This window comes from Rhinoderma darwinii, chromosome 4, assembly GCF_050947455.1.
Source record: "Rhinoderma darwinii isolate aRhiDar2 chromosome 4, aRhiDar2.hap1, whole genome shotgun sequence".
Taxonomy (NCBI): Eukaryota; Metazoa; Chordata; class Amphibia; order Anura; family Rhinodermatidae; genus Rhinoderma; species Rhinoderma darwinii.
The window spans coordinates 78,704,433-78,768,039 of NC_134690.1; the positions used below are offsets into that span (position 1 = coordinate 78,704,433).

The following is a 63,607-nucleotide window of genomic DNA, read 5'->3' on the forward strand; positions in this document are numbered from 1 at the left end:
GTCAAAAAGAAGTGCAGGACACTTCTTGGGATGTTTTTGGAGCCATTTTCTCATAGACTCCATTGAAAACAGCTCCAAAAACGGCTTTAAAAAACGCTGTGAAAAACGAGATTTGCTCAAAAAACTTCTGAAAATCAGGAGCTGTTTTCCCTTGAAAACAGCTCCGTATTTTCAGACGTATTTTGTTAAGCGTGTGAACATACCCTTAGAGCTGAGCTCAATACTCTCACGTATCAGGCTATTCTAATGTTTGTTTGGTCTAATACATGCAGTGGATTTAGATACTGATTTAACACTGTCAGATGTGCCCGACATGTTTCACCATTGACAGGTATCAGAAGTTAAACCATCTATGGCCATAAATTCTTTAATAGGCTTTTACACCAAATTGCCTCTTGCCCGAGCAATAACCATGGACAGGGGTGTAGCTAGGGGGGGCAGGCGGGGCATGTGCCCTGGGCGCAACTTAGAGGGGGGTGCCAGCGCCACCTCCTCCTGCACTATAATTGTACCTGTGTCTATAGGACACAGGTACAATTAGAAGCAATGAATGACCGGGCACGTTCCGTGCCAGGCTATTCAGCGCTTTTGCACCAGTGAGGCGACTGGCACCTTTTGTACCAGTAAAGCTTCCGTCGATGAAAGGCGCTGATTGACAGGGAAAGTCATCCTGCCCAGCCAATCAGCGCCTTTCATAGACGCTGCGTTCAACCCCCAGGAGACCTTCGCAGAAGAGAGCAGGTCTCCATTGCTGCCGGCCGGCGTGGGAACGGGATTAAGGTCAGTTTGAGTCGTTTTTTGTTTTTTTTAATTGTAATAAAAAAGTGTGAAGACTTTATCTACAAGGAGGGCTTTATCTACAAGGGGGACTTTATCTACGGGGGGACTTTGTCTACACGGAGGGGGACTTTGTCTACACGGAGGGGGCCTTTATCTACAAGGGGGACTTTATCTACGGGGGGACTTTATCTACGGGGGGGGCTTTATCTACAGGCGGGGGGCTTTATCTACGGGGGGGTGTCTATCTACAGGGGGGGCTATATACTGGGGTGGGCTATCTATGGAGCACCATATACAGGGGTGGGCTATAGCTACAGGGGGGCTATATACAGGGGTGAGCGATCTATGGAGCACTATATACAGGGGTGGGCTATATCTACAGGGGGGCTATATAGTGTATTCAGCGCTTTTGCACCAGTGAGGCGACTGGTACCTTTTGTACCAGTAAAGCTTCCGTCGATGAAAGGCGCTGATTGACAGGGAAAGTCATCCTGCCCAGCCAATCAGCGCCTTTCATAGACGCTGCGTTCAACCCCCAGGAAACCTGTGCAGAAGAGAGCAGGTCTCCATTGCAGCCGGCCGGCGTGGGAACGGGATTAAGGTCAGTTTAAATCGTTTTTTGTTTTTTTTATTGTAATAAAAAAGTGTGAAGACTTTATCTACAAGGGGGGCTTTATCTACAAGTGGGACTTTATCTACGGGGGGGGACTTTGTCTACAGAGAGGGGGCCTTTACCTACAAGGGGAACTTTATCTACGAGGGGGACTTTATCTATGGGGGGGCTTTATCTACGGGGGTGTCTATCTACAGGGGGGCTATATACTGGGGTGGGCTATCTATGGAGCACCATATACAGGGGTGGGCTATAGCTACAGGGGGGCTATATACAGGGGTGGGCTATCTGTGGAGCACTATATACAGGGGTGGGCTATATCTACAGGGGGGCTATATACAGGGGTGGACTATATGTGGAGCACTATATACAGGGGTGTGCTATATCTACAGGGGGGGCTATATACAGGACAGGGGTGGGCTATCTGTGGAGCACTATATACAGGGGTGGGCTATATCTACAGGGGCTATATACAGGGTTGGGCTATCTGTAGAGCACTATAGGGGAGTTATTTGTAGGACACTATATACAGGGGTGGCTATATGGGGGCACTATCTACAGGGGGCTCTATGGGGGGCACAATCTACAGGGGGCTCTATGGCAGACACTATCTACAGGGTGCACAGTGTGTGTGTGTGTGTGTGTGTGTGTGTGTATGTGTGTGTGTGTGTGTGTGTGTGTGTGTGTGTGTGTGTGTGTGTGTGTGTGTGTGTGAGACACGGTGTATGGTGATATTATAATTAGAGATGCAGTGTAAGGCACTATTATATTTAGGGGCGTAGTGTATGGTATAATGATAACTTTATCTTTATTTATAGGTGTAGAAATGTTGGAAAAGTGAGAAGCTGAAGACAGCTGAGCGACAAACTGCAGAAATGGGCTGTGACCAGGAGAAGTCATTATAGAGGTCTGGACCGGATGGAGAAAAAGAACTAGAATCTAAGACGTCACCGGTGAGTCACTTAATGTAAATGTTTATTCTGCCTCTAATCAGTAATGTAGTCACTGTATAATCTGCAGCGAGATGATTATGATAGGATTTATTTTTTGTGAAACAGCAACTCCCAGCATATCCTTACCATTGTTCGGGCCATGCTGGGAGCTGTAGTTTTACGCCGTACAAACCTATACGGCAGGGGTTACACTAAATTGAGCTGTATTTGTGCTGGAGATGTAAATATGTACTGAGCTTGGTTCTGGGGCTGTATATATGTACTGAGCTTGGTTCTGGGGCTGTATATATGTACTGAGCACTATTCTGGTGTTGTGTATAGAACTATATTGCTTGTAAAATGAACAAATGTTTTTATACTCGCGTTACATAAAAGAAATGTGGAAAAGAAATGACAAGTAACTGATTGGTAGAGAAAACAATCATGGCGAGGGGGAAGGAGATGTCGGGAAAGAGGTTGGGGGGGGGCGCCAAACTGAATCTTTGCCCTGGGTGCTGGAGAACCTAGCTACGCCTCTGACCTTGGACCTAAATATCACTGCAGACCATGTCCTAGAAACAGCCATGTGAAAAAGTATTTGTCTCATCCAGCTGTCTCCCAGGGTTGCATAATTGTGACAATGAATGTTTTTTAACCTTTAAATAAAAATGTAATAGTAGACAGACAAAAAGATCAGGAGTAAGTTTAACTTATATCCAATATAGTTCTTGAGCCCATGCAGTAAAGGATTCTGGTCCTAATTCTGACATCTTTCTTTTGCAGTTGGTTTTTACAAATGATCGCACAAAATGACAAAAGAAAAATCTACTTCACTATTGGAGACATAATCCTTTAATGACTTGAGTGTTTTTTAAAGGCAAGGTGTCATGAATTTTTTATCTTTATTAATATATGTGTTTTTATTTAATAAAATTTTCTATGTACTGTATTTATTTTTTCACATAAAATGTTTTTTTTTTTTATTAACACAGTTTTTTCACTACTGGGGGCTGCCATGTTTTATTTCATCTATGTATGTGTCTCTTCACAACACATACACAGCCTAATGCTAGGCTGCGGCTGTTTTATTGTATCTGGCTGGTTATGAAAATGGGGGGGACCCCACGTCGTTTTTGGCAGCTACAGGGCATAGGACATAACGAACAGGAGCCGTTCGTTACATCCTGTGCTTCAGCAGTCTCGTTCTGTACTGTGCATGCGCAGTTAGGAGCAGCCCAGCATAGAAGCTGGTTGGTAGGGGGAAAGCCAGCGCCATTTTGGTGAAGATCGGCCACACTGCAGGTAAGGTGTGTGTGTGTGTGTGTGTGTATGTGTGTGTGTGTGCGGGGGATTTGTGTGTGGGGGGGTTTGTGTGTGTGTGGGGGGGTCTGTGTGTGGTATGGTTGCATGTTTGGGGGGTTTGTGTGGGGGGGCGCTCGATGGAGCAGCGGTGCTCGCCGCTGTTTCTTCAAAACAGCTGATTGGCGGCTATGAAGGATCAGCACGCGAGCGCTGCTGATCCTTCAAAGCCGCTTATCAGCTGTTTTCAATGATCAGCGGCGAGCACCACTGCTCTATCGTTCCCTGCTCCTACTGTGAACCGCCATGTAACTACATGCCGATTCACAGTAAAAGCAAGGAATGAAGAAGCAGCGGCATATTACTAACTTTAACATTTTTTGTTTTGTTTTGCAGGTTCCACTGGACCGTTTGGACTACGGCGTAGATTCGTTGGACTACTTCGATGATCTACTTTTTTTTTATTTCAATAAAAAATATTTTCTTATGTCTGTGTTTTTTAATACTTTCTTACCACTTTAGTAATGGCAGTTGTCTGTTTGACGGGGCTTAGTGTTAGCCAGTAAAAAGACTAGCACTACCCCCCCCCCCCCCATTATTACCCCAGTACCTACTGCCACCAGGGGTATCAGCAGGGCCAGATTAAGACTGCCAGCAGTTTCTTGTTTTTTTCACTTCTCTATGTGTTTTTGACCCTGTGCACATTTTATACCGGCACTTTATGGTATGGTCTCATGTGACATAATAGCAATACCTCCTCTTGATATGAATACCCACCGTCAAAATTGAATGACATGATATTTATTTATTCTTTGAAGTATATTGTCTCACTATTTTTCTTGATTTTAGGAGAAGCTTTGCCCATTATAGTTCTAAAATATGATGCATAAGATATATAATGGATGTTTATTAAAGATAATACTCTTTTGACACATATATTGTCATAATACTTGCCGCCATCACGATGTATATATACATTTCTTGTTGATTATGGTCAGTCTCTATCATCCTAGAAATGGATTTTGCCATTATATTATTTCTACACGCAATTTTGTCATTTACTTTGTTTATTGTGTTTTGATGTATCAATATGATTATTGTTTTGTATTTATAGCGATTGTGATAAAGGCCTAGGTTGGGCCGAAACGTTCAATAAAATCGCAATAAAATCGCCACAAACCAGATGATGAATTCACGTATTGAATACAATAAAATAATTTTTCTTTGAAATCCAAATACTAGAGTGCTTTCAGGTTTATTTCTTGTATTTTCATTGTGGGTTTTCCAGCCCGAACCTCTATAGCACCAATTTAGCGCAAATTTCAGGAGTGCATCCTTACATATTGATAAATATTATCGTTTGGTCTTGATAAGGTGCACCCAAATCCAGATGACGTCGGAAACGTTTGCTTATGATCAATCAACCACTACATCCATTCTATCGCAAGTTACTAACTCTGGTGAGTTTCTCCGCATCCCACCTCAAGAATTGCGCACGAGGGATTACGAAAAGGAGTTACGTAAATTCACTTCTCATGATTTACATTGTGTCACCTTAGCGGAATATCATCGTCTCGGTAGGATCCCACGGGGTTTACGTAGCCACTTGAGACCAACATTGTTTTCGGAAGACAGGCAATATTGCGATCAATTTCAGAAAATACTAAATAAATGTTCCCTGGATTTGATTATACTCACAGTGGAATACCTACAGAAATCTATTAAGGAATCAACAGAGAAAATAAAGAATTTGGAAATCCAACTATCATCGTCTTTATCGAGTAGTGAATGGGAATCTTTAAAGAATCGCACAGACAACGCCATTAAAGAATATACCAAGGAGGTCGAGCTGAGGAAAAGGGAGAAATTCCAAAGAGACGCCAACGATTATCTGAACAATTCAGTATATAGATGGCAGGAATCCTCCGGTTCATGGAGGTCACGCAGAGGCTTTGCGCCTGGAAACAGGTCCACTTCAGGGAGCGACACATCTATAGAAAGACCAGTCTATCGCTCTCAGCGTTTTTTAGGGAACCGCAGGGGCAGAGGCGCCCAACTCGAAGGTCGAACAGGCGAAGGGGGAAGTCGGGAACATGGCATACAGACAAGATCCCAGGTAAGGACTATAACCTGGTAGTAAACATCTCTTCTCATACCTTGAACCCTGCGGAACTCTCTGTTCTACAAAAAGGTTTATCCTTTTGTCCAACCACCTCATGTAACTCGTTTGCCTTGGAACAGGAACTCAATAGCTTCTATAGAAGTTTAAGATTGAAAACACATTTTGGTCTCTCTGATGTTAATGTTAATGTTAATCCTGTTGTATCTACGGTTATTCCCACACCACTATCTATTGATAAATTAGGTCTAAGAAATCGCAGTCGCTTTTCTCCACCCAGGGTATATCATGCTACAGAGGCATTTATAGATTTGGTCAAGAGAGACACCCTATCCCTTCTGGCTAAGTATAGATTGGGACGATATCCACACAAGAGTAATTTATCTAGAGTCGAATCAGATGCCCTTAAATCTTTGAGCAATAACAATGAAATCATCATTAAACCAGCCGATAAAGGTGGAGCAATAGTGGTATGGGATAAGAAAGACTATACTACAGAGATAGAGAGACAACTTTCTGATGTCAATACCTATATTAGAATAGATAGTGATCCAACAACTAAAATTCGTGCCAAAATTTCTGTTATCTTGGAAGACTTCAGGAAACGAGACACAATTGATGACAAGACAGTCAAATTTCTATTGAATCCTCATCCCATAATACCCGTTTTCTATATCTTACCTAAAATCCACAAATCCCTATATAATCCACCTGGCAGACACATAGTAGCCTCAACTGACTCTATTCTTTCACCGTTGTCTATTTTTCTCGAGAAAATATTGACACCCCTAATCAAAACTACAAGATCTTTTATTTTAGATACAGGTCATTTTCTAAGAAAAATGAACGAGCTCTCAAGGGTGAATTCAACATGTATTCTGGTTACCTTAGACGTGAATAGTTTGTACACTTCCATAACCCATCAGAAGGGAATTCAAGCTGTCACACACCTCCTCAATTTAACCACTATGAATACAGATTCAATATCTCTGTGCCTTCAAATACTTAATCTGATTTTACATGAAAATTTCTTCCTATTTGGTGACGACTATTACGTACAGGTTTGCGGGACAGCCATGGGCTCCAACGTTGCTCCACCTTACGCTAACGCGTATATGTCTCTTTTGAGGAAGAATACATATACACAAATTCTTTATTTTTACAACATGCCATATGCTGCCACCGATATATTGATGACATTTTTTGCATATGGGATGGTCCCCAAGGATCTCTTGACAATTTTTTTGAATTCATCAATCAGGTTAGGGAGGAACTGAAATTTACCTTGAGTCTTAGCAAAGAGAGCGTTAACTTTTTGGATACCACTATCATAAAGGATGAGGATGGATTTTTGAGTACTGATCTTTATTCCAAACCAACGGACAAAAATAGTCTATTACATTACAAAAGTAGTCATCCCAGAAGCACAATACGATCTTTACCAAGATCACAATTCACAAGAGTCTCTAGGATTGTATCCAACATTGACACTAGAACTACTAGATTACAAGAAATGTCCACAAAATTTGAGGAGAGAGGTTACCCCACATCACTATTAGTAGAAGAAATGGATAGATCAGTTATGACCACATCACTTACAAAAAAACCTAAACAGAATAGATTTCCGTTAGTACTCACGTACCATCCGATAATACCCAAACTATATCAGAGTATTCGGAAACATTGATCAACATTACATACTGCCTATCCTCAAATTACAGAATTTGCTGGTCCTGTGATGATGTGCTCCAAAAGATCACCTAACATTCGTGATCGTCTTATTAGAGCCGATATCGGCAGTTTTACAAGGATCCCTAGACAAACATTTCTCCAAACTAAACGTAATGGGACTTTTCCTTGTCTGCATTGCGCAAGTTGCTCCAACGTTATTAAGGGTGATAAGATTCAACACCCACATAACAATAGGACCTTTCAGATAAAAGGTTTCTTTACATGCGATTCCAATTTTGTGATCTACCTTATTAAATGTCCGTGTGGTCTTGTCTATGTGGGAGAGACCTCACAGCATATTAGAGATCGGTTATCTAGTCACAAATCTACTATACGATGCAAAAAAACTTGGCTACCCCTCCCGGACCATTTTGAGAAATGTAATCATAATCTTGCTCAATTAAAATTTCAGGTCATCGAACAGGTACATAGACCCAGAAGGGGAGGTAACCATATCAATTTATTAAAAAAGAGAGAATCGTATTGGATACATACACTAGAGACTCTCTCTCCTAAAGGCCTTAATAGAGAATATGATCTTCTTTCCTAAATGTTGTCTACATTCCTGCTTTATTCTATTCTGACATTCCTATTTATAATATATATTTATTTCTTCCAGGCACGCTAGCTAGAAAAATACGAGATCGATTAGAGGACCAGATACAGGTACCATAAAACCGGTTCACTTTTCTTACTTTTCTTCCTTTTTTTCCTTTGCTATATGACTGTATTATTTCATATGTTTATCTTGTTTTTCTTTTCTAACCATTTATACAATTTATTGATTCATTGAAATCAACTTCATATTGTTTACATTTTTATCATAATAATAAAAATTATGTTCCTATATTCTTTGTCCCTACAATATGCACTACTATATTTAATTTCAATCATTCACACATTATCCATACATATACCTTACGAGGATTACTGTGGCCATACATCCAGTTAATATATCTACACTACTCTATAGTATCATATTCACGATCCTCCGTGTTTATCCATAATCCAGCTTGCGTCTCAAACACAGTGGTGCTACCTTTAATACGCCCGCGCCGGCGTTCCACACACCTGATACTACATTATCGATCATTCGGTTAATACATTTACACTGCTTCACAGTACCACATTCACGATCATCGGTAACTATCCATTACTAAGCTTGCGTCCCATGCATAGTGTCGCTATCTCTAGTACGCCTGCGCCAGAGTGTCACTTGCGTTCCACATACCGGATATCCGGGGTTGCCGCGCTATATCTGTACTTCCTGTAGGGAAGGTAGCAGCAGACATTATTCTGATATCGGAGCGTCTGGTTGACGCCGCTGCAGCTCTTAACCACACTGCCATTCCATCAAGGTATACTCGCTTTTGGATCTTATAACATAATATCCTTGTTTCTTTTTTTCTTGTTTTTTTCTTGTTTTTTTCACTTCTCTATGTGTTTTTGACCCTGTGCACATTTTATACCGGCACTTTATGGTATGGTCTCATGTGACATAATAGCAATACCTCCTCTTGATATGAATACCCACCATCAAAATTGAATGACATGATATTTATTTATTCTTTGAAGTATATTGTCTCACTATTTTTCTTGATTTTAGGAGAAGCTTTGCCCATTATAGTTCTAAAATATGATGAATAAGATATATAATGGATGTTTATTAAAGATAATACTCTTTTGACACATATATTGTCATAATACTTACCGCCATCACGATGTATATATACATTTCTTGTTGATTATGGTCAGTCTCTATCATCCTAGAAATGGATTTTGCCATTATATTATTTCTACACGCAATTTTGTCATTTACTTTGTTTATTGTGTTTTGATGTATCAATATGATTATTGTTTTGTATTTATAGCGATTGTGATAAAGGCCTAGGTTGGGCCGAAACGTTCAATAAAATCGCAATAAAATCGCCACAAACCAGATGATGAATTCACGTATTGAATACAATAAAAGAATTTTTCTTTGAAATCCAAATACTAGAGTGCTTTCAGGTTTATTTCTTGGATTTAGCAGTATGGAGCAGTTATTTATGATGGGGCCCCCCCACCGAACTAACACAGGGTTCTCCACGACAATGCTTCTAGGCATTTGAAGCTTAGTACAACCTATTATAAACTGTGCCCCACAAAATAGAAGCCAGAGTGCTTGAGATATTAAATGTCAACTAAGTTAAACATTAACCGCTTCCCGACCGCCCACTGTATATTCACGTCGGCACTTGCTGGGCTCTGTGCAGTGCCGACGTGAATTCACGGTGGGTGTTAAAAGCGCGATCCGGGTGTCTCAGAGTAGCGCTGACACCCGGATCGCGCTGTTATCACCTACCTCTGTTCCCGGAGATATGATCGGGACCTGATTAGTTCAGGTCCCGGTCATGTGATCGCAGGGAAAGTGTGTTGTAGCAACGAACTGGAAAGTTTGTTGCTATAACAAACTGGAAAGTTTGTTGCTACAACAAACTTTCCCGGGGACCGATTGCTGGTGCTGCAGTCGGTTACAAGGCAGAACCGGGGGCCATATAACGGCCCCCGGGTCTGCCATGCACAGCAGCCTATGAGAACCAGCCGGATGCTGGTTCTCATATGCTTCCTGTCAGTGTGACTCTCAGCGTCACACTGACAGTTTATAATACGTTACACTACCTAGGTAGTGTAATGTATTATAGCAGCCATCAGTGCTGCCAGGCTTCAAGTAAAACAAGTAAAAAGTAAAAAATAAAGTCATAAAAAAGTTTTATAAAAGTGTAAAAACAAGTTATAAAAGTTACAAAAAAAAAGAATGCTTTTTTTCCTATAATAAGTCTTTTATTATAGGAAAAAAATGAAAATGTTAAAAAAAAGTACACATATTTGGTATTACCGCATTCGTAACGACCCAAACTATAAAACTATAATATTATTTTTCCCGCACGGTGAACACCGCAAAAAAAAATAATTAAAAAACAATGTCAGAATCACTTTTTTTTGATCATCAACCCTCTCAAAATATAGAATAAAAATTGATCAAAAAGTCGCATGTACCCCAAAATAGTACCAATAAAAACTACAACCCGTCCCGCAAAAAACAAGCCCTTACACCGCTTTTTTGACGGAAAAATATAAAATTATGGCTCTCAGAATATGGTGACACAAAAAATAAATAATTTTATCAAAGTGATTTTATTGCGCAATCGCCACAAAACATAAAAAACCTATATACATATGGTATCGCCGTAATCGTATCGACCCGCAGAATAAAGTAAAATGTCATTTATACCGCACGGTGAATACTGTATTTATGTTTCTTTGTCACTTTGCTTCCAAAAAAATCTAATAAAAAATGATAAAAAAAAAAATCACATGTACCCTAAAATGGTACCAATGAAAAGTACAGATTGTCCCGCAACAAATAAGCCCTCACACGGCTCCGTTGGAGAAAAAATTAAAAAGTTCTGGCTCTCAGAATATGGCGATGCAAAATGTGCAGAGTGTTCCAAAAGCAGATAGGATCAGGCGACATTTATCAGTGCGACACCGGCCACATATCTGCGGATTATTATTTATGTACCCAATTATTATACTCTTATTATGCCCTGATGTACCCCGCACAGCTTACATATACCCCCACATCATAAACTGATATACCATCAAAACCCCAAACAGAACAGTTACCAAGCAAAATCTGCGCTCCAAAAGCCAAATGGTGTTCCCTCCCTTCTGAGCCCCACAGCGTGCCCAAACACCAGCTTACGTCCACATATATGACATTTGACATATGAGAACCCGCTCAACATTGTATGAGGTATTTGTCTTCAGTGGCACAAACTGGGCACAATATATTGTGCATTAAAATGGCATATCAGTGGAAAATTTTAATTTTCACTTTGCACCATCCGCTGCGCATTAACGCCTTGGCGCACCACGACTTAATAGAATGTCGTGGTGCGAGGGGTTATATATGGAGTGGGCTCACGCTCCATATTCTGCAGCTGTCAGCTGTGTATTACAGCTGACACCCGGGACTAACGGACAGGAACAGCGATCGCGCTGTTACAGGAGCCTGTAAAATGAAATTATACTGCAATACATTAGTACTGCAGTGTATTGTACCAGCGACCTAATGATCGCTCGTTCCAGTCCCCTAAAGGGACTTTTGGGAGGTTTCCACTGTTTTGTTACCTCAGGAGCTTTGCATATGAGACATGACACCCAAAAACCATTCCAGCTAAATTTGAGCTCCAAAAGCCAAATATTGTTCCTTCCCTCCTGAGTCCTGCCGTGGGTCCAAACAGCAGTTTATTACCACATATGGCATATTGCTGTAATCAGGACAAATTGCTTTACAAATTTTGGGGTAATTTTTCTCCTTTATTCATTGTAAAAATTAAACATTTCTATGTTTTTTCAGAAAAAAGTAGATTTTCATTTTCACGGCCTAATTCCACTAAATTCAGCAAAAAAACTGTGGGGTCAAAATGCTAACTATACCCCTAGAACAATTCCTTGAGGGGTGTAGTCTTCAAAATGGGGTCAGTTTTGGGGGGATTCCACTGCTTTGCTTACTCCAGGGCGTTGCAAACGCGACATGGCACTGAAAACCAATCCAGCAAAATCTCCTCTTCAAAATCCAAATGGCGCTCCTTCCCTTCTGAGCTCTGCTGTGGGTCCAATCAGCAGTTTAGTACCACATATGGGGTATTGACGTAATCGGGAGAAGTAGCTTTACAAGTTCTGGGGTGCTTTTTAATCTTTATTCCTTGCAAATATTATTTTTTTAAAATATTTTTGCAGAAAAAAAGTAGATTTTCACTTTCACAGACAAACTCCAATAAATATAGCAGAAGACCTGTGGGGTCAAGATGCTAACTGTACCCCTAGATAAATTCCTTGAGGTGTGTAGTTTCCAATACCGTCTCACTTTTAGGGGATTTCCACTGTTTTGGTACCACAAGACCTCTTCAAACCTGACATGGTGCCTAAAATATATTCTAAAAAAAGGAGGCCCCAAAATCCACTAGGTGCTCCTTTGCTTCGGAGGCTTGTGTTTCAGTCCATTATCACACTAGAGCCACGTGTGGGATATTTCTAAAAACTGCAGAATCTGGGCAATAAATATTGAGTTGCATTTCTCGGGTAAAACCTTCTGTGTTACAGATTTTTTTTTATTACAAATGAATTTCAGCAAAAAAAATAAAATTTGTAAATTTCACCTCTACTTTGCTTTAATTCCTGTGAAGCGCCTAATGGGTTAAGAAACTTTCTGAATGCTATTTTTAATACTTTGAGGGGTGCAGTTTTTAATATGGGGTGATTTATGGGGTCTATCTAGTACATAAGGCCCTCAAAGCCACTTCAGAACTGAACTGGTCCCTGTAAAAATAGCCTTTTGAAATTTTCTTGAAAATGTGAGAAATTGCTGCTAAAATTCTAAACGTTGTAACGTCCTAGAAAAATAAAATAATGTTCAAAAAACTATGCAAATATAAAGTAGACATATGGAATATATAAAATAGTAACTATTTTGTGTGGTATTACTATCTGTTTTACAAGCAGATACATTTAAAATGAGAAAAATCATAATTTTTGCAAATTTTTTCTAAATTTTGGTGTTTTTCACAAATAAGCAATGCATTTATTGACCAAATTTTTCCACTAACATAAAGTACAATATGTCACGAGAAAACAATCTCAGAATCGCTTGGATAGGCAAAAGCATTCCAGAGTTATTAACACATAAATTGACAGATGTCAGATTTGAGAAAATGGGGCTGGTCATGAAGGTCAAAATGAGCTCGGTCTTGAAAGGGTTAAAAGCAGCGACTTACATTTGATGCCCATCATTCCTCGCTCTGTACCCATAGTTGGTGGGTGGCATGTAGTGTGTGTAGGTTCGTCTTTGCTAAGTGATAAAAAGAAATGCAGATAACATTACACTCATTGCTGGCTGGGCCGGTTGCTCTCATGAAATATAAGCATGATTAAACCAGGTGTCTTAAAAAGAACACGCTATGCTAGAGGTCACCGAGACACCAGTTACCAAAAGTAAAATGTACATTATATATAAAATATGTAGAATAAAAGATGTTTTCTCATCTCATACATTCATGGTATATCCACAAGACAGAACAGCGAGCTACACTGTTTACGTAACTCAGGAGTCTTATATATTATCTCATATATTTATGGTATATCCACAGGATAGCTCGCTATGCTATTTGTTTAATCCAATTGACTTCTATTGGAGTTATGCAAATAGCTGAAAACAGCCCGCTTGGCTATTTCTGTACCTCCCGACCACTTTAGAAGACTTGACAGGTGTGAGGAGACCTGCGTTCATGAGATGGGTGCAGGTCCCAGAAGTGATTCCTGCATCTATCAGACATTTATAGCATATCATGAGGATATACCATGCATTTATGAGATGAGATTCAAAAACCCATATAATTACTGCAATATTTGGCACACAGTTTAATAAAATTTGATAAAATTGTGTGTGCCCACCTGCCCCGACAAGGCAGCCTCATTCAGATGGGTACAAGAAACTGCATGTGCAGCAGTGCTAACCAGTGATTGCCTGACTAAAAAAAATATATTTTTTTGAAGGAAAAGCTGTACAAACTTTGCTAACAGCAACAGATAAAAATCCAACATATAAAAATTCTGCATTAAAATATGTTTTAACATTAAATAATAACTACACTTTGATCAAACTTTTGAAAAGAAATGGCCGGACACAACATGAAATGGTTGGGGGAGGCAGACATGACCAGGGTTGCAGGGGAGAAGGAGGGAGGTTAAAAGTTCAAATGGTTGAGAGGGAGTAAGGAAAAAGGGCGGGGGTGGCTTGGAAGGGGCGAGGTTAACGAGGGCATATAGGTGGATGAGTGCCGGGTTCGCGCCATTCACGCCTGAAAATAGATTAGCCCTTGTCACACGGGACAGACCTGAGGCGTGATGCAGGCCCTGCTGGAGCAAGTGCGGCAGGCTGTGGCTGAGCGTGGTATGGCCTGGCTAGAAGAGGAGCTCGGGCGGACTGGTCCGGTGGTCTCGGAGCAGGAGCTGCCTGCAGGGCTGGAGGAGATGGCGGGAACGTCTGCTGCCGGGACACGGGCATCGCCAGAGGTGACGACATCCCCCCTCAGGCGGTCGCGGTGGGAACGGCCTCCGGAGCGCCTTAGCCCGGACGCTTTACCCAGGGCTCAGCGCAGGCTTGGGAGCCCCTCAAGGGAACCTTCGGGCCGGGCTTCCACTTCCACCGCTAGGGGGTGGAGGTCCCGGTCCGCGAGGAATCCCGGTTGCCGGTCGAGCCCTTCGGAGAGATGAGGACAGGATCCCAGGCTGGAGGGACAGCCTCCCGTCTCCAGGTCGACGCCTCGTGGAGCTGCGGCGGGCCGATCTGGCGATGTACCAGTCGGACGGCCCGCCTGTCATCTGGATGATGTCCCTGGTCAGTCACGCAGGCCGCAATCGGCGGTGATGCGGCGGAGGACGCGGTTGATGGAGGGAGGATGTCGGGACGGCCCCTGATGACGCGTGGCAATTCGGAGGTCCAGGTTGGTGGACACGGCTGTAGAGCCTGCGGCGCGGCATCAGGCCCCAGATGTCCAGAGGCGGGCGAGGATGGAAGTATGCCGATGGAGGATGGTCGTCGTGGGGGTCCCGTCGCCCCGGCTGGTGGGAACTCAGCGCCCACGCAGTCCGGTGAGTCACTCTCACCTTTACATACGTTTTCAGCTATATTTAGATCCCCCGGGGCTGGTGGGGGTTCCCAGGGGGAGACAGTTAGGGATGTTGATAGTAGTGGGTTGATGTCTGCAGTTAGTGGGGGGGGGGAGAAGTGCAGGAATTGCTTGGCTGTGTAAAGGCGTTGCTTGCGCGTCGTGAAGGGGGTAGGTTGCCCGCTCCATCCCCGATCGCGGCGTGGGTCCCTGCTTCGGGTGGGGTAGTAGAAGTGGTGCACCCCACAGGGGTGGTCCCCCTGGCTGAAGTTGGGGGGGTGACGGTTGCGGTTCAGACTGACAAGGATAAAGATGTGGATAGGGTGAGATTAGATGATAAAGCTAAAGGTGAAGTGTACGTCTGTTTTGAGGGTTTGTTGGGTGCACATTTAAAACCTGAAGTGAAAGAAAAGATTTGGAAAGATGAATACGTCGAAATCTTCTCGCTTCTTCCCTTGGAGAAATTTAACTTAGATAAAGGAAAAAGGTGGGAAAGTAAAAAGGAGGAGGAGGAGAAGCGTCGATACCGTTTAATCCCTCAGACGTTTGTGAACTGGTTGCAGGCGTTTGCCATTCTGGCAAGTGTTATAGGGGAAAAGGCGCCAGAAAATTGTTCCGCCCTTTTCGGGTACATGGATGCTATAGGCGAGGCGCATCGGTCGTATGGTGGCTAGACTTGGCTGCGGTATGACGAACAGTTTCGTCAGAGAAAAGCGATTCGTCCCAACATTCGGTGGGATAATAAAGACATTGGGCTCTGGTTGAAGGTGATGGCCCCGGCCAAGTTCGGGCAGTCCTTTCAAGGGGGGTCCTGAGGGGTGCCCAGCCCCGCAGGACAATCGGGACAATCAGGGGGAGGGTCAGGAGGGCGGTTGGGCTTGTGCTGGCAATTTAATGACGGCCAATGCAAGTTTGGGGTGGGATGTAAGTTCAAACATTCTTGTTCCTCCTGCGTCGGGACTTCGCACGGGTCCGGAAAATGTTTCAGAAAAAGGAAAGGAAAAGTGGGGGGTGGTGGTGGCCATGGGTCTGACACCGGTGAGGTGGGTAGAGATGGAGCCATACCTAAATAGATTTCCGGACAGGGAAAAAGGGGATTTGTTGTTACGCAGTTTTCAGTTTGGTTTCGTGATCTCTCCCCGGCTCACGCGGTGCCTTTTTCTCTACGGAACTTGACGTCGGCAATGGAATATCCGGAGGTGGTGTCGGACAAGTTGTGTAAAGAGGTTAGGTTAGGGCGTATGGCGGATCCTTTTTTGTCTCTTCCCGTACCGGACCTGGTGGTATCGCCACTGGGGGTTGTTCCTTAGAAGGAGCCAAATAAATTCCGGCTTATCCATCACTTGTCGCACCCGCGTGGGTTGTCAGTTAATGATGGCATTGCCCCTGAGCTGTGATCGGTGGTATACACGTCATTTGATGCAGCGGTCGAGTGGGTGCGACGGTACGGTGATGGGGCCTTTATGGCTAAGACCGACATCGAGGCGGCTTTTCGGCTTCTCCCGGTTCACCCGGATAGCCAGCGGCTGTTAGGGTGTTACTGGGAGGGGGCTTACTATATGGATCGGTGTCTCCCAATGGGTTGCTCTGTCTCTTACGCTTATTTTGAGGCATTCAGTTCGTTCCTGGAATGGGTAATTTGCGAAGTAGCACGGTTAGAGACGGTCATCCGTTATTTGGATGACTTTCTTTGTGTGGGCCCATCGGGTTCGGAGGTGTGCGCTAATTTACTGGGGGCAATCCAATGGGTCGCTCATCGTTTTGGCGTTCCGTTATCCCCGGAGAAGACTGAAGGGCCCGGAACTTGTATAGTTTTTCTGGGCATTACCCTGGATTCGGTGGCAATGGAATGTCACCTTCCTAGTGATAAGCTGGATGCGCTGCGAATGGAGGTGAACAGAACTGGCCGGCTTCGTAAGATTTACAGTCATTATTAGGGAAACTTAATTTCGCTTGCCGGATAATGCCCATGGGCAAAATTATTTGTAGGAGATTAGCTTCAGCGACGGCGGGAGTTAGAGCCCCACACCATTTTGTGCAGCTGACAAGGGAGCATCGGGACGATCTGGCAGTTTGGAGGGAGTTTTTACGATTGTATAATGGGAAGTCGTTACTTATTTCTCCGGTGGTGGATAATGTTCAATGGGAATTGTTTACCAATGCTTCAGGTAGTGTGGGGTCCAGTATATATTGTAAAGGAAAATGGTGCGTGGGGCAGTGGCCGGGTGAATGGGTATCATTGGGACTGGTTCGTAATCTTGCCCTTCTGGAACTTTTCCCGATAGTGGTTGCGGTTGAGATTTGGGGGGAGCGTTTTCAGAATAGCAAGGTGCGGTTCCACTGCGATAACATGGGGGTGGTGTTGGCAATGAATAATGTGTCGGCGTATTCCCCCCCGGTGGTTAGGTTGTTGCGTCATCTGGTGTTGCGATGTTTGTCACTCAATGCTTGGATTGTTGCTGTTCATGTACCGGGGGTGCATAATGACATTGCGGATTCTCTCTCTCGCCTGCAGTGGGAGCGGTTTCGTCTGTTGGCACCAGAGGCGGATCTGGAAGGGGTCGCTTTCCCTGAGCGGCTTTGGGACTTGGTTTGCGAGCAGCAGGAGGTTTGATCAAGTCCTCTCTAGCGCCTTGTACATGGTTGGCGTACGACGCGGCGTGGAAGGACTGGGGGTCGTGGTTAGCAGGTTTGCCCGAAGCCGGGTCTCTGGAGGAACAGGTGGTAGCTTTATTGGGTTTTCTGGGTCAGGTATCGGTGGAGGACTGGTCGGTATCTAAGGTGAATCGTTTTATTTCAGCTTTGGCCTTTGGTTTTAAACTTCGGGGTTTGAAGGACTTGACGAGGGATTTTTTGATTGTCCAGGCGTTAAAGGGGTTTCGGAAAAGGGGGGTGGGTTGGCCGGACGGTCGTCGCCCGGTTTCTTTTGCGCTCTTGGAGCAGTTAGGTGAAGTGTTGGTGAGGGTGTGTTTTTCGGTTTTTGAAGTAGCATTGTTTCGGTTGGCCTTTTCGTGGGCGTTTTTTGGGGCCTTACCGGTGGGTGAACTAGTGGCCCCCAGTAAAAAGAGAGCAGGGGGTTTGCAATCGGAGGACGTATTGGGGGGTGTGGAGAGAGTGGAATTTTGGGTGAGGCGGTCGAAAACGGATCAGGGTGGTAAGGGAAAACGGGTGGTGCTAGGGGTGGTGGCAAGGGCTGGGATGTGCCCGGTGAGATGCTTTGTGAGGTACGCGGCACTGAAAAGGAGTAGTGGGGGGCCGCTGTTACGTCATGAAGATGGTTCCTTTTTGTCACTATGCCAATTCACAGGTGTTTTCCGTAGGTGTTTAAAGGTGTTGGGTTTGGATAAGGCTATTTACTCACCACATTCTTTTCGTATTGGTGCGGCCACGTAAGCAGCGTCATGGGGTTTGGGGTCTGAGGTGGTGAAGCGCATAGGTCGTTGGGATTCTGTGAGGTATAAGTCTTATGTGCGTCCGCAGTTCGTGTGATCGTGGCTGCGCGGTATGGGGTTTTTTCTCTTCTTCTCCGTGTCACCCTACATACCCTCCCCCTCCCCCCCTTTCCTCCCCCCCCCCTTTCCTCCCCCCCCCTTTTTCCCTCATCTCTTAATTTTATTCCCTGATTTGTGTCATCCTTGTTTATTCTTCTATTGCAGGTTGCTCACCCGCACTTGTGTGGATACTTGGACACTCGTATGTGCACTGGGGGGCTTTAAGGCCTGATGTTCGTCCGGATGGGTGACAATTAGGGTTCCAGAGGTCAACGGTGGTGATACGGTGGCTAGGCACGCGAGGCATGGTGTGGAGTCGGGTTTTGCCGGATTTTCATCGGTATGCTCAGCTGGATCGGGTACCTGATTTGCTGGTCCTTCATGTGGGGGGTAACGATTTAGGGACTAGTCCTTTTAGAGAGCTAATTCGGGACGTTAAGTATGATCTTCTGCGGCTTTGGTCCTGTTTTCCGAAAGTGAAGGTGATTTGGTCCGAAATTGTACCTCGTAGTGTATGGCGAAATGCGCGTTCAGTAGCGCGTATAAACAAGGCCCGGGTTAAGGTTAATCGGGCGGTTTCCAGTTTTGTGGTAAAAAATGGGGGTTTTTTTGTCAGGCATTATGATTTTTAGGATGGCCAAGGAAAATATTGGCTGGGCGATGGAGTACATCTGAATGCGGTGGGCATTGACCTCTGGGCTTTGCGTATTCAAGAAGGGATTGAACAAGCAATGATGGATGGTGGGGGCTCGCATACTTAAAGGTGGTTTAAGTATGCTCGTGTGGCGGATTGGGGGGGTCCTTGGAGTTGGTGGTAATTTGAAGTGGGGGATTCATCAGAGGTATGGTCCCTAACAAGTACATAATTGCTCATGGGTATGGGCGTATTTTGGCCTCCTGCTGGATGGTGTCCCGGGGAGTGGTTTTACATACTTGGCAAGCCAACTGCGGATTAGAAAGGTGCCCCTGAGCCTGTAGGGAGACGGCTGGGGGTAAGTAGCTATACAGGTGGGCAGTTTGGCGCCAAAGTTTTGTAGCTCCAAGGACTTCCCTTTCCTAGTAATGTTATTTATAAAGCTCTGTTTTATGTTCATGTAAATTTTCCAGCCCACTGTCTCGTGTGTTTTACTGGGATGGGAGAGTGGTATGGAAGAGAGAGGGGCCATGAAGTTAAAGGGGGGTGGACGGTATTGAGGGGGAGGTTAAGTGAAAGTGTTTTGAAGTGGACGAGCTCTGTAATCCCATGGTCATGTCATAGACACATACCAGAAGTGGGTCTGGGTGCTGAGACCGCCACCGTTGCTGAAACGAAGGTGCAGAAGTACTTAGCTGAGAGCTTTGTATCCTCGGCTGTGAGCTGCTCTGCCTGTCAGGCTGAAGACGGGTTATATAGAACGTCTATGAGCGCCGTGTCCAGGCTGACGATGAGCGCTGCTCTCAGCTGAGTACTTCTGCACCTTCGTTTCAGCAACAGTGGCAGTCTCATTTACAAAATTAATGTATTTAGGCAGCATATTTCTATTTTTAAAGGAGTTGTCCAGGACTCTAAAAAAGTGTTGTTTTTTTAAATAGCATCACATCGGCCCATGAGCTGCGTCTGGTATTGAAGTTCAACTCCATTCACTTAAATGAGGATGAACTGAAATATGAGGCCGTCCATGGACAGAGCTCTTAGCATATTTCCTTGAGGCTAGTGTCACAGCTTTTTGTCACAGTTTTTTGAGCCAAACACAGATCTTAAAAGACAGAAAAGTATAAAGAAAAAACTGCTATGTCTCTTTGGTATGCACGCCTGTGTTTGGGCAGAAAAATTTCTCAAAAACTGCCAGAAAAAAAAGTGACATGAGCCTAACACAATCTATAAATCATCCCCTTCCTATCTAGTACAGTGTTATAAATAAGCCAATTGACTACTTACCAATTGTAAACTACACCAAAGGGACAAGTTTAATGCTATGCCCGCTGGGCAGCCGGCACACAGCAAATACAGGTAGAAGGAGCCTGGAATCCACTCCCACCAAGTTGTGGTCAGGTTCTTCACGTCACCTAAAGAAAAAAGTAAATACGTTAATACAGCTACTTTTCAACACATTAGTCAGTTCCTAACCTGCCCCACCTCATGATTTACTTACATAGCAGCATCCTCTTCCATTGCACCATGCCAATCAAGTATGAGCCCATCCCCCAAAATGACTTTCCAATTGAAACAAGTGATTTTGACCTACCCCACTCTGTTGAATACTACACTGTTTACACATCTACTCACCAGTTGTAAACTACTCCAAAGGGACAAGTTCAATTTTATGCCTGCTGGTGACAGCGAGGCGGTGAAAGCATCAACTGGGCAAGTGGCAATGTCAAATTAGCGTTTGCGACCTGTGATGGGGCCCGGCCGGGAGACTATGTATATTAACATAATATGTATCTATACCAGGGGCGATGTTAGGGTCTTATAAGATGAGGGGCACGAGGCCCAAAACATACACCACCCCCAAACCAAAAAAAAGAAAATACTATGACCCCTATAGCTACACCACTGAATAGAATTAGATTCATTGTCTCAGCAGATATTATCAGACATAATAGGATTATATTCAGCAGTGTCACGCAATACGTTTAGATACCGCGGCTCAGCAAACAGTATCATGATAAGATTAGATACAAGAGCTCAGCAGTCAATATCACATGATAGGCTTACATACAGCGGATCAGCAGACAGTATCACACATTGCCCCGTGTAGATAGTGCCACACAGTGCCCTCTGTAGACAGTACCACACAGTGGCCCTTGTAGACAGTGCCACACAGTGGCCACTGTAGAGAGTGCCACACATATCCACTGTAGGCAGTGCCACACACATCCACCCTAGGCAGTGCCACTCACATCCACTGTAGGTAGTGCCACACACATTCCCTGTAGGCAGTGCCCCACACATTCACTCTAGGCAGTGCCACACACATCAACTGTTGGTAGTACTACTGACCAGCAGACAAGAACGTTAAGACGGATGCCTTATCTCCGTCCTTTGACTCTGAAGATCAAGATCCTGAACCGCAACACATCATTCACCCAGTCGCATTTTGCCTATGACTCTAGTCGAAATTCTAAATTTTCCTCATGGAAAGACTTTTGTTCCTCTTAAAGAAAGAAAATAAATTCTTCATTGGGGGGGGTCATTCTTTTGGACATCCTGGAATGCAGAAAACTCTAGACTTAGGTTCTCGTCCCTTCTGGTTGCCTTTTCTGTCCCAGGACATTAAGGATTATGTTGCAGCTTGCTCCATTTGGGCCCCATTCAAAGCTTCATATCAAAGGCCCGCAGGGTTGCTTGATCCTTTGCCTATTCTCGATTTTCCCAAGACTCATATCGCTATGGATTTTCTTACCGATTTCCAAAGTTGCACTGGCTGTACCATGATCTGGTTCGTAGATGAGCGTTTCTCTAAAATGGCATACTTCATTCCACTACCTGGCCTGCTTACTTCTACTCATCTAGCTGCTCTCTTCATCGAACACATATTTTGCCTGCGTGGAAACCCTAAGCATATCATATACAATAGAGGTGTGTAATTTACTTCTAGGTTATGAAAAGCTTTCTGCTAGTTACTTGAGGCTAAGCTAGATTTTCATCTGCCTATCACCCTTAATCTAATGGTCAAGTGGAAGGTACCAACAAAGTTCTGGAGCAGTTTTTCAGAAACTTCGTGACTTCTCTTCAAGATGACTGAACTGGTCTCCTTCGTTGGGTAGAGATTGCTTATAATAGCCATACTGGTCAATCCACTCAGTTTTCTCTATTCTTTCTAGTGTATGGACAGCATCCTAGAGTTTCTTAACCAGTTCCTACCCTCTCTGAGTTTCCAGCAACCAACATCTCATTTGTTATATTCCTGCGCAACTGGCAGGAGGCCAAGCAACCTTTAAATAAAGCTGTCGCTCACTTCAAGAAGAATGCAGACCAGAGGCACAGAATTCCTCCTCAGTTCCATGCTGGAGACAAAGTGTAGCTGTCCTCCAAAAATATTTTTTTTAAAACTCCCTGTTTTAAATTGGCTCCTCGTTTCTTGGGTCACTATGTCAGTTTGAAACAGATTAACGCTGTGTCCTACAAGCTCCATCTCCCTCAGTCTCTATGAATTCCCAATTCCTTTCATGTGTTTCACCATAAACCTCTGGTTTAAATTGTTTCTCTAAGAAGACTCCATGTCCATAAATCTCCTCTGCTGGTCCAGATGCCGAAATTGAGGTCAAAAAGATGCTTGACGCTGAGTGGTCAAGAGGAAAATTTCTTCCTAATTCTTTGGAATTGATTTGGTCCTAATGAGAGGTCCCTGAAACTTGAGGCGAACATCTATGCTCGTGCACTTTTTAGGAAATTTTACGTCAGTTTCCTCACAAGCCTAAATAGTAGGGGCAAGTGTAATGGCTGCTGCCTGCTTCCACCGCTGTGTCCGCTGCGTTTTCTGCCTCCCAGTCAGCACCGCATCTTTCCTCTATCTCACACTGTTGGCGGTCTTCACTGCCGTGGCTCTCTTCCCGGCTCTACTTCTGGTGCCTGTAGTGCACGCTTGCGATGACCCTGCTCCTCTTAAATGGCCATCACGTGACAAATTCCATCCAGTTTTCCTGGGTATAATAAGGTACCTCCAAGATTGATGCATGCCTGAGCAATTAGGTCCCATACTCTAGCTTGCTACTTGTATTCTCCTGAGTATTTGGATTATCTGTTACCAACCCTGCTTGAACTTCATCTCACGTGCATGTGACCTGCCCTGACCATTTGCCTTTTTACCATGACCGTCTGCCGTCTGCCCTGACCTCTAGCTCTGCTTACCATAAGTGAATGACTGTCACCTGTTGTGATCAACGCTAAGACCAGACTCTGCATCTAGCCTGCTGTTGCACCTTGTCTGTCCACATCGGCTGTTGCCAACGTAAACTGCTCTGGGGGTAGCAACCTGGGGACACAAGCAGTCAAGTTTACATCTCTGTACGGAGGTAAAATGTAGAACACCTAACTAACCCTTAGCTTGTCTGTCCACACCATTCTCTGTAGGCCCCCTGACAGTCTCTACCTCTATGGACCCTGTGAAAGTTTGTAACCTGTTAAGCTGAATTATGAATATTTTTTTTAAAACATTTCCGAAGAAGTTGGTGATGACTATTACAAGATGTCCCCATCCTAATGATCAGCCATGGCTGGCTAGAGTTTGAGCAGGATATAAGATTTAATTGTACTGATATTTGTTATTTCTTATTTAGTTTGTGGAACATATACACAGTCGAGTCACATTATTATGACCACCAGTTAATATCCAGAGTAACCACCGCGTGCAGCACGGACAGAATCTAGACGGGCTGGGAGTGACTCAATAAGGTGCTGGTAGGTTGTCTCAGTGTCACGATCTGTGGGTATGTGGACCCACTAGGCCGTACCACCGTAGCGGGATAGCAGCTGGCCTAACAGTATACCAAGTTATTGTATATATAGTCAAAGCATAAGGGTACCTGTAGTAGTTCAGACGGAAGCAACGTCTAGGCTCAGATGGGACCTTGGTAGCAGACACCAGGCGTGGTGTAATACAGCAGGCGCAGGAACAAAGGTAGCACGGGATACAGGTAGCAGGTATGGGAACAGGATAACTCTAAGGGACCATTTGCAAGACTAACACCGGTAAACACAATGCTCTGGCAAGGAGTAGGGCCCTTCTTATAGTCCAGGGTGATCATGGGCTAATAGATGATTATTTTCATGTGTGTGCGCTGGCCCTTTAAGTTATTTGGAGCCATGCTGACTGCAGTGCATCCCACATTTGCTGAAGGGTGCATGGGGGAGAATACAAAGAGCGAACAAGACGATCGAGGTGGTCCCACAGACGCTCAATTGGGTTCAAGTCTGCTGAAATAGGGGGCCAGGGAAGTACTTGTAAGTCTTAGTAAGTCTTAGTTGTGCTCTTCCAACCACTGTCGGACATTTCTAGCTGTGTGACATGTCGCATTGTCTTGCTGGAAGATTGAATCTGCCGTAGGGAAGACGAACAGCATGTATGGGGGGAGGTGATCTGCAACGATAGATTCATACCCAAATTGGTTCAGAGTGCCTTCCACATGTATGAGTGGCCCATTTAGAGAATGCCATGAAAAAATTCCCCAGACCATAACGCTGCTGCCACCAGCTTGTGTTTTTCCAGCAATGGTTGCAGGGTGTTTGTTCTCTGATGTTTCTCACATGACACGCCAACGTCCATCCGTTCAATGCAGAAAACGTGACACATCGGAGAAGGCAACCCTTTTCCAATCATCCGTGGTCCAATTCCGATACTGCCGTGCAAATTGAAGCCTTTTTTTTCCGATGCACCTTTGTTAGCACAGGAACAGTGACCATCTGTCTGCTTCAGAGCCCCATACGCAGTAGGGTCCACTCAACGGTTGTTTTAGACACACGTCTGGGGGCCCCCTTGTTGATTTTTATGGTGAGCTGCTCCACTGTAGCCTGTCGCTCAGCCCTCGCGCACCTTTGTAGCCGACGTTCACCTCTCACATCAATGGCACGTGGTGCTCTGCAGTTTCCACGCCGGTTATTCCCAATGGTGCCATTTGTCCACTCACGATACACTTTCACCACAGCAGCACGTGAAAAGTTCACAAACTGCGCTGTTTGGAAATACTGCAACCCTTGGCCTAAAAGCCAATATTCATCCCTTTTTGCAACTCTGATAAATCGCCCCTTTTACCGATGGCAACAACGAGTGATACAGTATGTGTTCAGACAGCCTATCGCACACCAAGCCAGTCAACAACACATCACTTTCTTCATGGACTACGCGCTGCCGACATCGAAAGTAGGAGGTGGTCATAATAATGTGACTCCACTGTGTATATTCTTTGTTATTACTGCTTGAAAAAAAGTTACTTTACCTTAATCTCCTCCCATATAATATTTGTGCTTTGTCAAATCGGCTATAAAGTTGAGATAACGATAAAGTAATGCTTTCTCAATGGATAATTGTGGGTGAACTGTATGGACGTGTGTAACTAAGATGTTTTCCCTTGGCAATATGGAAGTGTCAATACATTTTTCTTCTTATATATAATGTATGAAAATGGAATCCTTTGCTAAAAGAAAATTAACAAATAAAATAGTAAAAGGAGCTTAAGCTACTAGTATAAAATCTGAACAGAAACAGATATTGCAGGAGAACAAAGTGTCAGTCAACGGCTGCTGACTGGGGGGATTTTCTGGGTCACATGCATTGTCCTCTGTCAGCACAGGTCATCACATCTAGGTTTCTAGGTAGAAAGCCCTGGAAGATGAAAGAACATAACACCATAAAGAGAGAAGAGGGCAAATACTGCAGGATCGGGACGAACAGATTAGACTAAAGAACATATTCTACAGGTAACTGATTAATATCTTCTTGCAGACAGATTTACTATTTAATATACGGTAAGAAGTTTCCTGTTAATTTTGAAGCTTCAAATTATTCAAATAGAAAAGAACAACCAAAGCTCCAAGTACCCAGTCTGTCTGTTCATTGTGGTATGTGTAAAATTGCATTTTTTTTCTAAAGACCCTCTGAAAAGACAAGCAGGCAAGGTTGACAAATTGTAAGTAAGGACTTTGGGACCAGACCCCAGAAGATGGACTAAATCGCAGGATGCAGGTACAGGAGTGAAAACAAGAGTGTAGGGAATACAGTAGAGAAGTATAGTATTCCATTAATAATTAATATATGGTACACATAGGGGATTATTATAGGGGGGTCTGGAGTGCATTGTACAGGTATAGGATCAGAATAATAGCAGAAGGAAAATTATTATTATTATTATTATTATTATTATTATTATTATTATTATATGGAGGATAAATGCAGATGGTGGTAAGACTGATAACAATGGAATACTGTGCACAGGTAAAGAAGATTATAAGGAGTGTGAAGGCCACATACACAAAAATTATCAGCTGAATCAAACGGATTTGATATTAACAGGTGAAAGTCTGTCAGTCCAAAAGGCTAACAACAGATAATGCATTGTAAAACTGATCTCTGAATTTGTATGGGACTTTTGGCTAAATGGAGGGCAACTGATGTGGTATTTACAGTGGTATGATATGAATATAGTGTATATATAGAGGATAGTAATAGAAGTGTTTGGAGTGCAGATGCAGGATCATAAAAAGATGGGGAAAAAACCCTACATGAAGGCATACAATAAAAACAAAAGTGTAAGATATACAGTATATAGGTAAATGATGGCAAGATAAGTGTAAGGCAATGTTCAAACCACGTTTGTTCTGTACGTCTGATGTGAAATTACCCAACATGTAAGCCGAATATATTTAGAGCCTTTAATTAACCCAACAATTAAACAATCTTTTGTCAGAGTTTCGGGCAGTGTCAGTGGGCGACGTTGCAACTACATGTCATAAGGTTGCATGTGTTGATGTCATACGTTTGGCATATCAAAAATAGATATTGGGATGCACTCCTCAATCAATTGGCGTGGTGCTAGTAAGGTAGGGACGAGAATCCCACAATATTGGAAATATATAACCCCAGCACTCACAGAGGTACACAAGAGATCCAGATGCAAACAAATTTAAGTTTTATTGCAACAAAAGATGGTAAAGTTGAGGTGGAAAGCGACTTGGTAAAGACGTCTTTACCAAGTCGCTTTCCACCTCAACTTTACCATCTTTTGTTGCAATAAAACTTAAATTTGTTTGCATCTGGATCTCTTGTGTACCTCTGTGAGTGCTGGGGTTATATATTTCCAATACGTTTGGCATACACATTGAGAGATTTTTCTGGTGTATATGCCAAACGTAGGGGGAGAAACGAAGTGGAACAGAGCCTATGGAAGACATTGTTCTTGTGTGCCATAAGACAACGGAAGTACAAGAAATAGAGTGTAAAAGTGTGGGTGTGACTTCTCTGAATCTTTTCAGCTACTATCACTACCTCCTTTTAATAGGGTCGCTAGGGTTATGCCTAGCTTCTCTACTTTTTCCTTGTATAGTAGCTTTCTAGTGCCTTACTGAGTGAGTGTGTGTACGTGATAGTTAGCGACACAATGTTAGTATATAAAACAAATTTATTACTGACACTAATCACACTGAATATAAAACACAGTATGTTGCAGAATATATAAACACAGTACATATAACTATCAATTAAGTATACTAACACTACACGTGGCGCAATATATTAACAATACATCAACAATCCCTAGTGCAATACCTTTCTATAATATTACACACCAACATACCTACATACACATATAGAATACGCTCACACTTATTATGACCCTCCCCCACCTGGCTCTACCTGTCCCTTTAACTAAGGGGTAACAGGTCTACAATAAGTGGTGGTAGGCCTTATGAGAGGGCAGTTGCAAGAGGACATACCTCCCAACCGTCCCTGATTCAGCTGGACAGTCCCAGATTTCGTGTGGTGCCCCGCTGTCCCGGGCGGCTGGTGGTATGTCCCGGACTCCTGGTGTCAACTGTATCAGCATCCTCAGGATGCAGATACAGTTGAACCCAATGCTGGCGCAAGGAACCGTCAGCTCTCTGCTTCAGCATTAGTACATAGGACTCCCCGGGCACAGCGCTAATTTAAGCGCTGAGCCCAGGGAAGCCCTTGAAGTCACTGTCCATATATGGACAGTGAAGTCAGTTGTTCCGCCTACTCCTGTAGCTCCTCCTTCCTAGAGGGAATCCCTGATGTCACTGTCCATATATGGACAGTGACGATAGTGGCACCTCCTGAAGTGGAATCCCCGGCCACGGCGTTACCGGTGCTATATGGGACAGCTAAGGGGCATTATACTATATGGTGGCAGCTAGAGGGGCATTATACTGTAAGGGGGCAGCTATGGGGGCATTATACTGTATGTGGGAAGCTACAAGGGCTTTATACTGTAGAAGGGCAGCTATGGGGGCATTATACTATATAGGGCAGCTGTGGGGGCATTATAGTGTATGGTGGCAGCTAAGGGGGCATTATAGTGTTTGATGGTAGCTATGGGGGCATTATACTGTATGGTGGAATATATAGGAACATTACACTGTATGGGGCAGCTATGGGTATTATACTGTATAATAGCAGCTATGGGGGCATTATACTGTATGGAGACAGCTGTGGAGGCACTATACTGTATGGGTCAGCTATGGGGGCATTATGCTCTATGGGAGAAGCTATGGGGCATTATATTGTATGGGGCAGCTATGGGGCATTATACTGTATAGGGAAGCTATGGGGGCATTATACTGTATGGGGGCATCTGTGTGGGCATTATACTTCATGGGGACATCTGTGTGGGCATTATTATGTATGGGTGCATCTATGCGGGCATTATATTGTATGGAGGCAGCTATAGGGGTATTATACTGTATTGTGGCAGCATTGAGGGCAGTATACTGTGTGGGGGCATCTATTTGCCATTATACTGTGTTGGAGGCACTATGGGAGCATGATACTGTGTGGGCTGAATGGGGTGTGTATGGGCATGGATTGGATTAGAGGCGTGGCTTAAAAGGGCACCGCAGAGGTTGTCCCTCTTTGCGATACTTGAAAGTTGAGAGGTATAGCAATAGGATAAGGGTACAGGCTGTGGAATATAGGTATTGGCTGAGGGCTAGGGTTATAGGATGGGCTTGAGGGTCAGAAGGGCTGTGGAATAGCAGCTATAGGGATGAGCTGCTGTGAGGAGAGGGTTAATGCTTACAGCCTTGTCTGCTGCTTGGAGGACAGGGTAAGGAGAAGGTTAATGCTAATACAGACATCCCCCTGACTAGTGGAATGAAAGCAGCTCATTTGCTATGGGAGGAGAGGGCTAAAGCAGCTAGTGGATGAATACAGCAGATCGGTCAGCTATTGCTGTATGAGGAGTAGAGGGTTAGGAGAAGGTTAATATCAGAAAGCAGCTTCTGCTGCACGGAGAAGGACAGTGGCCAGGATAACGGTGCTGGAATCTTCATTAGTGTTGGTGAACTGACTCTGGTGGGGGGGTTGGCAGTCAGCTGATGGGGACCGGAGCGTTGGTGGAGTGGTGAGTAGTTTCGTTGGTGGTGAGGAGCTTGACTGAAGAGTGCACCAGAACTGGGCGGCTATTTAAGCCAAGTGGGTGGGCTCATTCCTGAGCCAGGCGCAGGCACAATAGTGTTGCTCGCGCCTGGTTCACTTGAAACATCGCGGTGATATGACATCACTGGGACGACCCGTGAATAGCCCCAGGACTTCAGGTTGGATGTAGAAATGGTTTAATCACCAAAAAGTGAGCAACATTTCAGTTTGCATCTGAACCTTTCTCAAGCAGTTACAAAGTGCAAAGTGCCAAGTATAAATAGGAAGTACATACATTAATAAATAAATAAATCTATAAACCCACATTTCATCAAATATATATCAACTCAAGTATCTGCATACATAGAAGTTGCATACATAAAATAAATTATTATGCAACTATCCTTTGTAAAGTGCAATTTCATAAAGTAACCATGGGTAAAAAAAAATACACTATAAAAGTGTTTACTACACAAATTAGGAGGATGCAGAGTCCAAACGTATATTATAATTAGTACATCATAAACTTAAATTGCCGTAAAGGAGAGCATGTTCATAGCGGCATTCCAAAATGCCTAGTGCGCATGTCCAAGATGGCACAGTAAGGGTATGTGCACACGCTTGCTTCCTTTTACGTCTGAAAAGACAAACTGTTTTCAGGAGAAAACAGCTGCGTCGTTTCATACGTAAAAGCTCCTCCTCGCATTTTGCGAGGCGTCTTTGACGCCCGTAATCTTGAGCTGTTCTTCATTGACTTCAATGAAAAACGGCTCAAATTAAGTTTCAAAGAAGTGCCCTGCACTTCTTTGCCGAGGAAGTCATTTTATGCGTCGTCGTTTGACAGCTGTCAAACGATGACGCGTAAATTACTGGTCGTCGGCACAGTACATCGGCAAACCCATTCAAATGAATGGGCAGATGTTTGCCGACGTATTGTAGCCGTATTTTCAGACGTAAAACGAGGCATAATACGCCTCGTTTACGCCTGAAAATAGGTCGTGTGAACCCAGCCTAACAGGAATTACATCACTAGAATGCATACATTGTGAAGATCATAACTGCACATGTCCAAGATGGCGCAGTAACAGGAAGTACATCCCTTGAACGCATACATTGTGAAGATTATAACTGCGCATGCGCAAGAACAACGTCAGGCTCTGATGCACATGACAAGAGATAACACTTCTCAAATGCCTACAGCACTTGTGCCAGAGTCAGGAATGACAGCTCCATAACTGTACGTCAATATATGGTTAGTTAAAATATATGGAAATAAATGCCCCCAATGTGAATGGCATAAAATAGCAGGAAAAAAAACTTCTTTTAACTCAGATTAAATAATGACGTAGGAGTATTTGTGCCATTCTATCCTTAGAGACCAATGTGAAGTAATTCTTTCCAACATATGTGTCCACCCAAGGAATGCCTATGGAACAGACCCACACCGAACTCTATAAGAACAGAGTGGAAATGTCCACTGGAGTCCGCGTCGCCCCTGTCTCAGGAGGCTAAGCAGGATCCAACACCCCACGGAACACAGGGGTAATTAATTACATAAAGGGCAACACTACCATAGCATATAAACCTCTCAAATGTTCTACATCAGGGGTCTCAAACTCGGCCGGGTAAGTGGGCCGCATATAGAAAAAATGGGAAGTTGACGGGCCGCATTACTTTCAAATTTGATACAATACAAAATTATTGTTAATCAATTAGTTATTTGAACTACTAGAACACTATATTACTAGAATAATAATACTACATTACTATAATAATAGCGCTAGGTTTAAAATTTGAGATATTTCTCCACGTGCTTATTTCAACAATCCAGCTTTCCAGTTTAAGTGTCGCTAAATGCAGTCCGGCGGCTCAGTTAGCACACATGTCAAGATTGGGCAGCCCCTTTTTAGATAGTGCCGCAGTGCCCTCTGTGGATGCTGCCGCAGTGCCCTCTGTGGATGCTGCCACAGTGCCCTCTGTGGATAATGCAACACACCCCTAGATAAGGCCACAGTGCCCTCTGTAGATAAGGCCACAGTGCCCTCTGTAGATAAGGCCACAGTGCCCTCTGTAGATAAGGCCACAGTGCTCTCTGTAGATAAGGCCACAGTGCCCTCTGTAGATAATGCAACACACCCCTAGATAATGCCAGTGTCCTCTTCAGATACTGTCACACACCCACTTGTAGATAACGTTACAGTGCCCTCTGTAGAGGCTACCACAGTGCCCTCTGTAGAGGCTGCCACAGTGCCCTCTGTAGAGGCTGCCACAGTGCCCTCTGTAGAGGCTGCCACAGTGCCCTCTGTAGAGGCTGCCCCAGTGCCCTCTGTAGAGGCTGCCCCAGTGCCCTCTGTAGAGGCTGCCCCAGTGATGTCAGGGGCTTGCCCAGAGCTGGAGTCCCAGGCAGAGCACTAGTAGGCTCTTCCTGGGACTCCAGCTGTGCTCCTGACATCACTGGGACTCCTGCTCTGGGGAAGCCCCTGACATCATTGTCGATGTATGGACAGCGATGTCAGAGGCTTCCCCAGAGTCCCGGAGCAGAGCCGATAATAGCGCTCTGCCCGGGACTCCGCTCTGGGGAAGACCCTGACACACTGTCCATATATGGGCAGCGATGTCAGGGAATTCCACAGAGTCCCGGAGCAGAGCCGACACCAGCGCTCTGCTCGGGACTCGGGCTCTGGGGAAGCCCCAGACATCGCTGTTCATATGTGGACAGCGATGTCAGGGAATTCCACAGAGTCCAGGAGCAGAGCCGACACCAGCGCTCTGCTCCGCTCTGGGCAAGACCCTGACACACTGTCCATATATGGGCAGCGATGTCAGGGAATTCCACAGAGTCCCGGAGCAGAGCCGACACCAGCGCTCTGCTCGGGACTCCGGCTCTGGGGAAGCCCCAGACATCGCTGTTCATGTGTACAGCGATGTCAGGGAATTCCAGAGTCTCGGGCCGCAGATGACAGCCCCAGGGGCCACATGCGGCCCGCGGGCCGCGTGCTTGAGACCCCTGGTCTACATCAAAGGGGTCACACAAGGAAAATTGTATATTATGGCATAGCAAAACACTTAGCTAAAGTCAGATCCCAAACGGCGCCATTACTTGACAGTGTATGCATTTTCCAATGTACCCAAAAAATACAAAAAACAAAATAAAGAATGCACAAAATATGAACCACACGGCACAAAAATAATTCCTTAATAAAAGCGATGATATATTTGTTTAAGAAATATAAAAACAATTTTTTTTTTTTGTACATAATAGATATAAGAATGTATTATTCTACTATGGCCTCTGCTCCTTCGTAATGAGGTCCCTTTCTTTAAAGATATCTGTGAGAAAGAACATATATAAGTACGTAATCCAAACAAGGACCATAGAAGTGAATGTAGCAATCTAGCCTATACCCAGGGGAACAATCTAGCCCAAAATAAATCAGGACCAAATGCAAGTCACCCCCCACTGTCTCAGATATGTGAGCTATATGCATATTCAATATTTAACCCCTTTGGGGACATCGTTTCCAATCTGAATATTTATGCAAGCTCCTTTTTCCTAAGGGACAATTCCCTATTTCCTCACCACCTAATGGGGGGCACAGAATAGATGATTCTGAAGCGTAGTTGGGATACACTATGCTTATAGTCTAAAAAATGTCTCGATACAGGTAGGTCTCATCTCTTGGTTTTAATATTTGATTTGCGGTTTCTCATTCTGATAGTCACTTCAGTAGTGGTTTGTCCCACATAATATAGCCCACATAGGCAACTTAGTATATAGCAAAAGACGTCTGGCAAATAAAGAACTCCGGTAAAAGAGCCCTTTAATTCTGAAAATTCTGCCCGTTTGGGGATGGCAAATACTGCCAACTCTAATAATATTGTTACAAACATTACATCCCAAGAGGGGATAACATCCCTGTTTGGGAGGAGACAGATAAGTCTGGGCCACACCACTTTTGGACCCAATGTCCGCCTTAACCAACCTATTTTGTAACATTTTGTCCCTTCGATACGTCATCATGGGCAACTCTTGGAATTTGTGGATTGTGGGAAAGGCCTTAGGAAGCAAGCACCAATCCTTACCTATAATGTTACTAATTTCCAAACTGGAGTTGGAGAAGGTAGACACAAAAGGTATTCCCTTTATTCCTCTTATCTGTTATATGTGTACTTAAAAGGGGCTGTCCGCTACTGAACAACTGATGACCTATCCACAGATTGGTCATCAGTGTATGATCGGTGCGGGTCCGACACCTGGACCCGGCACCGATCAGCTTCTCCGGCTGCCTCTAGGCACCGGACGTCCATGCCGGAAGCAGATGGCTCCGATCATGGAATAGCGGTCGAGCTGCAGTACTACAGCTCTGCTCCTATTCAAGTGAATAGGAGCAGAGCTGCAGTTCTGCAATGTACGGAGCCAACTGCTTCCGGCTCGGTACATTGCATACTGTGCAATGACATCCGGTGACCGCAGGCAGCTGGAGCAGTTGATCGATCCAGTGGATAGGTCATCAGTTGTCTGGTAGTGGACAACCCCTTTAATAACTCGTGTGTGTTTAATAATCTTACTCGTCTTTTTTGGTTGTCCAAAACATTTTTAGAATATTCCCTACTCAAAAATCTTCCACACATCTGATCCAACTTGTCCTCTTCACTGACAATTCTACTAACCCTAAAGAGTTAATCTTTGCCCTAGGATGCCACTTTCATTGTGTAGCAGGTTATTTCTATCCATGTTCTTGGATAAAAGATCTGTAGATAAAGTGTCACCAGTTAGCTGAATCAGTGTGTCTAAATAGTCTATGGAGGTGTCAGAATAGGACATTGTTAATTTGATCTCAGGACATACATTGTTTAGGAAAGAATGGAACTGGTCCAGATGAGGAAAACATAGCATATGTATCGCTACCATCGTAGCACATGCCCAAAATAAATTTTCTTTATTTATTACTGTATGTACTTTCTATTTATACTTGGCACTTTGCACTTAACGTAACTGCTTGAGAAAGATTAAGATGTGAACCGAAACGTCGCTCACTTTTTGGTCATTAAACCAACATTTCTTCATCCAACCTGAAGCCCTGGTGCTGTTACTTTTTCCACGGTTACTTCTATACATTTCAAGTCAAGGAGTTGATTCATCCCTTGTGGTAACGTGCACACGGCCTGATCTAGTCTTTTGTGGAGTGCAGTGTTTGTTTAATAATCTCTTCCCTTTACATACAGTGTGCAAAAATATGATAAAAGCATAAAATACAGAATAAAGTGTTCACATAATAGAGCATAATATGAGTGATGGAAATCAAGTGTAAGGTAATGATGTGAATGATAAAAGGAATGTAAGAAATACAGTATGCATGTTCAGTGTGAATAAATAAAACACCCATGAGAAATGCAAAAAATGTTTTTGTACAAAATGTCTCTCATTAAACAAATATTCCGACAAATAGTTAAATCTCTAATGAGAATATAAAAACATCACAGAGATGACTGTACATATATAAGATGTTAATAGAAAAGAGGATAAAGAGCCGTATAAATAATATAGCCTACAAGTGCAGAATGGTAGCAATGAACAATTTCCCATCTGTGGTGATGAGCTGTCCCGTGTCAGATTATGCTGCTGCTATGACACACTGATGGAAAGGGGACCCAGCTCCTGTCACAACATCCCGATTCACCAATGGAATTGTGAGCCTGTTCAAGACTTTCCACAGCCATCAAAACAGTAGCTAACAATGGAGGGGAGACCATGCTTAGGGCTTACGCAATGGATATTACTGTCATAAACTGTATTTATCTCTATATGTGTGTGTTTGTATATATATATATATATATATATATATATATATATATTTACTGTCAAATATTTATACATATAGATTTATTAACAGTGATTTCTCTTTACCCATTTAGTTTTTTATGGGGTCCCGTCATATTCCTGCTCGCACAGTTCTTTTTGAGAGAGAGAAGAATGGCGTGACATACCGTGTTCCAGCACTCCTCTACATTCCACGCTGGTCGACTTTGTTGGCATTTGCAGAAGAGAGGCTTAGCGCTGATGATGCCCATGCTAATCTACTTGTATTACGTCGTGGTAAACTTTACCACAGCTATGTGGAGGTTAGAAGGGGTGTGATTGTAAGGGTGTGCAGGAGAATTCCCAACCCTTGAAGGGGACTTTGCGTTGACTTTATGTACAGTATATTTATATACTAGTCCTTCTCAATGAATTAGAATATCATCAAAAAAGTTATTTATTTCAGTAATACAATTCAAAAAGTGAAACTCATATATTATATAGATTCATTACACACAGAGTGATCTATTTCCAGCATTTTTTTTCTTTTAATGTTGATAATTATGGACTCTGGACTTGATATAACACAGTGGACCAACACTGTTGCTCAGTGGTCCAAAGTCCTGTTTTCAGATGAAAGTAAATTTTGCATTTTATTTGGAAGTCAAGGCCCCAGAGTCTGGAGGAAGAGGGGAGAGGCATCAATCCAAGTTGCAGTCCAGTGTGAAGTTTCAACAGTCAGTGATGGTTTGGGGAGCCATGTCATCTGATTGTGTTGGTCCACTGTGTTATATGAAGTCCAGAGTCAACGCAATCGTCTACCAGGAAATTTTCGAGCACTTCATGCTTCCCTCTGTTGACAAGCTTTATGGAGATGCTGAGTTCATTTTCCAGCAGGTCTTGGCACCTGCCCACATTAACAAAAGTACCAATACCTGGTGTAATAACCACAGTATCACTGTGCTTGATTGGCCAGCAAACTCGCCTGACCTAAACCCCAGAGAGAATTTATGGGGTATTGTCAAGAGGAAGATAATAGACACCAGACCCAACAAAGCAGACACCGCATTGATGCAGTAATTCATGCAAAAGGAGCCCCGATCAAGTATTGAATGCATATACTGTACATACTTTTCAGTAGGCCAACATTTCGGGACTAAAAATCATTTTTGAAATTGGGCTTATTTAATATTCTAATTTTCTGAGACTAAATTTTGGGTTTTCATTAACTGTTACCATAATCATCAACATTAAAAGAAAAAAATGCTGGAAATAGATCACTGTGTGTGTAATGAATCTATATAATATATGAGTTTCACTTTTTGAATTGAATTACTGAACTAAATTAACTTTTTGATGATATTCTAATTCATTGACAAGGTCTAGTATATGCTAGAGTATGGTCTATTTATCTATGCACTGTGCTTTTAAGATGTTTTGCTTGTGCTGATTTCTTCCCGAAGGTGGCTTTCCGAGGAGGAGTGGCCCACCCGGACTGTTGTATTTATGGGCAGTAATGGCATATACTTATGTTGTGCTCATTTTTATTTCAAAATCACTGCAACGTTGACACAATTTTGACTGCCTTGCCGCGCCATAACAGTGCCCGGACGATGCAGTGCAGCTATACTGTGTCCCTATTCTGGGGGCGGCAGCTATTCTATGAAACTGCGGTGATCCCGTGTGCAAGAGTCATGTGAGCAGTAACGGGAGCGGGCAGGAGCCTTCCCACGTGTACAACGTGTAGAAGATCAGTATTAATTTGCAGCCTAGTAGGCCTGAAATTAACAAACCATCTCCTGCATCATGGAGGAACGCCTTTGGCTTTGTCTGCAACAAATTGTAAGCAAGGGAGCCATCATCCCTTGGCCGAGCCGTACCTAAGAACTTTGCCTCTCATATTGAGAAGTGTTTCCTGCTGTGGCCAGGTCTGCCGTGAACACTGGCTTACTAGAGTTCAGTTGCAGCAAAACCTCCTGTCTTTGCATCATCTTTGCAGCAACACATCAGCATTGGCCCTGACAACAACACCTATCAGGGGTCCACTTCCGTACATGATTATGCAACACATAATGTAATTTTCTTACATTTTTCTTGATTTAGGTTGTAGCTCAGTCTCTTATATGTAATCTAATATACAGTAGGATGCTGCTATTAAGGTGACAGAGGGGCCCCTTACCTAATGGGCGCTTGTGCAACTGCACAGGTTGCACATATGGTACAGAATGTCCTCCCCTTGTATCTTGAGTAAAAATGGAAGAAGAGACGGATAGAACAATTTTTCTTTTACTTTTACTAGAAGTTGCAAATATCTTGGAACAGCAGTATAACAACAAACAGTAGCACTAGCACAAATGCCTATAGCGTCTTTTACAAAGTTTCTGGAGCTGTGGTATTGTTTGATATCATAGCCCTGTTATTATGCACCACAGTATTTTATTCCGATATGGTAAGGTTCAACTTCCTGGTGACTCCTCACTTATTCGACACCCAGGGGGTCCTTTCTTTATAAATCCTCTTTGGACTTTTACTGTGATTCTCTGTCCAAACATAATTCCAGTACTCACTCCGAATATTTCCTTTGTTGGTGCCGTGCAAGCAGGCCGGTTTCCTCCCTTGTATTCCTACATCAGTCTCTGGCTGGTAGTTTCTTAACACTGCAATCCCTCTGACAAACAGACTCCCAGCTGTGTCTCTCACTGTTATTTCTATATCTCCTACTCTCCTTACCGCCAGAATCTCTCTTACAGCACCATGCCTTCACATTGGAACTAACGGTGCACACTACTTCCTCTTCAGGTCTCCTCTGCTATTCTAGCATTCTTTACCAGAGTGCCACCACCCTTTGCTGAATGTTCCAGATACTGCGGCCTCAGCATTGACATCAGTATTTTCATACCTACACACTCAGGAACACCCTTTGTTAGATTATACAGTTTGATTATTGCCTTTCTATGACATACCCTACAATAACCATCATAATGGTTGACCATACACTTTCCTGACAACTCCAACATAGTTCTGTGACCTTGTCTAAAGTTCAATAGCTGCTCCTTTCTCTCAAAGTTAGGATTTAAAAAAGCTGCATTGATGAAAATTGGCCTTAATCATTGCAAATAAACAAGGATGTATTCCCTAGACTCATGCAATGCTGAAACACGGAGTGCTGACTTAAAGGGCTTCTACAGCATTAGAAAAACATGTCTGCTTTCTTCCAGAAACAATGACACACTCTTTTTGGAAGAAGGCAGCTATGTTTTCCATATCACGTACAACCCCTTTAACTTCTTCTGCATTTGACTGCCGACAGCGAAGAGCCAATAAGCATATAACATTGGGGAAAGAAGAGCCAATCAATGGGCACTGTATTGCTGAAAATCTTGTACTGTTTGGCCGTCAATAGCGCCTCTCCGCAGCCCAGTATAGGGCAGTGCTTCTAAAATGCTGAGGTCGGCCACACTGGTGAGGGGACCCACAATTTTTTGGGTAGCGCAACTGAGGAGGAAGTTTTGTCAGGTGTGATCATATGCTGCACATGCCTTACTACAGTTGCACCAATCTCTGGTTTAGTTTTACCAGGTTCATGAGACAAATTCTAAAACAAATTTAGGTAATTTAAAAAAAAAAAAAATCCATGGACTACAAACAATGGTGAGGCCCAGGCATCACCATGTTTTGGCCGATGAGATCTTAGTAGAAAGAGATTAAAAAGCCCTAATATAGAGCTACATTCATGCACTGTACTGCTATATATCTGTATCAGGAAAAGCTTCTTCTTTGAACACCAGGTGAGGAGAACTCCCTATGTAATATTACTGTTCACTGCGTGTACTGTAGAGGTCCTGAAGGGACTCCTGGGCTCGAACATCCACAGTGATTCACCAGCTTCTAGCTGCTCTTTCTGACTTTTATGTAAGAACTTATTTTTCATTACCTTTCATGTTTTGAGTTGACATTTTGGGGGCTTCAGAACAAATTACTACATCTTGTGGGTTTTCTAGAGGCAAGTTACATATGTACACAATTGTTTCCAATTTTACCACCATTAGAGAGATTACAGTGAAAGTAAACAGACAGCAAATCCTATTAGGGTGATTTTCCACACATTTATATTTCCTATTAGAGATGAGCGAATCGATACTACACAAATAAACTTAATTCCGAAATGCCCAAACGTTTTGGATTTTAGCGAATCAGAAAATTTTGGGATACGTCCCACATGAATCACTCATAACGGTGGCCACAATTTTCCATAAAAAAATAAAATTCAAAACAGTTAAATAAACTTTATTTAAAATAAAAAAAAGATTACAGTAAAAATAAAATAAAACCACTTTTTTCCATAAAAAGTTGTTTTATTTAGTAAAAGTGTAAACAAATAAAATACACATATATGGTATTGCCGCGGTCATAACAACCAGAACAAGTTAAAGAGGCTCTGTCACCAGATTTTCAAACCCCTATCTCCTATTGCAGCAGATCGGCGCTGCAATGTAGATAACAGTAAAGTTTTTTTTTTTTTTTAAAACGAGCATTTTTGGCCAAGTTATGAGCATTTTTATATTTATGCAAATGAGCCTTTCTTAAGTACAACTGGGCGTGTTTAAAGTTATGTCCAACTGGGCGTGTATTGTGTGTGTAACATCTGGGCGTTTTTACTTGTTTTACTAGCTGGGCGTTGTGAATAGAAGTGTATGATGCTGACGAATCAGCATCATCCACTTCTCTTCGTTACCACCCAGCTTCTGGCAGTTCACAGACACACAGCGTGTCCTCGCGAGATCACGCTGTGACGTCACTCACTTCCTCCCACAGGAACTTCATCGCGTCGGATGAGCGAGGACACGCTATGTGTCTGTGAACTGCCAGAAGCTGGGTGGTAATGAAGAGAAGTGGATGATGCTGATTCGTCAGCATCATACACTTCTATTCACAACGCCCAGCTAGTAAAACAAGTAAAAACGCCAAGATGTACACACACAATACACGCCCACTTGGACAGAACTTTAAACATGCCCAGCTCATAACTTGGCCAAAAATGCTCGTTTTTGAAAAAAAACAACTTTACTGTTATCTACATTGCAGCGCCGATCTGCTGCAATACGAGATAGGGGTTTGAAAATCTGGTGACAGAGCCTCTTTAACACATTAATTAAACCGCAGGGTGAACGGCGTACAAAAAAAATATGCAAAAAAAAAACTGCAAATTTCGTGTTTTTTCCCATTTCCGCCCAAAAAAAGTCTCCTATACCCCAAAATAGTAACAATGAAAACTACAACTCGACCCACAAAAAACAAGCCCACATTTGGCAACATTGACGGAAAAATAAAAAAGTTATGACTCTTTGAAGCGATGGTGAAAAAATGAAAAAAAAAATGCTTGCTCATTAAAGTGTTGATAAACGTTTGACAAACTTCTGACATGTCATAGCGACATGTCAGAAGCTTGGATTGGTGGGGGTCCGAGCACTGAGACCCACACCAATTGCTAGAATGAAGCAGCTGAAGCGCTTGTGTGAGCGCTCAGCTGCTTCGTGCCTTTTCGGCTTTTTCTGGAAAGCCGATGTATCGGAGTACGGGCTCATAGACTTTCTGTTGAGTCCGTACACAGATACATTTATTTCTGGAAAAAGACGAACAGACACGAAGCGGCTGAGCGCTCACACGAGCTCTTCAGCTGCTTCGTTCTAGCGATTAGTGGGGGTCTCAGTGCTCGGACCCCCACCAATCCAAACTTCTGACATGTCACTATGACATGTCAGAAGTTTGTCAAACGTTTAGCTACACTTTAAGGCAAATTTAGGCATGGCCGTTAAGGGGGCTGGCCAAACACTAAAGATTTTGGACGATACAAAAAAAATATATTATTTTTGTTTACAATGTTTTTATTGTGCAGACGTAGTTAAAACATAAAAAACCTCTACATATTTTGTATCGCTGGAAATGTACCGACCCATAGAGTTAAGGCAAAATTTTATTTACACTGCATATTGAAAGGCGTAAATTTAAGATGTGAAAAACAATGCTGGAAGTTTTTTTATTAATTCCCTCCCAAAAAAAGTTAATAAAAGTTAATCCATATATTATATGCATCCAAAAATAGTGAAAGTAATTTGTGCCAGAATTCTGGTGCATTTTGCTTTGTAAATCTTCCCCTATGCTTTTCACGGCTCAACATGTCATATCTAAATGGTTGCAAAAGAATCAATTGACTAACGTGATCTAAACCTAATCTTACCTAACAGACTGCTTGTGTAAACAGCGGCAGCAATCATTCTGGGTCTGTGAATGCAGTGCCACGTGCTTGATATTTCACAACATGGCGCACACCTGTTAAGGAATGCAGCATGTAGTGAGTAGGACAGTAGGTTCTGTTTTTCCTAAGAACTCATGGGAATACTTTGCTAGTCCATAATGAGCACCGATCGACATTAACAGAATGTTGATTGGCGCTTGTTTGCTCCATTTACATGGAGCAATGATCGGGCATATATGGGGCAAACATACCTGAATACGATCGTGCTTCCCCACAGTTTGCATATTGTCAGCAGCACATCCCCTGTTTACATGGGGAGATTTGCTGCCGACAAACGACCATTTTTATGGTGGCCTAGAAGATGTGATCAGCCAACGAACAAGCAGTTGATTGTTCGTTGACTTATCGCTGTCCTGTTTACACTGGCCAATGATTGTGAATCAGCATTTGTACGAGCACTTATATGCCCAATTATCGGCCCATGTAAAAGGGCCTTAACCTTCTAAATCCTCACCTTGTCAGACGTACTGCACTTTTCCATATGGAAATGATAAATGTGTAAAGTCCAGAAGCTAGGGAAGCAATGTAAGGGAGTCCAGATATCAAGAATTTCTTTATTGTATGGTGATAACATGTTTGGATTGAACTATAAAAAAAATCTTTGTTTCAAAAGCCACACATTTTACAGATGAATTATCCATTTAGGAAGGTAGCATAGGTGTCCCTCAGTTGCCCTCTGATCCAGCAGAGTGTTTGTCAGTGTATATATGACGTGCATGACGTGTTATATTAATATAATGATATTAATGGTATTATACATTCATACTAATTTCTTTAAGTTATGTCTATTGGTAAATAGATACAAATAAATAAAGGCTTTTTATGCCTTCCTGCAGTGGGAGGATATGTTTGCAGTGGAAAGAGCCCACTTGCCTGGACACCGCTCAATGAACCCTTGTCCGATCTATGACGACTTTACAGGACAGATCTTCCTTTTCTTCATTGCTGTCCTGGGCAGGACCACAGAATCCTATCAGATCATTACTGGCCATAATCTAGCAAGACTGTGTTATGTAACAAGTTCAGACCAAGGCAGGACGTGGAGTGATGTCACGGATTTGACTCAGAAGGTTATCGGAGAATCACTAAAAGGTACAAATGAGAGAACGTACATATGAGTATTGCTGGCAATCTCAGAAAGCATTTTAGCTTTTTAATAACTTTTAAGAATGTGGTCCACATCACCAATTATTTACTTTTCCCTACATGCCTCCTATTTACAGTATACTGAACACACATGAAGTATTTAGGAGAGGACAGAGTATTTAGGAGAGGACGGAGTGCCTTGTTTCTCCTTCCTTCTGACTCCCTGCTAACAAGAAAATCTAACATTAGCAAGAGCCTACAGCAACTAGTATATTTCTTCCACCAAAATGCAAATACAAAGGCAGTTTTATGATACATATATATGAAGAAAGATATTTAAATACTACAGGTCACCATCTTATTTAAAGATACCATTGTCATTTTTGTTACATAGAATTACATTGGATTCAATAAGGCGTTTTGTCACCGATAAATAGAATAAGCCTATGTTCACACTAGTGCTTTGACATTCAATCAGGGGTTCCATTGGAGTTTCCATTACTTTTGACGGCAATAATAGCGCAGCATGCAGTGCTATTCTTGCTTTAGAACGACATAATCAATAAACGGAAGCCATGACGCCAGTGTGAACAGTGACTGAGATTCTGATGTCAAAATTAAAACAAGTTTCAACATTATCTACATTCATTACAATTACTACACACAAAGTCATTGAATGCAAAACTATCCATTTCAAGTCAGTATTTCGTAGAGGTACTATTGGCAGAAATTACAGCTTTGATCCCATGTGGACAGGCCTCTATCAGCTCAGTATATTTGAATATTGCAATTTTCCCCATTCTTCTTTGCAAACTTGCCCAAGCTTTGTCCATGAGTGAACAGCTATTACTTTATTTTAATCAGCTCCTCTATGTTTCCATTTGGAATAGATATTTTTTATTGGAAGAAAAGCATAATATATATATTAAGGAGCACAGATTAACTGCTGAAGTCTCTAAAAAGACTGGGGTGAGTCTATTCTTAGTGCTCTGTATTTTACGAACATTTTCCTTTTGCAGAGTGGGCAACCTTTGCCTTGGGACCAGGACATGGTATCCAGCTGAAATCTGGTTGTCTCCTTTTACCTGCTTACACCTATCACATAGATTGCAGAAACTGCTTTGGAAAGCTTTGTCAAACTACGCCACGAGCATTTGCCTTTCGTAGCAATGATCATGGAAAGACTTGGACATTTGGAGATCTAGTCCCAAACCTGCAAACAGTAGAGTGCCAGTTGGTGTCAGTGGATGAGGAAGATGGCAGCAATGTCTTGTATTGCAACGCCAGAAGCTCTTTAGGATTCAGAGTGCAAGCTCTGAGTTCTGATAATGGTATTGTCTTCCAGCAAGGGCAACTAGTGGAGAAATTGGTTGAAACACCAAGTGGATGCCATGGGAGTGTCATTGGTTTTCCTGCTCCACTACAATTTTCCTCGAGACTTAATGTTAAAAATATGCTGTCATGGCTAGCTAAAACATCAAAGATAAGAACAAAGAGAGTACATCAGCTATTTCAGAAAGGTGGAAGCAGTCTAGAACATTATCAATTAAACAGACATAGTAATATCTGTAAATTAATGGATCACATGCAGACAAAAGGGAAGACATCTGGCATAAGCAGTAGGGAAAATAGGGTACAATCATTATCTGAGTCAACAGACATAAAAGTACAAAATAGTATTTTTAGGACTGACTACCAATTCCAGTTGCCTACTTGGGTCTTGTACTCCCACCCAACCAGCACTCAGAGACGTGTGAATCTGGGTGTTTACCTCAGCCCATACCCTAAAGACGCTGACAGCTGGACAAGCCCTTGGATTATCTATGAAGGACCCAGCGCCTACTCTGACCTAGCATATATAGAGCTACGTTCTGGTGAACTTGAAGCAATGGAGGCTGCACCATTAGTTCTCTTTGGTTGTCTTTATGAAAATGGTATAACTTCTCCCTATGAGCAGATATCATTCAGCATGTTTACACTATATGAAGTCATCCAGAACTTGCCCCCTAATCCTGCCCTCCTACATCCGTCTTTGAAAAGTGATGGTGGAAGAGGAATGTGTTCTACTTCTTAAAAGACTGTGACAGTCATAAAGGGAAAGTGTTACCTGTCAAAGTGGTATTTATGTTCTGTCATTCTCATTCTCAAACACGAAAAGTAACGTAGTATATGACCTGTCTATGCCTGAAGAAGTGAAGTTCACCCCTTCTCTGTCATAATTAAAAAAATGAGACCTGCATGATTCCTTATAATAAAAGAATATATCATATGGATAAAGAACATTGACTCCATCCCTGTCATTATTTCCATACACAAATATGGTGATTTTAAACCACAACTATCCATTGTATGTATTAAGAAATATTTTAGCTCACATACTTTTTTCTGGTCACAGTGTCCACACAGCACTCCAAACATTGCATTAACAAGCTGGGAGAGACACAGAAAGATCTGTAAAATATTGCTGAGAGATAGAAGAATGAAGAAACTGGAATGCCACGTCTCAATGTGTGGAGGTTCAATGCAGGCACCACTCCAGGAGGACATGGCCGGTGCCATGCTCACTGAGCTACAAGACAGGGAAAAAAAGTTGTTTATTAAATGCACAGCTAAATTTATTTTATAAAAGAGTCTGATTGCTGCTGATTTTAGAAGACACCAAAGGACATCATGGGACGTAAGCGTCTGCACCTCAAATATACAGTATTAGATTATAAACAAGTAGTGGTCAGGATGAAAAAATCTGTATATAGCTCTATATATGGTGGCTGAAGTGGTGCCACATGGAGCTCTAGACAAGATATGTCAGTCACTCACATCCCAGTTTACCTTCAATATTCTCAGATGCGCCAGAAAACTAAATAAGGCTCTGTTCACATCTGCGTTGGGGTCCCGTTCTGACGTTCCGTCGGAGGTTTCCGTAAGAAACGGGACCCTGAGCAGACACAAACTGTCGACTACGCTATTGCTTCCGGCAAAATGACTGATCCGGTGCACAAAAGAGACAAAAGGAAACCAGGGGCATCTGCTCCGTCAGCATTGAAATCAATGGTGATGGAAACTAAAACCCCTGGTTTCCGTCGGTGTCCGTTTGTGTCTGCTCAGGGTCCCGTTCTGACGGAAAGCTCCAACGGAACGTCAGAACGGGACCCCAACGCAGATGTGAACAGAGCTTTATAAGTTTGTATATGTTTATAATGTCAAATTTAATGAATGAGACTTTAAACACCACTTACGAATAGCCCAAATGTAGTATCCAATTGCCCATGCACTTTTCTCATTGTAAATCCTGAATGTTTAGCAAATGCCCCCATTTTATGTGAAAGTATATACTGTATAATTAGATGTTAGGTTTGTATCTAAACAATATACCACCAAAAAAACCTTGACATGCATATGGGAACATCCAGAACATACTAAGTGCACAACTCCTTCCTCCCAACGACTCCTCAACATCTTGCATTGACCAAACATGTTATGCAGCTTTTGCAGAGCAGGTCATCAAAGGGGGAAGGATGGCACTCTAGTGGTGAATGGCCCATATTCTGAACATTGCAATCATAATCATAAATCTGTGCTTTGAGAAGCAGTGCTTGTTCGTGGGCTTTCTCTTCTGTTGGACACCACAGAAGTGGTACACCCATCCTCTATACACCGAAAAGATAATTTTTTCCAATACAAAGGTACCGCACCTACACAAGTCAGTACACCTACCTGGACTTTCAGCAAGCTAGTGATTAGTGGATTTCTGCAAGCTAGTCAAGTGCCAGTCCACTAATGGGTTAATAGACCATTTCTTCGGGCATCTGCCATATCACACAGGATACCAGTTCAGGTCTCTTATAGATGCACACTACTGAAGAGTACAACTCACCTATTGTTTACAATTTTAAGTTTAGGATAACCCCAATTCTGTGTTGCTCCATGATCCTCTCGGTACAAGCAGTAGGGACCACTGAATAATCCAGCTACAGAAGTTAAAAGGGAGATTGCAGCTCCAAGCAAAGCCACAAAGGAGGAAATACCAGATAGGAGCATCTGAAGAAATGAAATAAAACGTCATGCACTTTCTTAAGGTACCTAAGTTAAACAATAGGCAATGATTTAGTATTTCTAGCATTTCTAATACATCTATGTCCAATAGATCTCTACATAACCAAAAATATATGCTTACTCTAGCATGCATATTTAGATGGGTTTTCAGCCCGTTCTTGCCATTGTACTTTACACAAGACACTGCTGCTTAGGGTACTATTAGACGGGCAGATATTCCTTCCTGGACGAGCAACGAGTGATGTTTTAGCGAGTCGTTTACGTTCAAAAGACGGCATATAAAACGTGACAATAATTGCTAAAGATTTTCAATGTTCAGTCGTTACTGTGATTGGCGCTCGCTCATGCAGCAATTACAGACAAAGATTATTGAGATTGTAGGTGAAGTGTAAGTGACTGATCTGCTAACGACTGGAAGACTTCTGATTAGACGAGGGGATGTGGCGGCAACGAACGATAATCTTTCACTCGGGTAGATGTAGCCAATCCATTTGATGGGTAGCCCTTCCATTCCCAGGCAACTGCTGCGTCAAGTTATCTCCATTCCGTCTTCTTGAATCCTACAGCATAGGGACCAGGAGTCAGTGTCTCAATGTAAGTCAATCTGAGTCTCACAGATTTGCATTAAAAGACTGACCTCCGGTGAATATAGCATATGGTGTAGGATTTGGGTGGTAAAAATTGAGATCATGTGACCCAACGGTCGGCCCGGAAGAGAACGGCTACCCATAAAATAAAGAACCCGGTAAGCTAATACACCTTGCTACATTTAGTTTTATCACATTTTGAAACGAAGGAGCTGAAAAAAAATTACCTGAGTTTCTTTAATTTCCCTGTGGTGGCGCTGCAGGGAAACTGAATACTTACCACCAGGTTTCCCAACAGATTACAGTTAATTGCTAGGGGGTCAAACAGGTAAGCAGTAATCAGTTAGTCGGGGAACCTTTCTAGCAAGTAAGGATTGCCCAAAGAGGACAACTCCTTTAGGAATGCAGCAGTAATTTTAACGGGTGTAACTCTAGAGGGTGCAGAGGTAACAGTTGCACCCAAGACCTAGTGTCTGAGGGGGCCCAATGGCACCTCTGCCCCATAAGAACACCGGTGTATCATAATTGGGAGATGGTAGATAGGGGCCCTATTACGCATTTTGAATTGGGGCCCAGGAGCTTTAAATTTAAATTAGTGTTGCTGGAACATTACATCTTTTAGGAACTTATTTGTAAAGAGAAATTGCAGAATTTATTATGCATTTATTTATGCAGTGTACTGTATGAACAAATGGTTTTGTGAGTGCAGCTAATTATTACAGACGAGTGTGAACATTTTGCTAAGTTCTACATTAAAAAACGCTCTAACCGCTATAGATATATTAAGAAATTGATCATTGCAGAATTTTGTACCTATTTAGATTAAAATGAACATTCAAAAACATTTGCTTCCAGTGGACATTTACTTTAAAGCCAAAACAAGTTATGAAGCCCTGTAAATTATGCACTGGGACCCACAGCTGTTAGACAGCTTTTTTGACAAGGTTATGCTTACCAGATAAAGTCATTCAAGTGCGTCCATTACCATTGATCTAGTAAGATTTGCCTATTTATTTTTATACTATGCCTTCTGCATTTTCCACTATTGAAAATCTACAAATAATACTGTTTCTTTCCAGGTGATGTATCTCAGGTCGTATAGAAAGTAGTGCTGAGTACTGTGAGCTAAACAAGTATTCAGCATGGCAATTTACTTAAAGAAGACCCCCAGTGGAAACACAATTTTCCATGTCTGCGTTCCCCACCTGACTGTATACCACACGCTACACTTCTTTTATGTATTCTATACTTACTTTTTGAACTGCTGTCATGTCTATGCTTAGAAAAAGCCTCCATCTTGAGTCTTAGATTTCCCCAGCTTTCTCTTCCTCTCTGCTTTGCTATCAATCCAATGATGCTTCAGCACAGCATCACATGACCAGCTAAAGACCATACCGTTTCTGCATGGTGGGGGAAACTGTGATTATCTTTCTCTCTATATTCTCCTAAATAAGCTGAGAAACCATAAGCATACAGTCAGGGAGAATGAACTATATTCTTCTACATTATACCCGTGTGACAGGAAGCTGTCTAAGTATCACCGGTAGCTGATGTTAGAAGTTTCTGTCCCCCCCCCTGTGCAAAACTAGTGTGGTACAGGAACTGCTGAAGCCTGTGATGGGTGACACATAGATCTCCATAGAATCAAGTAGAGAAAGCGGGTCACCGAGCCTGAGTCACACTGCTGCTAAGTAACCATCCCAGTCTGATATATGGAGATAGAAGCAGCAAGAAAAATAACAGATGAGAGACTGACACATGGGATATCATAATGGTGCACATGGGAAAGTTTCATTTTGGCCTGAGTGTCCCTTAAAAATCAGTAACATTATAGCACAAAACTTACAAAGTGCCTCATCTGATATAAAAATCCCCCACCCCCGCCACTTACATCACAGCGAGGCCCACAGCAAGATAATTTTCTCATTTTAAACCCAGTGGTTGTGATTTGTATACTAGCCAGAAGCACCTAAGAGTGAAATTGCAATATTATTAATAAACTGCATAATAAACTGTATATAATAGCGCTGTACATATGAAAAGGGATTTAAGTACATGACATGAGACAGTAAAAACAACAAATAATACAATAAACATGAGCTTAATTATTGACAGACTGGTACAGATGGAGAGTGGACCCAGCCCGCGAGGGCTTACAATTTACGACGGAAGGACAAAGGAGACATAAGGTGACAGTAGAAGCCGTTCTTCTGATAGAGTAGTAGCAGTGGGGTTATTGCAGGTTGTAAGCTTTTCTGAAGAGGTGTGTTTTCAGGTTGCTTTTAATGGTTTCGATGGTGGAAGAAAGTCTGATGTGTTAGGGTAGATAGTTCCAGAGTATGGGGAAACACAGGAGAAATTTTGGAGAAAATGATGTGAGTAGCAAATAGGAGGAGAGCAAAAAGTCTTGTGAGGACCGGAGATTACGTGTAAGGAGGTATCAGGATATTAGGACAGAGATGTATGGAGTGGACAGGTTGTGGACAGTCTTGTATGTCATTGCTAATATTTTGAACTGAATTTGCTGGGCAATGGGTAGCCAGTGAAGACATTGGTAAAGAGGAGAGGCAGAGGTAAAACGAGGGGAAAGGTGGATTAATCTGGCAGCAGAGCTGCAAGTGATTAGAGAGGTGCAAGAGTGTTAGATGGCAGCCCACAGAGAAGAATGTTGCAGTAGTCAAAGCGGGAGATAATGAGGGCATATATTAGCAATTTTGTTGACTTGAGGTTGAGGAAAGAATGGTAAGGGATTGGATATGCACTTTGAAGGACAGCTTGGAAGGGGCACAGAGTAATTTCGTGAGGCTTTAGCAGTTAAAAGATCATTAGTCACTCTGGTCAGGGCCATCTCAATGGAGTGGTGGGGTCGAAAAAAGGATTGTACATTGTTGAAAGGAGTGTAGAATGAGAGGTGGGAACACATGCTGTTCAAAGAGTTTCAAAGCAAATGGGAGTAGTAAGGTGGGGTAATAGTTGGACAAAGGGGACAGGTCAAAGGATGGCTTCTTAAGGTTGGGTGTGATGGTTGCACGTTTGAATGCAGAAGAGAAGATGCCAGTGGTTATTTATAGGTTGAAGAAATGGGTTAGGGCTGGGATAAACACAGTGGTAAGGTTAGGGATGCGGTTGGTTGGAATTGGGTCAAGTGCACATGTGGTGAGATGTGATTTGGAAAGTAGGGTGGAAAACTTTCCATCAGTAATAGCGGAGAAGCAGGTTATGGGGGAAGAGCACTTAGTAGTTGTGGAGAAAGATTGCGGGGACTGAAAATTTAAGCTTTTTCTAAGGTTGTCAATCTTGTGTTTGAGATGTGTGGCAAAATCCTCAGTTGAGATGAGAGATGTTAGAGAGGGCACCTAGGGACAAGTGGGACGTTAAAAGTGTTAAATAATTGTTTGCGGTTGTGGGACAAAGAAGATATGACAGTAGAGAATTAGTCTTGGTTAGCAGAAGTGGGTGCAGATTTGAAGGTGAGAAGTGCATCTCTCTAAGTTGTAAAGTCTTCCTTCTCAAGACGCAGATACAACTGAATACTTTAGGCTACAGGCCACGTTAGGCCTGCAGCCTATAAGACGCTGGGACAGAATCCCTGTGCAGGCCAGCATGATGATGTCACTGGATCACGCTAACCTATGCAAGGGTCCCATCTCGGCGCCTCAAGGCTGTGGAGTAGCTCCGTCCATCGCGGGAACGGGGTTAGGGGAGTACAATAATTTGTTTGTTTGTGGGACTGTGTGGCACCATCTACAAGTGGGGCTTTGTAGCACTATCTACAAGAGGGGATGTGTGGCACTATCTACAAGGGGGGCTGTGTGCCACTATCTATAATGGGGAGCTGTGTGGCACTATGTATCAGGGGAGCTGTGTGGCCCTACCTACAAGAGAATAGGATAGGTCATCAGTATATGATCGATGGAGGTCTGACACCTGGACCCCGCAACGATCAGCTGACTCTGGGCATCGGATGTCCGTGCCCAAAGCAGATGGCTTTGGTCACAGTATAGCGGGTGTGCTGCAATACTGCAGCTCTGCTCCTATTCAAGTGAATAGAAGCAGCGTTGAAGTTCTGCAACACAGCCGCTATGCAGTATATGGAGCCATCTGCTTCCGTAACAACTGCTAATAAGTGCGGGGTCTGGGTGTCGGACCCACACCGATCATATACTGATAACCTATCGTGTGGATAGGTCATCAGTATGAAAAAATGGTCCGTGCCTGGACAACCCCTTTAAACCCTGGGCCTTGGAGTCTGAATTTTTGTGTTTCTATAGAGGCTGGAAAAAGCTTCAGAAGCGAGGGGCAAAGATGTCTCAGCAGGAAACTCTGCAGTGGTCAGGAGAAGTCGCCATAATGGTCTGTGTCAGATGGAGAAGAAAAGAATAGAGAACGACTCCCATCACAGAAGACATCACTTGTGAGTCACTGGATTTATAGCGGAGCTGTCATCTCTCCTGACATGTCTGTTATAGGAAATCCTTGAAATCCGCATAAAGTCTAGGATAAAGGCCAGGACTAATATACAAATGGGTGTTATCATTCCCATTGTCAAGAGCATCTGTCCATACACATTGTGATACTGTCAGCAATGGTTGGAGACTGTCAGTATGTAGGGGCACAGCCCTTTGACAAGGGAAATCATAACACCCATTTGTTAATGCTCGCATAGAAAGGTGGTGTTCACCAGAAGCACAGCAGTTTGGCGGTGGGAAAGGGGGGCCAAACTTTGCGGAACTGCCCAGGGCCTATGGTCTACTTAATAAGCCACTGGATATAAATGTGCTGTAATCACATATCTTTTGCAGAGCTCCTGTGTATAACTGGCATCTACCACTGTATGGTCAGTATATGGTGGTAATATTATGTTGATTTCAGAGCTTCTGTGTATAACTTGCATCTACCGTTATATGGTCACTATGTGGTGGTAATATTGGTATTTGTATAGTGGTTTGTATTCAGTAACATTATGGGATATTATTCTGTCACTGTGTGGTTATGGTGTGGCGGTATTATTCAGTAACAGTATGGGGGTATTTCAAAATATGAATGTTCAGATAGCACCAGCACTGGGGAAGGTGGTGCACGGATAGGGGCCCAACCCAAATCTGTATAAGAAAAAAGTATCCGGCAAACCAATTGGAGTTAAAGACTATTATTTTTATTCTTATTATTTATCTTAGATGCCAGTGGCAGAGTGCAAACACATGCGGCCAGACGCTTCTAAAAAGTAAAGGGGGTGTTTTTCCATCCCCAGCACGGCACAGTGCCTGAAGAAGGTCGTTTGGACTGAAACATTGCACTCTGCCACTGGCATCTAAGATAAATACTAAGAATAAAAATAATAGTCTTTAACTCTAATTGGTGTGCCGGATACTTTTTTCTTAGTATGGGGGTATTATTCAGTCTCTATGTGGTTATAGTGAGGAGGTATTATTCACTAACAGTACGGGGGTATTATTCAGTCACTATGTGGTTATGGTTTGGAGGTATTACTCAGTAACAATATGGGGGTATTATGCAGTCACTTTATGGTGTAGCGGCAGTATTCCGTAACACTATGGGGGTATTATCCAGTCACTATCTGGTTATGGTGTGGCGGTATTATTCAGTAATAGCATGGTGGTATTATGCAGTGACTATGTGGTTATGGTGTGGTGGTATTATTCAGTATCAGTATGGGGGTATTATTCAGTAACAGTATGGTGGTATTATTCAGTGACTATGTGGTTATGGTGTGGTGGTATTATTCAGTAACAGTATGGGGGCATTATTCTGTCACTATGTCGTTACGGTGTGGCGGTATTATTCAGTAACAGGTATTATTCAGTTACTATGTGTTTATGGTGTGGCAGTATTATTCAGTAACAGTATGGGGGTTTATTCAGTCACTATGTGGTTATGGTGTGGCGGTATTATTCAGTAACAGTAATGGGTAATATTCAGTCACTATGTGGTTATTGTTTGGGAGTATTATTCAGTAACAGTATGGGGGTATTATTCAGTCACTATGGGTGTATGGTGTAGTGGTATTATTCAGTCAATATATGGTTATGGTGTGGCGGTATTATTCAGTAACAGTATGGGGGTATTAGCCAGTCACTATGTGGTTGTGGTGTGGAGGGATTATTCAGTAACAATATGGGGTATTATTCAGTCACTATGTAGTTGTGGTTTGGTGTTATTATACAGTAACAGTGTAAGGATTTTATTCAGTCACTATGTGGTTATGGTGTGGCAGAATTATTCAGTAACAGTAAGGGGGTATTATTCAGTCACTATGTGGTTATGTTGTGGTGGTATTATTCAGTAACATTATGGCGGTATTTTTCAGTCACTATGTGGCTATGGTGTGGAGGTATTATTCAGTAATAGTATTGGGGTATTATTCAGTCACTATGTGGTTATGGTGTGGCGGTATTATTCAGTAACAGTATGGGGGTTTTATTCAGTCGCTATGTGGCTATGTTGTTGAGGTATTATTCCGTAACAGTATGAGAGTATTTTTCAGTCACTATGTGGTTAATATTTGGCAGTATTATTCAGTAACAGTATGGGGGTATTATTCAGTCACTATGTGGTTATGGTGTAGAGGTATTATTTGGAACTTATATTGTGTTATTATTGGTAATATTGGTCTTATAATAGTTGTGTTGAGTAACAGTATGCAGGTAACATTGCATCTGGTATAGTGGTATGATTTAATAACTGTATATGTATATTTTTTGTGTAAGAGGGGGGACATATGCTTTGGGGCTTGCAACACTCCTAGATTCGCTAGAAATCAGCGATGCAGTTCTCTGCAAACCACATTCTGAATTTACTGCATTATTTATACAATAATTCAGCATTTAGGGCCCCACTTTTAACCTTTAGGAGAGAATCTACAAACAACTACAATATGACAAATGAACACACCTATGTTTATACAACCCCAGATTTACACACACATGCCAACAAATGAGAAGGGAGAAGTGCACAGTATCCTAGTACTCACCATTAGACCTCCTGCCCAAACTCCTGACAGAAATCTTGCATAGCTGCTGATCTGTTGTCTTCTTAAGTATGACCGATCAAGGTTGGGAAAGAGGAGGAAAAGGTTTGCAGTAATAGAGAGTAGAGCCAGTAACATTAGGGAGAGTCCAGTACAGCGGGCACACTTCCCTACACACATTCTCCTAGAAGAATGTATACAGTAAATATATTTTTATATTAAAATATACAATATACAAATACACGATATACAAAGCAGATAATAGGTAAGATTTATGTACACATTATGTTTCAGTATAAGGCTTGTTTGTTAAAAAAGCCGTATCTGAATTTTTTGCTTACTTCCCAAGGGAAAAGTTTAATTTTTCTTTTGTCAGGATGCATTGCCATATTGGCAATCACAGAAGGGAACACTGACAGTCCTAAATAGATAGTTCATTAGATAGAGAGAGTAAGAAACATAGATAGATAGATAGATAGATAGATAGATAGATAGATAGATAGATAGATAGATAGATAGATAGATAGATAGATAGATAGATAGATAGATGATAGATAGATAGATAGATAGATAGATAGATAGATAGATAGATAGATAGATAGATAGATAGATAGATAGATAGATAGATAGATAGATAGACACATAGGACTTTGCAAAATAATAATTTTCTATATTCTTTCATTAGCCTATACAGTTTCTAAACAGCAGCACTGACCGCCCGTAGTCATGCTCTGTCCTGTCTCGTAGGCTTCCATCTCCAGTATGGGAGCTAGCATTGAAGAATGTAATGTCATGTTACGGTACTGGCTCCCAGAAGAATGGTCTGTCTCTTTCTGCAGAGTTTAGCTCTAGAGTTTGAAAGTATATAGAAATACAATTATTTTGAACTATCCTGCACTATAATAATTTTTCTACATAAATGGAGGCAACTTTAAAAACACATAGAAACGTAAAAAGACTCACAACAAAAATAATCCATCTTTATTGTACAGTATATGCACAAATAACAAAAAAAAAAAACATTAAAAATAAAAAATTATTCATAAGCCGTGGCCTAATAAGGCAGTGTCACCACACAGTCAATCCCAAAGAATACAGGGGGGAGCGAAAAATCTCTCATACCCCCTAAAAAATATACAGAACACAAAATGAAAATTTTTTCTTTCATTATAGTTAATAAATCATAAGTACAAAGTGCAATATTAATAATAAAACAAAAATAATTAAACAGAGTATCTATATGAAAGAAGAAAAGATTCTTGTGAAAAAGTAGAATGTGAGAACAATCATATAATATTATAGGTAGATGAGACCAGGGATACTCAGCATTCCGATAAATATTAGAGATCACGAGTTCAAAACGACCTAGTGGCACAGAGTAACACGTGAGTCATCGGCACCATATTACTTCTTCACACTTACGGTATGTTCACACGCCCTATTTATGGACGTAATTCAGGCATTTTACGCCTCGAATTACGTCCGAAAAAATGGCTCCAAACCGTCTTCAAACATCTGCCCATTGAATTCAATGGGTCTTAGGGTATGTGCACACGAGAACTGGCTTTAACGTCTGAAAAGACAGACTGTTTTCAGGAGAAAACAGCTGCGTCGTTTCAGACGTAAAAGCTCCTCCTCGCATTATGCGAGGCGTCTTTGACGGCCGAAAATTTGAGCTGTTCTTCATTTAATTCAATGAAGAACGGCTCAAATTACATTTCAAAGAAGTGTCCTGCACTTTTTTGACGAGGCAGTCATTTTACGCGTCGTTGTTGACAGGTCGTCGGAACAGTACGTCGGCAAACCCATTCAAATGAATGGGCAGATGTTTGCCGACGTATTGGAGACGTATTTTCAGACGTAAAACGAGGCATAATACGCCTCGTTTACGTCTGAAAATAGGTTGTGTGAACCCAGCCTCAAGGTGTTCTGTGCAGACAGGCTTTTTTTTTACGCGCCGCTGTCAAAAGATGGCGCGGGAAAAGACGCCCGCCTCAATGAAGTGCATGTCATGGGTAATTGGAGCCGTTTTTCATTGACTCCAATTAAAACCAGCTCCAATTATGTCCATAAAAGACGGCGTGAAAAACGCGTGCACTTGTCAAAACGTTTGAAATTCAGGAGCTGTTTTCGCCTGAAAACAGCTCCGTAATTTCAGACGTAATTGGCATTGCCGTGTGAACATACCCTTACGTTGTATAGTACTTGTAGCAGCCGTCTGCAACTCTTGACAACGGATCTCACATCTCCTGTGCTTTGTAACATATGAGAAGAAACCTGTCTCTCTGTCGCAAATGACACCTGCTATAAGCACTATACAGCAAGTGTAGAGAAGAAATATGGTGCCAACAACTGGGTAAAACAGTTGCCAGCTATGGAGGGGCAAAGATCATGCAGTCAGGCATAAGGAAGGGGTGCAAGCCACACAGGATACACACCGCCATTGTTGTTATTATAAACTTACCTTTTCAGAAATTTAGGTCAATGAGGCTCAGTCACCGTCTTACAAGACTTCGTTCAATGTGCTAGAAAAGTTTCCACATGAATCAGGATCACTCCACATTAAAGAACTTCCTCCTGCTCTTTCATATATACAGCCTGACTAAACCACAAGATCCCAATTTTAGCCCAGAAAGAGGAATTCTTAAATGTAGAGATGGCGTGATGAAATAATTAAGGACATATATTCCTTACTTGGTAAACTTGAACGAGCATGTGTCTGTATCTGGAAATAGGATATACTCTTCTACTTGATGATAAGGATGATAGCATCTGGGGCAAATGCAGGATTTCAAAAGAGGGGTTTCTAAACACGTATTTTTGAAGTAACGTTAAAAAACAAAATTGGAAAATAAACCTACAGCATACACATTTAAATGACAAGTTTAAAATTCAACAGGACCCAGTTCCATTCTAAGCTTATGAAGTCCAATGAACTCTGCTAACACTTCAACCACATCAGAAGGGGTTTTATTATGCATATGAAGTAAAGCTAAAGGCTCCTTTTACATGGCCCAACATGGGTGGTGAAAACCAGCGCGAGACACCTTGTCGATCAGCGCTCTCTGCTTCTTTCATAAGGATCAACAAACAGTTATGTATGGGGATGAGCGATAGTTGCTACAAATGTTTGTTCCCATACATTTCCATCATGTCGGCAGCACATCTCTCTATTTCCATTTTATTTTGTTGGCCGCATAAGCGTGCAGATCACCCAAGAACCAAGCGTTTGCTCATTCATTGGTTGATCTTTGCCCTATTTGGGTACGAGCGTTTATATGAACACTCATTTGCCGATCATTATAGCCTGAGTAAAAGGGCCTAAACCGTTCAGGTGATTTGGCCCCATAGGGATGTGCAAATGTGTTTTTAGGACCTTTAGAGGGCGATAGCTGCAGTCAGCCACACAGGTATGAAGGACACATAATATCTTCAGCAGGGTATTAATATTAGGATATGATAGATTACCAGCATGGGCATAAAGCTTCAGAAGGAGTTGAGGGTAGAGGCTTTCTGTCCTGAGCCTTCCATAAAATCATCTCAGTATAAAATCATCCTCATACATTTCATTGAAATTATTCCGAATTTGGATTGGATTATTGCTCTATGTTCAAGTACAGATGTAATTACGGTGCTTTTATTCGATGGTCTGAGAAACGCATGTCAAGCTCTGAAATCAGGTTATCAAGAAATGGTACAGTAATAACACGCCTGGAATACATTTCTGGAGATTCAGCTAGCGCATTATTTTTTAGTGGTTTGCTAACCACAGGTACGTGGGATTCTAGGTATAACATCAAACTTTAACGCTACATCAGTAATATTCTAAAAAAAAAAAAGCACAGCATGCAGATTCTTAACATCTTCTCTGATATTTGCCAGTGTTATTTTTGCAACCCTAATAGCAGGAAAGGTCTTCACAATGTAATTTGCTTGAGCTTGTAATAGTTCAGTAAGGCGTTTCAGAAAGACATTTATAACTAGTATCGCCGCGTCCGTAAAAGTCTGAACTATTACAATATAAGATTATTTAACTCACACAGTGAATGCAGGGGGGAAAAAAGTGAAATGGCAGAATCGCTGTTTTTTGGTCACCTCTTCTCCCACAAGAAATGGAATAAATAGTGTTCAAAAAGTTTTATGTACCGCAATAAATGTACTAAAAAAACTACAAGTCGCCCCACAAAAAACAAGCCCTCACACTGCTCAAACGATGGATAAATAAAATAAAGTTATGGCAACACAAAACAAATTATGTGTTTGACATTTAGTTTTTCTCCTTGTAAAAGTAATAAAACATAAATAAACTATATAAATTTGGTATCGTTGTTATCATATCGACCCACAGAATAAAGTTAATATGTTGTTTCTACCGCCTTAGAAACTAAACCAAAAAAACATTAGAGGAATCACCATTTTTTCCCATTTTACCCCACAAAGAATCTTTTTTCCCCACACGGGAACCTGTCCCTACAACTGTCGTTAGTATACCCTATATAATTTGTATAGCTGTAATCGATTATTTATGTGCAGACCAGTATTGTACTTATAAGGTGTAAAATAATCACCCTAGACTTTTACAAGGCTTGTCCCTACAAGAAAGAAGGGAATTAGTCCCGAAAAGAGTGGCCTCACACAAGAACCTGTCCTTGCAGCTATCCCTAGAATACCTAATATAGGAGTAGAGATATAAGTTTAGTTTTGACCAATAATACTTACACAAATAATAGCAGCACATGGCTGCAAAACACACAGGCTTTTAATACACACACCACCGCTGCAGCACACACCAAACCGCTTTGTTTCCCCCTATTCCCCCGATTAATGTGTCCTACTTCCTACCCAACATGCAGTGCCGCTGTCTATCGCCGCTCCATGTTCTTCTCCTCACTCCACATGTAGTGGGAGGATTCCCTCTACCCCTTCTTGTGAGGAGCACCGATGCCATCCAGTGTCTTCTCAGCAGTGCCGTTGCCATGGCAGCATGGACACTCTTCGCAGCTGAATAGCTCACAGTTCCCTGCAGCCCCGGTCGTCAACTTGATCAACTGATTCCTGCACATCGGCCGCAGTCAGGCCACTGTTAATAGTCGGCAGGTCGTAGGTTTGCCACACGAATTTGGGTTACAAGGCAGTTTACAGCCAACAAAAGCAGAATCACTGGTTTTTTTTCCTATCATACCTACAAATATTTTTTCCCCTAGTTTCTCAGTACATTATATGGTACAATAAATGGTGCGGTGAAAGACTTCAACTTCTCCCGCAAAACTAGCCCTCATACAGCTTTATCGATGGAGAAATAAAAAGTTATGACTTTTGGTAGGCAAGGATGAAAAAATTAATATGAAAAACTAAAAATGTCTGTGGCCATTTTCTTTTTTGACTTCTATCCTGTATGTATGTCATAAAGTTTTATGACACAAAAGGTTAAATTATGAAAAGAAAAAAAAAGAGAAAAAAATATCACATAACTATCCCCAAGTAATTTTAATTAAAATTACTCAAAAGTAGAAAAAACAATATGGTAGATTTTTGTAAAACTTAAATAAATAGATCATTTTATAGAAGTGATTTAATACTTGAAAATCATTTCAAGAAAACATTTTCAAACCCACATAAAACCCATGAATACAATGTAGATCCAACAGGAGGTATAAATCCAATAGGTTTGTACCCCCTGTCGCTTGAACTGCACTATACACCTAGTAACCCTGTGATTTGCCTATCAGGCTTCTCCTAAAAGCTGTCATGTAAAGGGCGCACGTACCCTCATTCTAGTTAACTGTAAAACAACCCTATCATTCCCTTTCAATGACAACTAGTGACCTTTGCGTATGTCACAAAACATCTCCGCGCCATTCTCATATAGCAGCCAATGAGTTGTTTTCTGACTGAGGTTTCTTGCCCAATGTCCAGGTGTCTGCTGGAAAGTAAATCTCTGGACTCTTTAAGTCACCACTTAATAGTGCCCTTGAAAGCAATATTACCAGATAGATGACCCAAGCAGTAATAGTACCACAGACCGCAATGGTGCCCCACGTAGTCAACCTACCCCCCTTTGTGCTCTACACTGTAATAGTGCTCCCTTTTGTGCCAAACACAGTAATAGTGAACCCTTTGGGCGTAATATATGTCTATCGCTTAGAATTCTTATATGAACAATTCAACAGCATTTACTGCGACCTCAAAAGTTATAATCATTGCAATACCAATAATCTTTACAAGCTCCCCCAACAAGCCCAAAAAATCACGGATGCATCAATATTATTTACAAATATTGAAAAAATGTCCCCTATTTTTACAAACTCTCCAGGAATTTATGGACGGTTGGCAACCTTGGACTAAAGTAAATACAACATAGCTTATTCCTAGTTAGGATAGTTAACCCCTTAGTGACCAGCCCATTTTAGGCCTTAATGACCAAGCTATTTTATTCGTTTTTCTATAGTCGCATTCAAAGAGCTATAACGTTTTTATTTTTTCGTCTACATAGCTGTATGAGGACTTGTTTTTTGCGGGATTAGTTGTGCTTTTTAATAGCACCATTTTTGGGTACATATAATTTTTATATTAACTTTTATTAACCTTTTTGGGGGGGATTATAAAAAAAAAACTGAAATTCCGCCATTGTTCTATGCATTTTTAAATTGACGCCGTTCACTATGCGACGTAAATAACATGTGACCTTTATTCTATGGGTCGGTACGATTACGGCGATACCACATATGTGGAGGTTTTTTTATGTTTTACGACTTTTGCACAATAAAAACACTTTTGAACTAAAATTATTTGTTTTTGCATCGTCGCTTTCCAAGAGCCGTAATTTTTTTATTTTTCCATCAATGCAGTGATTTTTTGGGCTTGTTTTCTGCGGGACAAGACGTAGTTTTGAATGGTACTGTTTTGTGGTACATGGGACTTATTGATTCATTTTTATTATGACTTTTTTGGGGGGCAATGGAAAAAAATTGCAATTTCGCCATAGTTTTTTGCGTTTTTTTTTTACGGTGTTCACTTTGCGGTTTAAATTACATATTAACTTTATTAATGGAGTCATTCCGGTTGCGGCGATACCACATATGTGTACTTTTTTTTTTTTTTTACACTTTTACTAAATAAAACCACTTTTTATGGAAAAAAATGGTTTTATTTATTTTTTTACTGTACTTTTTATTAATAATCTTTATTTCACTTTGATGACTTATTTTATTAGTCCCACTAGGGGACTTTACTGTGCGATGTTCCGATCGCTGCTATAATGCTCTGGTATACTTCGTATACCAGAGCATTATTGCATGTCAGTGTAAATCTGACAGGCAATCTGTTAGGACGTGCCTCCGGCGCGTCCTAACAGGCATATGTCCAGGGCAGACCTGGGGGCTTTTATCAGTCCCCCGGCTGCCATGACACCCCATCGGAGACCCGCGATTGCATTCGCGGGCCGCCGATGGGTGACAGAGGGAGCGCACTCCCTCTGTAAACAAAGTTAAATGCCGCGGTCGCTATTGACGGCGGCATTTAACGGGTTAAACGGCCGCGATCGAAGTAAACTTCGATCGCGGGCGTTGGAGCAGGAGCTCAGCTGTCATCAGACAGCAGAGCCATGGCTCCTGCCTGCACGGGAGACCCGTGCAGGACTTAGACTAGGCTGACGTGAAAAGGCGTCAGCCTAGCCTAAAGCCCATTAGTGAATCACGTAAAAAGGCGTATCAGTGGTCACTAAGGGGTTAAATAAAAAATACTATTTTCTAACTATAACCCTTATTTGTATTTGACGTTAAAAACTGATATGTTTCTATTGCATGATGGAGAGATGTCACTTGCCTATGGAAATTACTAGAAGAGTCAGTAAAATTATCATCTACAGCACATTGGTAAACATGATAACAAAAGTAAAGACAGTATCTCTGTTTAGGGACTTCTGAACTTTAGAGGAGGTATACAAATATAAGTGAACTGACATAAGAACAATGGGGAATTTCCCAGTCAGTCTAAAGCTCAAAGTAATGTCCTCTGTGTGTAACAATGTATGTATTCTGCTGACTTTATGTAAGTACTTATGTATGAACCTAAATTAAAGTTAGAATGTTGAAAAACAACATTTCAATCAAGAAAATGTTAAAACCGATTTGTTAGGTATGGCCAGTTCTGAACTGGTCCTGCTAAATAAACACACACACACACACACACACACACACACACACTGTATATATATATACAGTACTGTGGAAAAGTTTTAGGCAGTTGTGGAAAAATGCTGCGAAGTAAGGATGCAGGAAAATGGCAGCAGGTGCTCTAACGATGATATTTGGGACATTTTGGCTAGTTTTTGTACCACATTTGATGTTTACATTTCCCATTCATGTTGCTGCCAAGTGGGGGGTTTCCGACCGGAGAGGAGGGGTTTCGTACCAGAAGACTTTCCATTGGCCAATGGACGATGGGAAGCCAGGGAAAGGATGTTTTTGGTGCATTCTGGGCTGGACATTGGTGTGTTAGAAAGTGCCATTCTGTTTGGCATGATAGACTATTTCTAATCTAATTTTGTTGGAATTATTTTCTATTGTTGTAGAAGTAGTGTTATGGGGTCAGCATTTTCAAATAGACCTATATTCTTGCATACTGATAATAAAGGGGCCATGTATGCAATCATCTGCCCGTTATCCAAATGTAAGTTGGTGGTTAAACTTTTGCGGTATCTGCTTCTGCTTTTTTAAATTAAATATTTTGGTGAAGGATGCCCACATACGTGGTGCTGTTAGTGTAATCACGGATTCTCTCCCCTGGTTCCAGCTAAAGAGGTTTCGGGAACTGGTGCCATGAGCCGACGAAGAAAGGGAGCAATGCCCAGATCAACTCTAGAATTTAATATGGTCTTAGTAATCAACTTGCAGCAATGGAAGCGTTATTGATCTGCCTGGCTGCGCTTGTGCTCTTTTGCTGCTAACATTTTAGTCTCCCCATTTAGTTGTCAGGAGCATATAGATTTATCTCTCCTTAAAGGGAAGGTGTCACAAAAAAAAAAATT

General features: G+C 42.2%; 2 protein-coding genes across 2 annotated transcripts; one reads left to right on the forward strand and one right to left on the reverse strand.

The window, feature by feature from the left end:
- The first annotated feature begins 35,671 nt into the window (after positions 1 to 35,671).
- LOC142760735 (sialidase-4-like) lies at positions 35,672 to 45,025 on the forward strand. Its single transcript, XM_075863920.1, has 3 exons — positions 35,672 to 35,872; positions 42,702 to 42,957; positions 43,971 to 45,025. Exons 1-3 carry the CDS (start codon positions 35,672 to 35,674, stop codon positions 45,023 to 45,025), a joined length of 1,512 nt encoding a protein of 503 aa, XP_075720035.1.
- LOC142760737 (transmembrane 4 L6 family member 19-like) lies at positions 42,464 to 48,982 on the reverse strand. The gene is made up of 4 exons (XM_075863921.1): positions 48,845 to 48,982; positions 46,826 to 46,989; positions 45,331 to 45,520; positions 42,464 to 42,950 (listed from the first exon to the last, which is right to left on the reverse strand). Exons 1-4 carry the CDS (start codon positions 48,860 to 48,862, stop codon positions 42,948 to 42,950), a joined length of 375 nt encoding a protein of 124 aa, XP_075720036.1. The 5' UTR covers positions 48,863 to 48,982; the 3' UTR covers positions 42,464 to 42,947.
- Positions 48,983 to 63,607: the final 14,625 nt, after the last annotated feature.

Coding starts and splice junctions, on each gene's coding strand:
- LOC142760735 (XM_075863920.1), top strand. CDS start 35,672: ATGGGGTCCCGTCATATTCCTGCTCGCACAGTTCTTTTTGAGAGAGAG. Junction 35,873..42,701: donor TTTACCACAGCTATGTGGAG/GTTAGAAGGGGT, acceptor GCCTTCCTGCAG/TGGGAGGATATGTTTGCAGT. Junction 42,958..43,970: donor TATCGGAGAATCACTAAAAG/GTACAAATGAGA, acceptor TTCCTTTTGCAG/AGTGGGCAACCTTTGCCTTG.
- LOC142760737 (XM_075863921.1), bottom strand. Junction 45,521..46,825: donor CTTAAAATTGTAAACAATAG/GTGAGTTGTACT, acceptor CCTGTCTTGTAG/CTCAGTGAGCATGGCACCGG.